The sequence below is a fragment of the Scomber scombrus genome, chromosome 5 (genome assembly GCF_963691925.1).
Source record: "Scomber scombrus chromosome 5, fScoSco1.1, whole genome shotgun sequence".
Taxonomy (NCBI): domain Eukaryota; kingdom Metazoa; phylum Chordata; class Actinopteri; order Scombriformes; family Scombridae; genus Scomber; species Scomber scombrus.
The window spans coordinates 3,887,769-3,959,857 of NC_084974.1; the positions used below are offsets into that span (position 1 = coordinate 3,887,769).

Genomic DNA, 72,089 nt, shown 5'->3' on the forward strand with positions numbered 1-72,089 from the left:
TGTCTTCTCCAGGACTTCAGGGTTATCCTGGCTTGAGCTTGAATACTTTTTTTTTTTTGTCTTTTTATTGAACATATTATTGCACATATGTCAAAGAGTTACTACCAGTTCATAACAGAAAGCCTGCTTCACAACTCGGGGCAGGGACTTTTAAAGTTGTTGGCATCATGGGAATTGTAGTATCTAGTGATCCTGACCCAAAAGAGGGACTTTAAGTTGAAATATCTTTGCCTCTGCTGCTTTGATTTACGCCTTTTTAAAAAAAAAAAAAATCTGTCTTCCTAAATTCTCCCTTACACATGCACCAATCAGAAAACAGGAATTTCAATCTCAAAAACCAGCTGAAATTTTGATTTTGGAAACTTCAACTCAAGAAAAAATGTGTGTGATATTTTGTACATTCAGTAGTGGAGGGTGAATCCCCGCTGTGACCTGAGGCCTGAACGCATGAGGACTGATAAAGAAAAGTCTTGAGCTTTAAAAACAGACTGTAAAGTGCTCGGGCGTGTCCATCGTCACATTGTGAATCTATTCATCTAAACCGTGAACGTGACGGTTTGTAGTTAACGGATAACGGATAACGGAGGACTTTTTGTTGTTTAGTTTAGTTGAACTGTTTCCCGCGGGGAGCAGAGAGGACGACAAACTACGCTGTGATATTCGGAGCATGTGGAACTGTTGTTTAGTTTCATGTCGGTCAAGTGATGATAATTTATGGTCGTGGTGCCTGAGATAGTGACATGTTTACTTCTTTTAAAAAAGAAAAGAAAAAAAGAAGTAGAAGACTAGTTAAAAGACCTTAATATATTATGTCCCCCTTGCCTTTTACTCCCCCTGCACATTGAACATGTGCAAACCAAACTATTCAACACTGGCAAGGCTGTTAAATCATGTCTGTTGATAGTAGATGGTATATACATTACTGTTGTTATCTATGTTGAAAAGAAAGGAAACTAAATATACTGTAAAGAGGATGCCTAAATGAAAAAAATACTATTGAAAATGAAACGGTATGAAAAAGAAGTACAGTTTTTACTTATTTTTGTCATTTTAGAAAATTTTATTGTCAGTTACATTTCAAATTGTATGGTAGTGATGTATCAATCTACCTTTTTCTTTTTTTACTGGTACAGCAGAACACACACACACACACACATCTGCACACACACACATAAACACACACACAATAATTCACCTAGCACTCGTGAGACTTGTTTTTCTAGAAAATAGATCCTGTTTCACACACACACACAGACACTCACAGTCAATCAATACTCAGACCATACTGTGTTATTGGTACCCTGTATGTCTCATGCGTCACCTTCACGTATGAATTATATGGATTTTGTCAAATCTAATAAAAACAGAACTGTAACAGAGTCTTTCGTCTGTTTCTTGAGCTCGGCGGGTTAAAAAGAATGAAGGTTCCAGTGTTGAGAGAGACGCAGCAGTGATTACTGAACGCAGACTGGTTATTGCTACATTACTGACACTCACTGAAAGGAGGAGGAGGGGGGAGGAAGTGGGGGGCGAGCCTAGCATGTAACAGCAACAAGACAATCACAAAAAAAAGTAAACATTTTGTCCTAAAATTACACAAAAAGTGGGACTCACTCACATTATAACACGACTAAAAAGTTTAAAGCTGTAAAAAATAAAAGAAGAAAAATCTAAGACACAGTCTAAGAAGAAGAAAATAAACATCAGGATGTTTCTTTGACGCAGCGATTCTTCCAGGCGGGAACGTGAAAGAAGTCCAGTCACTTACGGCTCTGCAGGATTTTACAGCTCGTTGATGGTGTCACCTGCAAGAGAGAACACACTGTTCAATGATCTGCAACACACACACACACACACACACACACACACACACACACACACACACACACACACACACACACACACACACACACACACACACACACACACACACACACACACACACACACACACACACACACACACACACACACACACACACACACACACACACACACACACACACACACACACACACACACACACACACACACACACACACACACACACACACACACACACACACACACACACACACACACACTTTACGTTTTCACTCTCACTGCTTGAGAAATTTGGGAAGGAAAAAAAACAACAGTCTTATAATTTAGCTGATATTTCTGTTCATTCCATTTTCTTTAGAATTATTGCTTCAGAACTACACAGCAGGGAATATTGACTAATCCTGTCACATATTACCATCAGTGGTGCATCTTTTTAATACAGCAGGATATTGACTGAGAACACAGCTGTATAGGAGCTCAGCTGTGGTTCATGTGCTTTGTGTAAAGTGCAGTTTGTGGCATGTGTCTGATGTTGAACTTGGATTATTGGTTGAAGAGGAGTTACTTTTGGAACCTCAAATGTTTGTTTTTTTTCTCAAATTTTTGATTCCACATCTGTTTCTCCCAGATATTCATATACCTGAAGCTTTTTCCTGCCACAGTAAAACATCAGAAGCATATTTTGTGTCTCTGAACAGGAACACCTTATAATAAATCTATCTGAACATGAGCCCAAACACGCTGCTGCTTTTCTTCCATTTAACCTGCACAAAACCTCACAAACCTTTAGTACATTTGGCCCACAGTGTTGTGATGAAACTCTGAATGTGGTATGAATAAAATAAGGTGGTTATGAAGAAAATGTTACGTACTCTCTGCACAGGGGGAGGTGTAGTCAGTGACCGCCTCATCACCTGCAAACATGATCACAAACACATTAGAATTAAACAGAAACAACACATAGAACTTAATATTTACAACTTGATGAGGTTCTTCTTACTTGTTTGGTAGTAATCGTACACTTTGACCACAGCTGGTTTCAGGTTCCTGACCTGCACGTCCTCCTCTAGTGTCACGCTGTATATCTTTTCTTCATCTTTCTTCAGCTGCGAACAAACACCACAGGACAACCAGTGACAGTCTGTCCAGCTTTACTCACATAAGAGAGAAGTAAGAGCTGCTTCTTACCCCATCTAAGTAGATGTTGATGAATCCCTCCTCCACGTCCACACGCTTCACTGACAGGTCGCTCTTCAGCTGCAAAGCACAAACACAGACTGCCATCAGTATACTCATATATATAAAAACACAGACAAACAAGATGAGAGTAGTTGAACTCACCAGCTTCAGAGAGCTCTTGTCCAGAATGTATCCTGACAGGAGTTTGATGTTGATGATGACCATGTTAGTTTCCTCTCTCCTGCCCTGGTACCTGCAAACACACACACACACAAACACACACGTATACACGTTGGCTTCACCTTCAGCTGTTTTGTAAAGTTGGATTTCTATGTCTTTTTCTTACAGCAGCACACTGTCAAAATAACTAAAACCTGTTATTGTAGTACAAATACAGTCAGTGATGGAAATATTCAGTATCTTCACTGAAACTTTATGTTAAACTGCATATTTTACACATGTTCTAATACTGTTAAACATATATTAAAGACCCCCTCCACACACGTTTGAAGACATACAAATACTTTGTTTAGATTATTATATGTGTTTGTCAAAAAGCCAAAAAATAATAATTACACAGTTAAAAAGCCTTACAGTGTTTAAAATGTACTATCATCTAGTGCAGGGGTCGGGAACCTTTTTTCCTGGAGAGCCACTTTTACCTTTTTTTTTTTTTTTAAATGTCAGAAGAGCCAAATTTAATCAAAAGACTGTAATGCGGGGGGGAATTGTGCAATTCATTTGCAGTCTGGACGCGGAGTGGTGTGGGTCTCCTCTCTGCTCTGACTGCAGCTGTGTCTGCTGCACGAGGCTACTGTGAACCTGACCGCCTGTGAGTGCTTTGGGACGGGGGAGGGGCTCACGGTAGCACCCGCAGCTTGTTGAAGACAGTAACTGCAGAGTGATACGTGCTTTCACTTCAGAGTCTCCACAACACCAGAAAAGTCTCCAATAACACCACAAAAAGTTGGTAGATTTGTCGCTAGTCGCTTTTGAGAAAAAAAGTCGCTGAGAGGATTTGGAAAGTCGCCAGATTTAGCGAGAAAGTCGCCAGGTTGGCAACACTGTTCTTGTTGATGGAAATGGAGTGAAATCTGTGATTTTGTTTGATGTTGTCATGGTAACGAGCCGAAAATGTAACAATATTGTGCAGGCTATGTTTACGGAGTCAAATGAGGTGGAAAGTGAAATTAAATTTCTCAGATAGACCTACGTATTTGCCACGAAGCCATGTCATTTTAATATAAGTAGTATTGACTGTTGTTTTAGCCTTCCTCTAGGCCTATGCTTATCCCTTTATTTGCAAGTTGTTGTTTTTTTTCGCCAACCCATTTCGTCCGAGAGCCCCGGCCGTGCAGCAAAAGAGCCGGTGGTGGCTCGCGAGCCCCAGGTTCCCAACCCCTGATCTAGTGGAACAGACGCAAGGCAGGGGAGGGTGAGGAGAGCGGTATTCAGTTGCTTGCAGTCTGCAATCTCACCACTAGATGGCATTAAATCCTACAAGCTGCACCTTTAAAATGACATCTTCTGTCTCGCTGAAGATTCAAACTATTAATATGCAATTAATGTTCTTTTCAGATGTTTAACTGTTGGACACAAGTCCATTCTCAGTGTTTGTGCCCTGGAGACTTCAAGTGTCCACATCACACTTGTGTTAGTTACATACTGGACTGTGATTGGCTTCTTAACTAGTTGTGACGTCACTAAATGATCCTGTACATCCAGGTGTTTGACAGAGATTTAAGGTGAGCTCAAAGAAACATGCTGTATGCTGTGAAGCAAACTCTGTACATAGAAGCTCAAATATTAAACCCAAGTAACAATAAGAGAAACACATTTTTGAGTGGAGGAGGACTTTAAATCCTAATGAGAGGAAACTGACATCTGATCTAACAGTAAAAAAAAAAAAAACTGAAATTGCAATAAATATAAATATTAAGTTAAAATATGAGTGTGGAAATAAGGACTAACCAACTGTTCACTCACTACAATATATGTCTGCTTCATGGGAGAATCATCTCAAAGCTCAAAGTCATTATTTATGTCTTTTTTGGGATATTTAAATGGTTAAATAGTTTCCAGAGACTATGTTTTTGAAGCAGATATTTGTATGATCTGCGCTGTACTGTGGCTGATACAACACCTCCACTAAGATTAACATTCCTTTTCCAGTAAAAACTCAAAAACAACATCAATAATACAACCTGCTCAACCTGGCTTGAAGGCAAATCAAAGATATCTCATCATTATTTCAGGTCAACAATATAACGTGATCAGCCAGTGTGGTATCGGTGCGCACACAGACACACACACACACACACAGTACCTGACGTGCACAAAGAGGATGAGTTGTGGCCTGCTGGTGTTGCACTTGGCCATGGTGTTGGTTGAAATGTTGAAGGCGGAGAAGTCGGGGGGAGGGGGGACGTTGTAATGCATGGAGATCTGCGGGGGAGACGACTCGTCAATATCTGATCTCACATCACACAGTCGTCGGCGAAGAAAGTGTGTAACACAACACTGACACACACATACTAATGATAATACATCCTAATACACAAATGTTCAGGTTTAACTTGATCAATAAAGTTTATAGTCCGTCTTAAAACTGCATTTTATTCATATACACACTGTTGTCATTCTTAATTCGAAAAATGTTCGTCTAGGTTCTTCCTCTTCCACTTTGCTTCTGCATCACTGGACCCATGGAGTGAGCGTACTAGCGGCTCTTCTGGATTTTCAAAGTGTTGATCGGACTGAACGGATCAAATTCTCGGAGTAAAACAAGTCGCTGGATTTGTGACGCTCAGAAAAATGTATCCACTGACTTACATAAGTCTCTTTCACGATGTAAGTCTATGGGAAAAAGTCTTTTTGGGCCCACTAGCATCACATGATGTAATTACATAGTTTGGCCACTATGTCAAATTAGCTTCAAAGCCTGGAGCTATTTCATAATAGCTGTTACTGATAACAGTTTGAACATGTAAAGTCTTTGAAATTGTATTTATTTTTAATAAAAAAATGTTTTTTTAAACTTATAAAACTAAAGAGAAAATATATAAAACTATACATAAATACGTATTACTGTGTTTTTATTCATGTGTATCAATATGTAATGACCTTTTTTCTAAGTGATAATATTGGACTCATTCTCACCACAAACATCTTATCAGTAATGGTGTTTTTAACTGTCCTATTCTGTGTTCTCTTGTTCCATTGTGCAGTGACAGAGCGTACCTGTGCCAGCACACAGCCCTGTCCCTGTGCTGTGATGGTGTACTCTCCAGGGACGTCGCTCAGCCTCTCCTCCTGGTACAGCAGTCTGTTGCTCTGATCCACCTTAAACTCTTTGTCCAGGCCTCCTAACGACGTCACCGTCACCGTGGTGCTGCCCCCGTCGCTGTAGGTGGCGGCTCCGTACTTGGCCAGCGCCTGAAGGGCAACCACGGTGTCCTGAGGGAGCACGGAGGTTAGCGGAGTCAGTAGAGTCCGTTCAGAGTTAAAAGGCTTCCTGTGAGAAACGGCAGCGAGCGGCCGCGCCTACCTGTGTGGAAGAGAAACCGCCGTAAGGGTTCTGCTGCTGAGCCAGCCAGCGGACGATGCTAGATGAGTAGTCCAAATCGAATTCTGGCAAGGCCGGACCAGAGAGCAGAGCCAGCAGCACGTAGGAGGTCATCTCCACCTCCAGAGAGTCCAGGCCTTTCCCAGAAGCCTCTGCTCTGTTCCAGTGAAGAGAGCCCCCTGCCAATCAGGACAGTGGAGCCGCTCATTAGAAAAAGTTAAGCAATCACGATCTTAGAATTTATGCAGAGTTTAATTTGTGGGTACATATAAAGGCCTACACAGTCTACACATTTCCACACTGGTTCATTTATGAAAGAGCAGGTTTCAATCTCACAGTTTAGCTCTAGGTTTCAAAGCAGATACTAAACTCCCCTCTCTATTTGAAATGCCTCACACTGAGTTTCTGTTGCCAGTCTAACTAATATTCCAAACTCTACTTCGAACTTTTTAAAAATGATTTATTTTCCTAGAATGTCTCTGAAAAAAGCAAAAAATATGATTGAAGGATGTTTTTCATCCATTTTTCATCCAAGTCATTTATAAATGATATAACGTGTGTGTGTGTGTGGTGTGATAAGATAGTGCATTTATGTTTTCCATCCTAGATTTTCTTATCTTTCCTTTTACATCTTTGTCTTATCTGAGCTCTAAATGTATATAGATACTCTTTGGATTTGATATTTAATAAGCGTATGCAGGTCATCCACAACAGCAAGGCTCTACTGCAGGCCTTCATATTCATTTTCTTTGATGAATGATATCTGATAACATGAAGCAGCACCTTGTAAACTCTGATGTAGCATGACAGAATTCATCGACTGTACACAAGGCCGCTATGAAGCGGGACCCAATTAGTGCCAATTAACGTCAGCGTTCACGCTGCTAGGTGTCAGTGAAACGCTGCCGAGGCTGTCGTACCCTCTGTGCTGGACTGCCGGTGCAGGTAGTTGATGAGTTTGCTCCTCATCTCCTCGTCTCCAGCTAGAGTGAAGGTGTAGGACAGCAGGGCCGTGGTGTACAGGTTGTCCATCTGGCCTTCCAGCGCTGCTTTGAGACAGCTCAGACACCTCTGGACGACGGGGTCCTGTCAAGACACAAAGGCAAACACAAACACACTGATGAGATCGTATGCAGGACTCTCAAAATGACTTGCTTTATGCTTCTGAGCAAGGCAACTTTTACAAGAACTCTTCAGTTAAATGCAGCCCAAAGTGAGACTATTAGTCATGTACAGCTGCACACACAAGGAACATGTGTTATAACCTCTAAAAAAGCAGCAGTGAAAGTTATTGAATTCACTCATTATTACTCTTCTAATCTCTAATGAAATCTTAAGCTCATTACATTGTGTCAATCAGACTAAAAACTGACACACTCAATACTCCTAAATGTGTCCTCCTCATAACACAGCTTTCTATCACACTTTACATTATAATCCCTGTTGACCTCTATGTTGATCTTCAAAAATGACCAGACGAGACTCTGGATTTAAAATCAGACATGCTTGTTTAGTGAATAGAAGAAAAGCCTAGCATTAGCTCGTGGCAACAGAGGCTATACAGCTTGACTGCTAACAAAACCAGTTAGCGCTAACTCTTCTTCTTCTTGTTTTTATTCCACCCCCTGGTGCATTATGGATAATTAAACACCATAGAATGCATTTTAACATCTGAATTATTATGTACTGAAATAAAATGTACTATGTAAATGAAAATCCCTGATATTCTTTTAACTCAATATTTCCCACATTAACTGTCTTACATGAATTATCAACTTATCAACAACTCTGGAAAGATTTGTACATTTTCACCTGTAAACTAAAAACATTGAATACAACCAGATCCCTTCCAATGAAACTAAATGTCATTATAAGTAAAGGGTTGTGAATTAATAACACAGATATTTACATAGTATTTCCTGTTTTTTGTAGTAACAGTATAATGGCTCGCATGTTCATTCATTTGATGACACGTTGAAAGGTCAGTCGGTGTCAGACTCACCGTGGCGTTGGTGTCCAGCTCCAGCATGGCGGCAGTGATGTAAGCTGTCAGGGACACATCGTCACTCACTCCTCCCTGATGAGACACGCACCAGGAAGGATCAGAAAACAAGTTCACAGCTTCACTTTATGCTTTTTAGTTTTGCTGCCCACTTAAACTCAGGCACACACACACACGGGTGCACCAGAAAGTCATGAAGTCACAGCGAGGCCAGACTTTATACTAACTGTGATGGATCAGCTGATGTAGCAGCAGAATGATTCCTTTGTGACACTGAATGCATTTTTAGACTGATTGGTTTGCCCAGCCTTAACTCTGTGTGTGTGTGTGTGTGTGTGTGTGTGTGTGTGTGTGTGTGTGTGTGTGTGTGTGTGTGTGTGTGTGTGTGTGTGTGTGTGTGTGTGTGTGTGTTCAGCTCCTCACTAACACAGTTGTCAGGCCTTATTGGTATCAGTCTTCCTCAGGAAGTGCTGTAGTTTGATAACGAACAGCCAGAAAATAACCCATACAGGATATTTCCTCTGAGTGTGTGTGTGTGTGTGTGTGTGTGTGTGTGTGTGTGTGTGTGTGTACGCCCTGGGCAATCTCCGCTCTCACTCGCAGCTCTCTGAAACTCTTCTCTATGCTAATCGCTCACACTGACTTAATCCTAAGTGTCTTATGGGGAAAAATTTTCACCCGCGCAGAACACTTAACCACCACACTGCCAAGTGTTGTTCAGTCCTGATCCTCCCACCTGACATGTCAACATTCATTCTCATCTCATTACCTTCATGCCGTTGTGGAAGAGTTTCCCAACAGATCTGATGCATCCGTTGGGCCGCTGGTGTTTGGACAGCCACCTCCTGGCATCTTTAATGTGCTGCTTATCCACAAAGATGTATGGTCTCGCCCCACCAAAGGACTTCATCACAAAAGAGGTCAGCCTAGAGGGTAATATACAGAAAACACACAGATCTAACAGATCTAACCATGTGCGCCTGTGTTGGTAACCCTGAAATGAACCCGGCCACAGGACAATTACACAACAGCCCTCTGTCTCACACTAACATGGAGCGCTATGCCTGAGCCGCATCCACAACACAACTCGACACCATCCGAGCCGCACATGAGCTCAACACACCGAAGACAGCTGGAGCCGATACAGAGGCGGCAATGCCTGTTGATCGCAAAGTTAAGTATTGGCATCCATTATTTTTTAAATAACACATCCTCGTGTGTCAGACGTAATGCTGAAGGAAGCCAGTTATACAAATAATAACTCACTCTGCATGTATTGTGTAACATTGTGATCAGTATCATCCTGGATGCAGTGAAGAGTCCACTATGATTAACTCTTGTTGATATTTTAAGGGGGTTCCTTGCCTCTGTCGCCAAGCTCTATATAAAAGACCCTTGAGATGACTTTTGCTGTGAGATGGTGTTATGTAAATAAAGATTGAATTGAATTGAATATTTAATATAATAATATTTGATATATTTAATAAGACTAAAGTGGCTAAATAAACCTCAGTACTGTTGTTACTATTATTTTGATTGATTGACTCGAATCAGAAATGCTTTTTTTCTTGCTTATCAAAAAATGTCACATCAATGCCAACTCCTGAAAAATGTACCTGGATTGTGGGCAGTAAAATTAAAACAATGAGAGAAAAGAGGCTGAAAAGCTTGACTGAGGTGACAATAGCTTTTTTTTTTTTACCATTACAGAGTCATTTTTGATTAGTGCAGCTTTTATGTAAAAACTATATTGTATTTCTCCCTTTGAGACTTAAATGAAAGTCCTCTTTCCCCAAAGTTCCACATAACTGCTCTCACTAAAGCGCTGATATTTCAAGGGATTTGGACAATTTCATCCAATCTTCTGTTGGAATTTTAATGTAATTGAACACTTGAGAGCCCTAGTTTCTACTAACCACAAACACACACCCACACACACACTCACCAACTGCCAAACTGCCCAGCATCCTTTCAAAACAGCAGAGGGTTTGTTAAATCCCCCTGAGGCACTGAGCTTTAAGCCCATTCAAAGCTAATATTAATATTTTCTGGCAGGTTCCTCACAAAGTAAATTATTAGGATGCTGTCTGGTGCCAAACGGCAGAGAGGACATAGTGTGTGTGTGTGTGTGTCTCTACATTCCACTGTGTCTGCGTGTCCTTTCATTAAAATCAAGTGTGAGATTTGAGCTGAAAATTAACAGAAAAGCTGTAAATACTTTACAGTGTTCTATAACCACTGATGCAACAGCAATATATCATGATGTGTTACATCATCATAAAGACATTTTTATTATTTTGGTATTTATAGGTTTATTTAGAAGTTTGAGTAACAGATGTGGAAGTAAAGTGACAGACAGTGATTTTTCAGTTTGTACATTATTAGACATCTAAATGTTAGCAGTAGTTGGGCTTTTATGAAATAATAATAGATAAGTTATTCATGTAATACACTATAACAATTACCATATGAAGCTAAAGATGTTCTTATAGAAGCTATTAACTGACTCACTTTGGTCCTCACTTGTTTTTTTCTTGTAAAATGTATCAAACTTCTTCTTCTTTAAATGAAATGTAACTGTTATTACAACCTTTCATTATCTAACGCTGAGCAGCATCCACTCATTCATGTTACTGACCAGGTGTTTCCAGACTCATCATTCTTCCCGAAGGCACTGTAAGAGCCGTCGTCATGCTTGTAGGTGAGCTCCCGCTGATATCCTACAAGAAACACACACAAAAATAAGAAGAAAATAAAGAGAAATTACCTTCAAATGATCCTTCCTCACTTGAAGTATTAATATCACAAGCTTCTTCAGCATTGCTGCACCATAAATGTCTGAAAGTTCTTAAGTTCTTTTTAAGTTAAAGTTATGTGATCTGTGATATTTTCCAGATCTTCATCCATCTTTGACAGTCTCTTGTATTGAGATGATACAGGAACACCATCAGGATTTACCGCTTTCCAGGAAGCGTGTTGCCTTGTCCTGAATCTCTGTGGTCAGCTGATTGGTGCTTTTCAGGTAGTTGAGAATGAAAATGTTTGGAGCGAAGAGCACCATGTTCTGCTCCCCGCAGCCGTACGGCATGGCCAGGAGCCTGTCCAGGTTCTTCATGGCCCGGCCCATCAGGTCACCTGCGGATGCAAACACGGCACCGACATTTAAGGATTTTTATAGTTAAGTACTGATGCGGAGTCTTGAACCGTGTTAACATGTAGAGTGACTGACCCAGTACAGAGACAGAGGCCCTGGCAGATCCAGCAACAAACATCTCCGGCATCAGAAGAGAGATTTTCTTCTCCACTGGCCCCTCTGGAAACACAGAAAGTTAAAAAGAAGCAAGCTTAAGTCTTTTTCTATAGAAAACACTATTTACATTGACCAATCATAACATGTTTTTCTGCTTATCATCTTGTTAACTGCATACAAGTCTTGCACGTTACTTCTGATTAAGTAACAAAATATCAGTGATTCTCAAGTACAATGTAATACATTCCCACAACAATAATAACTAGTGAAATATCTTTCCTTTTTTTTTTTTAGAATTAAATAAATGCATTAAGGAAAAAATAAAGGCAAGTGACTGATTTATTTGAGAGCTGTATTTTGGACTAAAGGGTTTTTTGCCCATGGTGAAATTGATGGAGTCGCTGTCTTGATGTAACACAACACAGAACTTGTCATCCTTTAGCTCTGACATGGTGGATACTTACTACAGCCATCCATTTCATCCTGACTGTCTTATCTCCAAATCTGACAAACTCAAAGGCTTGTCAACAATAACGAGCGCAATTAGAATCAATCAATCCGTCGCTCCCTAACCTCTGGCCCCCCGACGCCGACGGGTCTCACGACGAGACGACAGTTGAAGACGGGATCGAGCGTACCGCTTTTTCAGGTTGTGAGGAATTAGGAGGGTCAAAGAGTCTGTAAACCCCACGAGGCTTTCAGACAACTTGACGCTGATGCACATGCTTGAGAACACTCACCTGCAGGACAGAGGAGAGCGTTGTGACTGACAGACTGCGGTGTTCCTTCGGCCTTATGGAGAGAAATAAAGAGAACGATGATGAAGACACACAGCTTAAAAAACCTACTTATAATGTAAGTATTGTGTGTGTGAAACAAAGCGTAGTTAAAATATGTTAATGAGACACACTGTTGGATTGGGTGAAATGTTCTTTTATTACCATGAACACACAGGAGTTTATTTGGACTCTATCACCAAATGTGGATTCATCCACAGCTGAAAATAGTCCCTGATAAATGTACAATCTTTTCTTGATTTGGTGCCATTTCCTAAAAAGCGCAGTGACCAACTTCTGTAAAAAACTACTGAGCCTTTCTTTAAAAATGACACTAGACATTCGTCATCTGCTTTTAAAGATGTTTAGAGCCTGAGAGCCACAACACTGTCCTACATCCCTAACTTAACACATTGTTTTAGTCTTCTAATGAGATCTAAAAAGCAGTAACTATTTACTTTCAAATCTATTTAGATTTTCTAAAATCTGGACATTATAAAATAACTCAATCTGGTTCAAAGATGCTCATCACAAAAAGTAAAAACTGATCTCATATCATTACATACAAAGTTCTGACTGTATTTTACACCTTAACAATATTGTGAGGTGTTTGCTCCTTATTAAATGGGCATTAACTGTTTATTTGGCCACTTGGGGGCAGCAGAGACAGCGTATTTACACATCAAGCAGATACAAAGCAACATTAAACCTGCAGTGCGGAACTTTTACATATAAATGAACGTCTGTTACATTCCAGCCTTTGCCAAATGAGTTAACACAATGCTGATTAAGCTTATAACAGCCAGATACAGCTCTCTGTACACTGTGAAAAACAGTGTACACAGTTTTTAAATCTGTGGTGATACAGTGATTCCGCTGGCTGAGTTAGCACCCTGCTAACTTGAATGGGGATGAAATAATTTAACCGTCCCACTCTTGTAGACTTTCTAAATGTTATTGACTGAATGGATCGTTTTCTGATAGTGAAACGAGTCATTTCCCCAGGGGTTGTTAAACACTCTAAACAATTTATCTACCGTTTTACAGCCACAAAAGTAGCGACAGTGTAGGCTATAGCTGAGCTATAATGTGTCAACTAGCGTGTCAACTGTTTCTGTAATTGCTCTCACTGCCAGAAGGGGGAGACTTAAATCCTGCACTCCAGCTTCATTTGGAGTCATGTTTTTGTCTGGCAGATTAATGTAAATCTAATATTCACTTTCCTTTTAACTCAGTTTTGGTCTCCAGCTCCTGAGAGAAATATCTGGCTCTATAGCTGCTTAGATCCGTACCAGGAACCAGATCAACATATCAGCATATCAGCATATCAACATATCTTGTATAAGTTATGTTGTAAAATCAGGACAGAAAGGCTTACACTGGTATCAAACAGCACCAACTGAAATAGGTGCATTTTGGACTGGCTGCCCATGTGATCAGCCTCATAAATTCAGTGTCTAAAAGAGGTTAAAACCACTGTATTCTACTACTTTGCAATGAAGTAGAAAGAAAGAAGAAGAAGACAACTGTTGATTTTTCTTGAAATATCTATGAAATAAAATGCATTAAATTAACTCATGAAAATGAATTTGTTCTTCATCATGTAAGATACTGAATATATGTCTGACATCTTTATAGATTTTTTTTTCCCACTTATTTTAGTTTAGATTTTTATTATAAATTCTAAAACTTTTTTAAAAAACAACATTATTCTTCTTATTTTCTCATGTGCATCGGTCTCAAATTGTCTTTTGTTTTGGTTTCCTTCATCATTTTTGTTCCTTTTCTTTAAGTTGTCCACTTGTTCTGTCTTATTATCAGCTTGTCAATCAACTACGAAGCACTTTGAACTACATTAACCTGCATGAAAGCTGAATATACAAATAAAGTTTGATACAAATATAACCACTTAATTAAAAAAGGCAATACTATATTCCGTATTTAAATACGTGTTTGCTGAGGTTTTAAATGAGGTTTAGGTGTCGTGTGTGACAGTTACTGACCTGCACCAGCAGGGTGCGGACCACTGTGTCGATTTGGCCCATGTCTGGAACAATGGCCACTTCATTGCCACAGAGTATGTCAGTCTTCATGGCCTCAGCGCTGACCTTCAGTTTCACCTCACCTGTGTGCACACAAACATACTCTTACTCCTGAGAGCAGCGGGTGTATTGATTACCGCTCTCTTCTCCTGTCACACTGTCACATTTTGTGTACGGAAGCAAAAAAATCTTCCCATCTGCTTTTCAATCCAGCTCATTATTCTCCCTGTTCCACCCCCCCCCACCCCCCACCCCCCACCCCCTCCTATCTGTGTTTTCCTTCCTCCCCCTGTTTCCTATCTTATTCGTCCTCATTAATCCTCATTTGTTGCGTTATTATACTTTCTCTCTCTCGTACCGCTCTATCTCCCACCCCCTCCCTCCCATTCCTTTCACAGCCCACAATCCTTCTCACAGAGGACAAGTACAGATCACCCCCCGAGGGAGAAGGTTTCGGAGTGTTTCGTCAGAGATACTACCTGACTTGTTAGTACAAGTGATTGTCAGCATTCCTCTAAGGGGGAGTTAGAGGAGCGCAATTTGACATTCATCAGAGCCTCGCCTCCATCCCTGCTGATGGAGGCTGATAGAAATCCTCTTGCTTTACGGGGCCAGGCGGTGCTACAACAACAGCCCCCTTTTTTTCTTTCCTTCCAGCGGTGAAGACGCAACAGCTGTCAGTGCCCTTAATAAGGATTAATTAGCTTGTTCTATCTCATCATCTCATCTTCGTCGCTCAGAGTGTTAAATTGTATTGGACGTATTGAACAACAACAGTGTTTAAAATGATTTCAAGATATGAAGATTGCGTTATACTGTTAGTGACAGTCAACTGGAAAATATCTCTGTAATGAGGCAGCAGCACCGTGTCTGGCTGACACTGTGTTAGACAGTGATGCTCCATCACTTTTTGAAGGATATTGATATTATATATATATATATATATATATATATATATATATATATATATATACTAGGTTTTTTTTTTACTCAAATTAATAGATGATAATTTGTGAAGAAACACTTTTTAAACAAAAGTTCCTAAAAGCTTGAATTAGTTATATTCATTGCTTTAGATACGGTTTGAAAAAGCCTCTTAAATTGCATTTAGACTACAACACATTTTTTTAAAAAAGGGATCATGTCAGTGTCTCTGCCTGTTATTACCCATCACATCATGTCTGCTTTCATTTCAGTCAAAGTTAAGCTCCACTGTGTACATTCTGTTTTAGAATCAGAAACGTTTTCAGTTTATTAATGACTTAAAATATTAAATTTAATTTTCGACCCAAGAAAATATAATTAGGATTCTGCAGCTTCAAGCAGCCCATCCTGTCATTATCATTTTGAAGAGACTAGAATCTTTTTTGCAACTACGTGTACGCATTTAAAAATATTTATCAGTTTTTTACTTCATAATTGTTCTATTTATTCATGTGTGTTTTTTCATTTTTCTTGGTCTTAAAATAGGTGTGGGTGAAGATAATTTACTTTCTGCATCAGTAGCAAAATCACAAAGCAAAAGTCTCCATTTCAACTTAACATCCTACATTTAAAGACTTTCTTACATGCCAAAGAATTATCAGTGAAATGTAGCATCAATAATGGAAAAAGTTACAGCATATTATAAAATATATTATTGAATTTAGAGCTGCAACTATTAGTTGATGGATAGAATGTTAATTATATTATTTTGATAATAAAAAATTCATTTTAATCTTTTTTTTTTTTTTTTAAAGCAATAATTCCCAAAATGGTTGCAGCTTTTTGACTGGGATTTTTTTCTGCTTCTCAGTAAATTGAATATCTTTGGATTTTGGCCTGCTGATCAAAAACAAAACAAGACATCTTGAAGACGTCAACACAAGCTCCAAGATATTGTAACAGGTTGTAATTTTCACTATTTTCTGATATTTTATAGACAAACAATAAAATTGAGAAAATTATGAATTATGAAAAAAATCAATTAGTTCCAGGCCAGTATTAGAAATACTGATACACTGATTTGAAAGTACCATTATAGCTGCTCTCTGTTGAGTAGTTTAATCTACCAAAAAATCCCCTCATTTTATAAACTCATGATTTGTGTGTAAAATGTTCATCTTTAAAAAGTACCTGCTGACTACAGTTGTCACATATTTAAGTATTTCCACAGACCACAGCAATCAAATGTAAAATATCAGTTATATATCAGTATTAATACCGAGGGCTGTCGGAGTGACGATCCATGAGAAGGTCCTACTCTCCTCTGCACACAGACACACACTGTACTGACAGCCTTCACAGCTCCTGGAGGTGTACTGCTCTGCATCAGCCAGTGTGACTTTCACCTGCAGGCAGAAAGAAAGATAAAATGTACCAAATATGTGAAATATACAGTATGCAACAAGATAGAAGTGAAAATGTCCAATTATTACTAAATTGCTTTGTTCAATTTCAATTTACATCGTCATACTTGTGAATCCACTTAGACAAACTAAATCTGTAAGACCTTGAATATTTACCATAATGCATTTGGAGAGATAGTTGAAGACGGTGGCTTTGAGTGTAAACACCTCCCCTCGAATGACAGAGTAGGGCAACGTGAGGCTGACAAAGAAAGGCTGGAAGGCGGTCAGCCCCGTGTTGGGTGACACGCCGAAGCCCACAGAGGAGACACAGAAAGCTCCGGCGGCCCACTTAGTGATGGTGTCTGGTACAGTCTTCTCTACGTCCACTGACCCAGTGTCTCTGTACAAACATACATGAAAGAGTCCAGTTAAAAAGTTCAAGCAGCATGGAGTTCCTCTTAAATCGATGAAACATGGATATATACTCAGTACATTTCATGACAGTCTGTGTTAATACATTACGAGATGTTTTATGTTTAAAGTTCTGGTTTAGCTTAGCTGCTAAATGACAAAAAGACAAAGCTAACATGCTGATATTTAGCCGTCTAATGTTTAGCATTTTAGCTATGTTAATTTGTGTTAGCTAACATTAGCATGCTAACATTTGCTGAGTCACACATCATGTATTTTGTCACAAACCAAAGCAGAGAACATTTAAAGATTTCCTCAAGACGTGTATTAAGACAGATTAAAAATACTCCTGTTTTTTTTCTTCCAGAAAACAAAGTATAATTACAACACTTAAATCTCAACTTCCCCCTCATTCAAAATTCCAGAATCTATAAATGTGTAAATATATTACTTTTCAATGTCTCCTCCTTCAGTGTAATGTCAATTCTCAGTGTTTGTACACTGCAGGCTTCAATGCACTTATGAAAATAGTGTCAAACAAACTGCACATACATCATTCTGGCAGGCTAATGTTTAGCATTGTACCTATGTTAATTTGTGTTAGCTAATGTTAGCATGATACCATTTGCTGTGTCACATTTAAAGATGTCCCTCCAGACATGTATTAGGACAGATACAAAGAAAACAGAAGTATAATTACAAGAGTTAACACATTTTTTTAAAAGTTTAAAATTAACTTTCCTCTCATTCAAAACTGCAGAATGTATAAATGTGTAAATATATTTGATTTGACTGCTGGACACAAGATGTCTCTCCTCCTTCACTGTAAAGGTCAATTCTCAGTATGTATACACTGGAGGCTTCAAGTTTTAAAATCATATTGTGTAAGTTGAATAATGGACCAGGATTGGCTTCAAAACTAGTTGTCACAAATCCTGCTTATAGGCTCACACATTGAAATCTCTGAGATCAGAAAAAACTTTCAGCAGTTGAATATGAAAACAGTGTCAAACTGCACCAATATCATGCACAGTGAATCTCAAACATCCAACTGTAGGAACAAAGAAAAAAAACACCTTTCTGAATGTAGGGGGACCTTTTTTGATAATAGTGCTAGATGAAAAGTGAAGCTTTAGGCATGAATTTGTAACAAATGGCAATCTAGTATTGAAGATATTTCAACAAAAAAACCCAAATGTGAACCTCATGGTGGTTCTGAAAAGTGAGGTGATGAACAAAGTCATTAAGGATTCATCCTCTTGGCCTTTCATGACAGTCCTTCAAGTGTTAAGCCATTTCAGTCTGCACCAGCAGATACATAGACACTGCTATCTCAGGATAAAAACAGCTCACTACATGGTGCATATACTGGTACTGAAACAAAAACTGTTGATTAATCAGCTAAAATTCCAGATTAGGTTCTTATTATAACATGGAGTTTCACAACTACATCCATAGTAGGAAACGTTTTGGGGTTATCAACATCTGAATTTATTTATTAATGACTATTCAATGATGTGGAAAATATTTGAGATTTTGAAACCCGGTTTTACTTTTTTCAAATGTAAAGAATTGCTGTTTTTGTGTCTTTAACTGAAAACATGGAAATGGGTTTTGGACTGTTGGTGGGACAAAACATGATTTGAGTCACTTTGTGTGTACATTTTTCACTAATTTTAGACATTTTATAGAACAGGTAACTTGATTAATCAAAAAAACAACACACACACACACACAACTGATTTTCTTTTGATGGTCTTCATATTATATATTATCATTACCCCACAGAAACCAGGTCCCAGATCCAGGTCTCAGGGAAGAATGTCCTGACGGTCTCCTTCTTCTCCTCCTCCTCTTTACCTTTCAGCACAGCACCTGAACCCTGTGGCATCATGTTGAAGGCCATGGGCACCGGAGAGTCTACCAGATCTAGGAACACATTCATAAAAAATTGAATTACACATTTAAACTTACCCAACAGAAACCAGCTCCCAGATCCAGGTCTCAGGGAAGAAGGTTCTAACAGTCTCCTTGGTTTCCTCATTTTGATTTCCAACAGAATCCATTTCTGCGTATTGCACATCAATTGGATTTGTGTCAAGGTCCATGGCAGCCCCACTTAGTACAGAATATCCTGTAACCGCAGGTTTACAGTATAATGGAAGTGTTTTGTTGTACGGTCAAATGCCAGTGGCAAACCAGAAAACATACCGTCATAGTAAAGCATGTCATACATAATCCTTTCATGGCAGTTATAAGGTTTTTTCACATCCGAGTTAGTCACAATCTTGATTCCAATTTCCTAGGAGGGGAGAGAGAGATGATAAAAGCAGATGAGAGATTGTGGAGTCGTAATATACAACATCATATATTGTATATACACCTCTTTCTTTTTTTGACTGACTGATGATCAATGTCAGTATCTACTGTTGCCTGTTCTGTAACATCCATATCAAAAATGACCAAGATTTATACTTTAAAGAGGCTGTAGACGTCGTTCTTCTGGCTGGGCGGTCCAAAGTAGACTGAGCGCTTCGTTCGTCCGGCTGGCTCTACAACTTCCTCTACCTCCACTTCTGGCTCGGGTTCGGGTTCGGGTTCAGGCTCTGGCAGTGGCACAGGGAAGCAGGGATACGGCTCAGAGTCTTCAACCTCATACGAGTATCCCGACAGCTTCTGTAAAGGCAGCTGGCTATACACCTGTAAGAAACCACACACACACATACATACATGTTTATGAGCCTGGGTAAGTCATCAGCAGCAGGTACCGTTGGTCAGCCCACCAGCAATATGGCAATATGGTAGAGGTCTACATGTCAATCGTGATCTGCAGTATCTGGAATGTTCACAGACAGCTGAAAACAAGAGCTGTATTAAAATGTTATTGGTATGACCTGCACTGGTTTACATGCTGTTTTTTTTTTGTTGCAAGAACACCATGTTCAGTTGTGAGTAAAGGAACCTGGTGTTAACGTGGAGAACACTAGCTCTGGGGATTGTCTCATACATAGTCGACAGTGAGTTCCTGCTCCGACTGCAGCAGGAGGACGCTCTGGTCGATGGCTCTGACAGAGCACAGGGAGCCTGGGTGAGCCTGGAGTTTGAGTGTGGTCTTCTCAGCTGGAAGCTCCTGGAGAGAGGAGAACCTCAGAGACACCTACAGAGGAGACGCCAAGGTAGAGAGTCATTACATTCATTTTTAACATAATCTCAAAAAAAGTCTTGATTCTTTCATCAATGCTTAAAATGTTCCAGTTGGTCATGTGCTACCTTGTTATTGAGGCAGAGCTGAATGGGGAAGTCCTGACTGTCGGCCACAGCTTCACCACTGGGCATCACAGTGTAAACTACAACCTGGGCAAATGGTGCCAGGTCTGTCACTTGAAGGAGTGATACAGTCAACTCCCCTTTGTTGACTGAGACATGAAACACAGCGAAAGGCAAATATGAATATGTTAAGTTACCCTGAAGCTAAGGTAGTTAGGTTAACACAAAGCTGACCTACAAAATTAGCTACTTGAGGTTAGCCTAAAGCAGCGAACCCCAAGAAGCTAAAGGATGAAAGTTAACCTTTTTCATGTTATTATAGTCAACAAATCCCCCCCCCAAAAAAAAAAAAAAAAGCTTTAGTCAATGGCTCAATACAGTAACTTTTTTTTGGCCACTTGGGGGCAGTGCAAACAAGCCATAAACAAATCAGACATATTATCGTCTTTTTACTTGATGGCGATTGATGACTTGTCAGCTGACAGTTGCCCATTTACACATCCAGCAGATATCTAGCCACATTAGCGTTCCTTTGGAGTACCGTAAAAAACGGTGTATAAGTCGCACATTAAACGCAATTTTTTTCATTGAAAAGTTGGGTGCGTTTTATAGTAAAATACAGAGAGAGGTTGAATCTGGACATGATTATAGGTATGTAAAAGGCCATCCACACTAAGAATGATAACCCATACCAGATCTGAGTTAATATACCGGTCCAGTTCAGTTAAATCATTACCGGATCATTAACCATTAACCTGACAAACTTTTTCAGGTTTTAATTGTGTTTTAATTGTGTTTCTAATAAAAGAAAATTGAGAAAGTTTCGCAGTATAAACGTGTTTATAAATGAATATCTACTGGTGAATATAAATAAATGAGTCTTTAATAGAAAAGTGTTTCTCCCAGCATGACACCCTCCAAAATAGACAACGACTTATGCACTGGTGCAACTTATACACCGTTTTTTACGGTATGTCTTTTTATTTCTGCTGAACAAACCCAAACCCCTAAAGTAAATATCTGACTCTTCAGCAGCTAAATGCTCCACAATGTTCACCAGCTACTCGCTTACTTTGTCTGCCTGCTGTTTGCTGCTAAACAGGTAGCGTACAGTGGATTTATAGACATTTTCGCTAAGCTAACGGCTGCCTGCAAAAACACTATGAGAGCAGTGAAAGTCAACCAAAACAGTAAAGTTGCAGGTTTTTAAAAAAACAAAAAGAGTAAATTGTATATGTGTTGAGGTCTAATTTAAGATAGACAACAAAAACTACAGTATATGATGTGTTACTAATCATTTCTGGGCGCCAATGGAGCTCTATGTCAAACAGGAAAATCAATTAATGTACATTTTGTTTTTTTCATATGATTTGTACACAATAAAAGAACTAGAGAATATCATTACACTTATACTTAAAGATAACCTTCTTAGTTTAAATGAAATGAGTTTTTATACCAGTTCCTGCTTTAACAGTCACTGGGACGCGACCGTGCCGCACAATTCCACCTCTGGAAATCACCTACAAAGAACAGATAAACACAGACAGAAAACAGAACCACTGTGATAATGGTCACATCCCCAGTAGCAGCTAGGTGTATAAATACTGAGAGTAGCCTACCTGTACAACCCATAACACACTGTTCTTACCAGGTAAAAGAAGTCGAGGACTTCCTGTCCCTTCTTTAGCTCATCCCCTTGGATGATGTACTGAGCACGCACAGAGGCATCTTTATTACAGGCGATCCTTCCGCTGACCTGCATGAGCTTTAAGAAACTGCTGCTCTTGGAGTAAAACGCTGCAACATTGTGGTAGGCAAACCTGTACTCTGGTCTGCGTGTGTTGGGTGAGTATGGGTCATTCTCCTCCTTTCTGGACCTCGCCTGTTAACAACAACAGCCACAGTCAAAGGTCAAAATTCAACTTCAAGCCCCGATTCTTCACCAACATTAAACCAACTCTGAAAAATAGTTTTAATGAGAGTTTCCTTAAGTAGATATTGACAGTTTTAAAAGGGAACTACATTGAACCAACCTTTAGATGCACACCATCCTTCCAGAGGGAAGTGTCCAGAGAAAAAGAAGCCATGCCTTTCATGTCTGTAGTGAGCGTTGAGTTTTCTGAGTCCCCGATGAACAGATACACAGGTTCATTGGCGACAGGTTTGTTGTCTGGACCGATCACTTTGACCTGCAAACAAGTCAGACAGTAGCAGACTTTCAAGACTAAAACTTTATTTTCAGGAATGTTTATTTTTCAGCTACATATTGATGATTTCGCCACGCTTAGTTGGGAAATAATCTTTGTCCTGAAGCTGTTCCTAGAGGCAGGTTATTAAAGGCTAAAGGGTAAACTACCTTTGAGACCCTGAATATGTTTATTCATGGTTTTAGAGTCTGAGATAACTAATGTGCCGAAGTGATACAGGCACAAGGGGAAAGGTCATGGACTGCCCAATATAGAAAGGGTCAGAAAGGGCAATCTGCCAATTAGATATTATTATTTTATGTGAGCTTCTTGACATTATGGCCTGGTGGTCGCACTATAACTGATCGAATTAACTTTTTGCTTCTGGATCAAAACAAGATTAACTTTGCAACTATGAGTTTTGTTCACAGTTATAAAACAAAGCCTTCATAAAAGACTATGTCTCTGCTTCTATGTGTGTTGTAATATTTAGAGTCATCCGCTGCTCCTCACTCATGGAAAAAAACATGAAATCTCAGAGATGAAGAGAGTCAAAGGTTGATTCATTAAGTGTTCTGGAGCTTTGATCGTATCATGTTTTACATGGAATTGAAGACTTTCACTTTTCTGTTTTGTCTGAGCGTTTCAAGGACCGTGTACGCTTAAAATTGAGAGTGACATTTAACCTCGGAAATATTTATAAACAGAAGGTCAAGTTAAATGATCCAGGCTATTTGTCATATGTCTATGTTGAGGGACACTGAATGTATCATTACAAGAAAACGTTCAAAGTCTATGGTGCTGATCTATTTTGCCCCCTTGGCCAATCAGTGTCATTTTCTTGTCCAGCAAATTATGTGAGATGATTATTTACATTCAAAAGAAAGAAAAAGGGCATTGAAGAAAGTAATTACCTTTCCCTCGAATGGGATGCCAGGCTTATACGCTGGAGGTACATCCTCAAAAGTGACAGTTCTGATGTGGCTGCTGAAGCTGGTCCGCCCGCTGCCTTTCAGAATCACCCCTAGATAAGACGTGCAACATATAGATTACACCTCATCGTGAACTAGTCGTGATCATTGCATTGTATAGTCTCATGCAGTCCGGTCAGCCTACCCGTGCCGTACTCTTCCATTTCAGCATCCACCTCAAAATTGTCATCGTATATGCTCTTGGTGAGGGAGAACGCTGTTACGTTCACCGTTTGTGTAGCGCAACCATTTTTATCCGTCTGTAGCATGATGAAAAATGTAAAAAAAAAAAAAAAAAAAAAAGAATTAGAGAAAGAAGGCTATGATTACAGCAAGTCAGATTTTTTTAAATGTTAAATACTTACTGTCATTTCATATGTCTTGCAGAGGTCAGTAGTTTTGGCATTTGAATACCAGTAATACCGAATGGCGTTTCTACAAAACACAGCCTTGACCGAACCAATAACTGGTTTCCCATAAGTGTACCTGCACACAGATACAGAGATTCCTTTCATTTGATTTGACATTGATAGCCATTACGTTAGATGTGAGTGATACTTAGTAAGTCCTAAAGTCAAACTAAAATGTTAATTAATTTCTAATAAATCAGTATACTGTATATTTTTGGTGTTAGTTTCATTTTCTTAACTGTCTTCAGTTAGAATCGATCCTGACTCAAGTGACAAAATATCAGACTTCACACAGCTTCCTCTGGAGCTATAAAAGACTTAATAGGACTTTTTCCCCCCCATTCAAAACACGCTTTCATCAATTTTACACGAAGTCTGTTAAATTGATGGAAATGCCCTTTAAATAGAGACGGACGAGCTTGCTAGACCCCCTCTCTTTGGTATAATGTGGTACGAATGATGAAAATAAAAAGATTTTGTAGATTCATATCTAGAGGAGTGTTAATGTTAGTTAGCCTAGGTTAGCTTCCACTTTAAGAGTGGAATACAAACTTAACAGCATGATGGGTTCTCCCTAATGTTGAATGATGTGAAGGCAGACGACTTAGAAGAGAGTTGGACGTTAGTTTGACATCTCAGAGCACCATAGAAGTTTTTAGCATGTCTAGCACCACTGTTAGTCAGATAACTAAACTGCTTTCCTTTCATTTTTATCCACTTTTGAAGATCACTGAACAATGTATACTGAAGCTACAGCATCATTGTGGTTTATATGTCCTCATAGAAAAAGTGAGGGAAATTAAAACATCAGTAACTTTAACACTCACTTTCCACAAATCTTTATCGTTGCCTCCTGGTCCAGGATGGTAATCACACTGGGCAGGTGGACCGTTACCTCGTACTTTGGCAAAACTAAAGCAAAAGGAAACATCGAAATCTGAAATCTTACAAACTTAAAACAGATGACATCCTATCAAATTATTTTAGTGATGTGAGACTATTGTTTTAGCTTGCAACTCTAACACACCGTATTCCTTGATGTCAAAGCTGTGGGATATTTGCTCTCCTTTGTCCGTCGTGGCGGTAATCATGTAGCTTCCTTGCGCCGCCTCAGGAATTACGGGATGGAAAAGATCAAGGATTCCACCATCAACAGATTTATCCAACCACTGGGCGATGCGATTTGAACTGGGATCCTACATAAAGAAAGATGCACATTTCATTGGAGGCCGAGCTCAGAGCTTTTTGGCCGTCTGCTGCAGATGACAAGCATTAGCAAATGAATATCAAGGAGAAAGAAGTTCATATAAATTGATGTTTTTTACTGTAGCGTGTGATTTTGCCAATTTAAGCAACTTTGTTAGATTTGGAACTTTTAAGACCTCTTTAGCAACTTTTACCCCCCCCCCCCCAAAAAAAAAGCACCTAGCAACACATTACTGACTTTTTGGACAGACGTTCTGTTCTTGGGAGTCGTCAGTATTTCTCAGTGAATGCATACTAAAGGGCCATCCACAAAAATGATAATTATAACAATAACTATAATAATGATGTGAGAATTCACGTTTATGAATGATAAAATTGTTGCTGTGTCTCAAAAACTGCCGGAAATGACGATTAACTAGTTCACAAGCTAGCTGCAGCAAGCTAGCTGCAGCAAGCTACTAAACACGCCTACTAACGCAAGCTAGCTGCAGCAAGCTAGCTGCAACAAGCTAGCTGCAGCAAGCTAGCGTTAGTAGGCGTGTTTTTGGATATCAGTTGGCAAACACTTGTACATTTCCAAAGCAGATAGTTGCTGAATTTATTTATTGATCCCTCGGCCCTGTCTCCTTATCTAATGTTGTAGGTTAGGGTGCTGTGAGTAGAGGTCAGCAGTCCACAGCTCTATCAGGATATGGATTGTCCAGAGATTCAAGTTCACTGAGCCACAGCAGCAAAAGTTTGAATTAATCTTACCTGGAGCTCCACCACTTTGTACTGAAAAAGAGAAGAAAACATTTATGTAAACACAATATACACAATTTGCAATTAGATTACATCAATTGCAACAGTTGGTCAAATTTGGTACCAATTTTTAAGAGTAGAAAATGTGTTTCATGGCACAAAAGTGTAATGCTCAGAAAATCCAATGAAAAAGACACTACTGACTCACCAACAGACTTACTGGCATTCATTACATATGTTATGGACAAACTTCTTTCAAACATAAAGCACTCAATTTTTAATTCTAGACAAGATTCTGGCGTTTGGCGTTCGCTGCACGCGGCTGTGTTTCCAGCCAGTATCCGCTCATCACAAGCGGAAAAGGCCTTGAAGCCTATATTGATTCAGATGTTTGGGTCAAATGCAGTGTGTGCCAAATGAACTCTGACAGCATGTTTATCACACTACTCCACACAGCGTTTCACACCCACGCTGTCTTCAAAATCAACAAACAGCCCTCCTTTTACACCTCCCACTCTCCTGAACCAAAATAGACCTCGCTCTTTAGATTCACGGACTGCACGGTGGAAATCACGGCAGTTTACAAAGTTCACCGGCTGGAATTATTACACATACACACATCATAAAGTCTCAAAGAATTATAAAAAGGACAAACATAAATAAAAGGAAAAACTTACCACTCGAGTGACCGGGATGAAATTGGTATCCATAGAAACTATTCGGAACTGGACTTTAAAGGGGAAAAAAAGGAGGGGGGCAAGATATAACCACCAACTTATTATCTGAATTATAATACAGGTACAATAATAAATAATGTTCAGAAAATAGCAATAGTGTTCTTCTTCTTCTGTAAAACCACTGGAACAAGGGAGGAGTGCCAGGAAGCAATAGTTTATGATTCATGAGAAATGTGGTGTTAAAGAGGTACTTCAGTGACTAAAGAATGGTCAAACATTAAAGCAGAATAATACATCATTATAATAAAGCAGATAGTCCTTAGTATGGGTCAAAAGCACTGGATCCTACAATTCCCATAATGCAAATCAGTAGCTTATTTTTATTTGACTTTCACTGCCAGGTCTTTCAAGCTCCACACCCTCAGTTTGTAATGCAGCATTCTGTTAAAAATGCATCATCTCCAAGCACAAGCCAAAACAAATAACTCTGATGACATCACTATGACATCAGGGTTGTTTTCACTGACTTGAAAACAGCGCCCCCAGAGCCACAATGGACAGAAACGTTTTCACAAGCTGAGTTGTACTTAACATTTCGAGAGAAGTGATTTTGTAAAATGCATGGAGTGCCCCTTAAATTTTAATTACTGCAGTGTCCATTCAAATTATGCAACATATGTATTTATCAATTGATAAACATATCAATTGAATGATAAGGAATTAATTAAATGGCTTGAATCCAGACAGAAACTTTAAAAGTGAGACTAAGCTGAGGTTGAACCATACAAGCAGTTTATGGCCATCCATTGGTTGATTCTACTGCCAATCACAGGGCGCATTCCTTTGTGCAGCTCAGCAAGTGAAAACCCAGAAGCCCCGCCCCGTTGTGATGTGATAATGTTTGTATCAAACAGCCCCCGCTGCAGTCAGACATGGAGCTGTGTGTTAATTCAAAGTTTATTCATATTAAAACATGTCACATGTCTAAATTTGACACCGCACAACTTTGGGTCCTCAGCAATACATCATCCAAGAGTGAAGTCGACTGGGATACACAAAGGATGCATATACATACAGACATACATACAGTCAGAGAATCCTTTCTTTATATGCCTGTTATGAGGGGAAACCTTGATGATGTCATCAGGGTGATCTCAGGTTGGGCTTTAGACTTTTAAAAGTCTCTGTTATAAACAAGGGGGCATGGAGTCTAAAAGATATGGACATTTAGCAGGCAGGTGGTGTAAAGATAGAAGCTATCAAGTTGTGGTGTCAAGTATTTCTTCAGCTTTACCCATTCTAATAACAAATGACAGGATATCTCAGCCTCCTTTTTTTATCTGTCACTTGCAAGTCTGCAAACTTTATGGAAATGAAATATACAATAGTTTTTCGAACTGATAGTCAATTCTTTTCCCCCACAGTAAATACATTTATATTAATATGACAGTGACACACTGATGGTTCCAAATATTACCAACATTAAAAAAAAAAAAAAAAAATTTTTTTTACACTTTTTAAACCACAATGGGATTTAATTGGTATTTGACATATGCGACTTCATATTTTAAAGCACACAACAACTACCAAGAACTCTTGAGGAACCACCAATCTTCTGCGTGCTGAATATAGACATAATTCCTAAAGTTGTCAAGTACTGGCTCAGCGTTATGCAGATATTGTAAAGTAGTCCAAAATTGTGCAAGTGAAGCTGAATTGGTAAGCAGTGCAGAGATGATGATGTGGGCTGTGTGCAGCAGCAAGTCTACCACACAGCAGGGAGCTCTAACACTTTAAATTATCCTTCTAGTGGACACTGAGTAATTATGATATCGATGGTGAATGAAGTACCCTGCTATAAAGATACTTACCAGTCTGTCCAGGTTTGTAGATGGGCTTATCAGTCTGGATGATATGGATGAAAGCAGGAGGTTCTATAAGGATTTTGGTCTTCTTGTTCATCAAGGCGCTCTCACCCTGAATGGTGACATTTATGGTTGCCACGGTTCTGGCTCGCACTGTAGGGACCTGTAATACCAGCCAACACATATCAGTCACAGAGGACCAGGAGATATTTGAATATTTAGGAGGGGAGCAGGGAAGAAAGGTTAAAGGACTCTGTTTATGCTTCTAAAAATCTCCTTCTATTTTAAGTTTGGTGTGCAGCATCTGACAACTATCATAGTATAGAATTACTGCTTGGAAGCAAATCCAACTGCTTCCACTACAAGCTTAATTATGAAATGTCGTCATACTTGTATCCATATGTTTTCACTTGCTTATGGAGCTGCTGTTACATAACGGGCTGGAACCACTTCTAAATTTGAAAGGGGTGTTTTTCGTGTGGATGTATATGAATAAACACCCCTCATGAATTTTGAAATTGTGTGTGTGTTGTGAGACTGAGGACTGGGATTAGGAGGCAGGGTGTGTTTTCCACAGGAATGCAGGTACATATCAGGCCTCTGGCAGAAAGCTGCCTTTGTTTAGTTGCAGAGAGACAAATGCCAGAGCAGGCCTGCAGCAGGGCCAAACACCGGGGAGCCAAGTGAAATTAAGTGCTATTGTCACAGAGCTGATTGGGGTCGGCGGGTCAGTTCGCATCAATATGGAGCAAGGTCCGTAAGTTACATAACAGCGATCAGCGATGTGACAGAAACCAGAGCAATAATCTACAGGGAACCATTGATGCTGACAGCCTCGGTCATGGCGCCGGCTGGATAATTAGGTACAGAACGATGCCAGGATTTGTGCCATTAGTTTAATGGAGGGCCAGGGGAAGAGGAGAGGAATGTAAACTGGTCTAAACCTGTGCCTGGAAATCTTGTGGATGCATTTCATGTTTTGTTCTTCTCTTTTCTACCTTACTCTGACTGGAAAAGCTGAGGTAAACACTGAAGAACAAATCATTTATTGGTCTAAGCTGGAATTTCACACCCCCGTCTGTAAAATGCCAAACTTTGTGTGTACACATGTTGAGTCAGACCTGGAAGGTTAGGCAGCGGTAAAAGTCTTGCTTCACAGCCTCCTCCAGGATGACAGTACTGCCAGAGTCCATGTTGAGGGTGATGACCAGTGAGACGGGCTCTGTGGGGTCGTGGATTTGGGCACAGAGGGTCTCCTGTTTCCCTCCTCTCACATGAGAGCTCACCGTCACTGCAAATATGCTGCGTGGAGAGAGAGAGAGGGGACATTACTCACTAACTGCTGGGGGGGAAAAAAAGAAGAAAAACAAAGATGTGTGCAACAGTTAAAAGCAGCCCATGGATCACATTTTTGGTTCTGTTCTTGCTAATTATTTTAGCTTTCTGACCCACAACTTCACACTTTTGGTTTGCTCTCATAGCGCAGTTTTATGTGAAATAGCGCTAAATACACCATTATATGCTATCTGCCCAGCACCAGCAGGCTAAGTTAGCCAAGTTAGCTGGTGAACACAGTGGAGATATTAGCAGCTTAAGAGACAGATATTTTTTTCTCAGGAATTGATGGAAAGCAAAACATAACAAGAGGGAAAGTGAATAGTGAACATACCTTCATCTGGTAGTCAGAAATATGACTCCAAATAAATTCTAAAGTTGCTCTGTGTCTGCTATTTGAGTCAATGGCTAGCGGTTCATGTTTGCTAACGCGTTTAAAATCTCAGTGTTCGTCCACATCTTGTTTATGCTGCCCACAAGTGGCCAAAAAAAGTTATTACAGATTAAAATGTATATATATTTATACACATATACATATATACACATACATACAAATGCACTGTACCAAGTTGCAATTTGTATACGCTTACTCCAGTATTTTAAATGTATGCTACTTTTATACTTTTAGGGAAATATCATACTTTTAAGTCCCCTACATGTGTAAAATATAATATTAGTACATTGTGATTATAATACTTGGAAAAGTCCAACTTGGAATGTTGGACTTTTATTTGTAATTTAATATTTCTAAATGATGGTATCGGTCATTTTACTGGGCACCTCCCCCACTGAAACAGACATGTGCTAATCAGTATTTGAGATGTGCTGTTATTAGAACGTGTTCTCCATGCGTATTGTACGGAAGGACATCCTAAACAATCCTATTATCGAGATTTTACTGAACACGCTGCTGAATATTCTGTGTTTGAAGCTGGGTGGCGGCACACAGGGGCCAACGCTACCGCCAATGAGAAATAAAGGACACATTTAATTGAGTTTTGGTTGGTGCTGCTGAGAATATTGATGGCGTTTTTTGCCAGAGATGAAGTTGCATGATGAAAAGTCATTTGACTGGGTTCAACTCTGTTACAAGATGAAAGGCCTTTGAGTCATGATGGCCTGCCTGCAGATAAGAGCAAAACAAAGGTCAAAGCGGGAATCAATCTGTATGCAGAAACCATGTTTAAGGAGTTTTTTTGTCTTTGTAAGTGAGAACAAAGATCTGAAACTTGCTCCTAGGCCATAGACAGTGTGTGGTAACACACCATTAAACTGCATTATAGAAGCAGTGTTGGTCCCTCAGCAGATGCTTCGGGTCATTGAACAGACTGACCTAATAAACTCTTATCGGTCATCACTCATTGGTCCACTTTGTCCAGATCATTTTAGCAGATGTGAGCAGATCATGAATCAAATGGAGGTAAGTGGCAACAGATGGAGGAGGATTTGCCAAACAAACACACACACACATACACACACACTGGTGCTTCTCTACACATTGCATAACCCTATCCTGAGGCCAACCACTGGACTTTGTGCCTCATCAGAAGGGACGATGCTAGATTTTGTTCACAAACTGACAAACACTGTGCAACCTTTTACTGCTTTTCCTGCAAACACAGGAGCGTGCAATGGCGTCTACTGGCGTGACGCAGAAACCTAACTTTTGCAGACACAGTCTTCTCAGCATGACACTGACAAAAACTTCTTTCACTTACGTGTCATTGAGGTGGGCCGATGTCGCAGTTTGCAGGAACGCGGATGCAAGCATGACAGCAAACATTTGGAGGACAGGTGCCATGACTGCAGAGCAGAGTCGGCGCTTTGCACAGCGACGGGACAACAGCGAGACAACACCGGAGGAAGAGGACGCACTTCCAAGCCTGTTACCCTCACTGCGGGCCGGACACAGAGTGAGACTGAGAGGGATGTGCAGGGCACAAAGTTGCTCAACCGGTGGGGGCGGCGGTGGCTTGCTGTTTATATCCCCAAACCACCGCCACCCCCTCCCTCTGAGTCACTCCCCCCCAAGTTCGTTGGACCTCTGCAGCCTCCTCCCTATTCCCAAAGGAGTTTTACTTCCCAAAAGTTAAATCACAGCCCTGCCTGCTGCCAGAAGTCCACTCCTCCGGTTTGAGCCTGTTGAGCAGACTGGTCGTGTATTGAAGACATTAGAGATAACAGTTTTTAAGATAGAGGATCTCAGAGAGGATTTTCTTCGGGCCCCCCGAATGGGCCTCACAGAATATCATCATTAAGCTTTACACTTATATGATCAGGAGATTTAGTATTGTACTTCCAAAAGAAAAAAGTTGGACTCCTGACTTCAGATTCATCCTCTCTGGAGACTATTTTGAAAAATGTTGTATTAGAGTCGACAGAGGGCTGAAACAGAGAGAAAAAGATGTGTTTTGAAATGGAACTGGGTAATGTGGACATGCTGAAGTCTCAGCAGGTGTTAAGACTGAAAACAGCCCTGTGATAAAACATCACATAGCCTCTGGTACTGGTGAGACAAATACAATCCAAAGAAGTCCAGTGTAAGAACCAGATCCATGAGATGGAAGCCTTAAGCCAAAACCACTGGACAGAGGTATATAATCTTATGTTGTTGACAAGTTATTCTTTCTTTCACTGCAACAACTGTGAGGTAAACAGTAGAAATACACAGTTTGTGTTATAAAGTAATCCACCAGAAATTTCGGAACAATGCAACACCTGTGCTGTGTTGCAACAAAAGTTGAGTTGGGTTCAGCCTTTTAGCCGGGCATCTCTGTGTTTCAGTCTGAGAGTGGGTCTGAACACGGCCTTTTGGTCCCTTAAACTGGGCAGTTTCTGTGCAGATAAATCTCGATTTTCATTCTAAATAAGTCAGTTTGAGAATGACACCACATTTCTGCATGATTCTCATCTGAAATTCATTTTGAGGGGTTCACTGCCCAAATAATCAAGCAATCTGGCAGTGCGATTGGACGGATTATTGGCAGGTCAATCATTTTTTGCAGTTCTATGATCTGATTTGCCACATGGCTGCTATCAAAAGATCCGTTTCAAACAGTGGAGAGCTTGTTTAACATTGCACTGTGATATAAATCCAACTGAATTTTTGCTGCTTAAAAGATGGAAGGACCACTTGAATATATCAGAATCATCTGTGGACAAAACAGATTTGTGGTTTCGATGTTTCCGTGTGAGTGTCCATGTCATAACTGATCGATCAAACCATTGAAGCATTGAAGTTTTTTCCATACAGAGGACAAAAAACCTATATTGTATGTGAGCTAATTCAATATCCAATATTGATTGTCATCTACCAACATAAGGATCCTGTAGGCTTAGTGCGATGGACAGTCCTACCTCTGTATTTTGCTATAACTATTTGGCAAAAAAACAATATTTGACCAATAACCAGAGGGAGGTGAGTAATTGAAACGCACAGCTGAAGGAATCTGGCACGACACATCGTACACAAGGACGACTCGATGAGGCGCAGCAGAGGGTAAACATGAGGAGAATTTCTCACAGGATATTAAAAATCATCCCTCTGACACGCGACGCTCCCTCACTTCATTCCTCTGTGAGGACAGGAAGCAGAATACAGATCGGTTGGAGACATTCATTTCCACAACACAGACAGGTGTGGTCAGAATATTTCCAGTTTGTCAATACCTGAATTAAGCAGTTATCAGAAAGCCTGCATTACAATACAGAAGAAAGTGCTGCAAGTGTATTGTGTTGTTGTGTGGATTTTTATTTTTTCCATTCCAGGTACGTTGGCGAGCCTGTTTGCCACTACTGGAGGCGACACAGTGACAGTTTCCATGATGTCTATCCTCCAGCTTTTTCTTTTATCTTTTGTCTCCACCTGCCTTTGATCTGTGCTGCTATGAAAATCAATCAAAGGATAATAGTGAATAGAACAGGAATTATAACAATGTGTTTTCCTATTTGGAGACAATGTGCAGCACTGTTCTTATTCTGGAGTCAGATTTTTCCACACAGTTTGTGTCTTTTAGTAACACACCAGACTGAGGTCAGAAGAAATCCTCCGAACAATTAAAGTGAATGAAATTGTGCGCGGTAGCAATTATGATTCAAGTTAGCCGTTTTATATGATCACTGGGGAAATTAGTTTGGAATAGAATGGAGCAGAGTAAAGAAAAAACAGTATTTGGAACCCTATAGGAGCAATTTACAGGAGTCAAACTGATCAATAATGACTGTAGTGAGCTAATTGTGCTGCTTCTACAGAGGAGTTTGTGCTAGTCCAAATACCCCTGACAATGGCTTTTATACTTTCATGTGTAATTGTTCAAATGAGCCTGTTTTAACATCTAATGTTTCATTTTCTTTCATTCTACATATCTTATGTCCTTTCTTCTTTCTTTCCTTCTTCGCAATACTTGCTCTTATTAGACCTTTCACTACCTGATCTGAAAGCATGAACATCCTCAAAACTGAACACCTCTCCTTTTTAAATGAGGTTTTATTGAGTTATTGTCATGTTTTATGCATTGTCTCTGTGTTTTTATCAGGGCCTAACCGATACTGGATCTTAGGGGCCAATACCGATACCGATATTTTGAGTTATAAAAATCTGATATCGACATAGATATGTAATGGAGACATGATATTTTACAGTTTAACAGTAATCTGTATTGTATAAAATGACATCAGTGCACTGAAACAGTAAACTTCACTGTGAATTTAATCATTATAATTAGCTATGAACAAAAATAATTAAGAAAAATGATCAAGTATACATAAAATGATGCTTGTATAACTTAAAAAAAAAAAAATCAGCACATATCTGACAACATATTCGCCTATACCGATATATATGTGATAGGTCAAAACCTGCCAATAATATCAGACGATAATATCGGCTATCTCTTTTATTGACAAAAAGTATCTCATAACGAGAAAATATCTTTCTTTAACAATGAACCTTTCTTATTAACAGCAAAGTGTATTTTCTTATAAAATGTGTTATCATGATAAAGTTTTCCTATAATACCAGCTGTTTTTTTTGCAGTGTTGAACATGGATTTGGTTCTTTCTCCACTAGATAGAGTTAACTTTCTCATTAAAACTAGAGGATTTTCTCATTATGTCAAAAAGTCTTTGACTCATTTTTTGTCTTTTACTTTCACGCATTTAAAAAAAAACAAAAAAACGTATTTTTCACTGTGGTACTGCTTAAAGGAATGTTTGGCATTTTGAGAAATACACTGATTTGCTTTCTTGCTGAGTATTAGATGAAAATATTGAAACCACTCTCATGTCTATACAATAAATATGAAGCTACCCCTAACAGCTAATTAGCTTAGTTTAGCATAAAGACTGGAAACAGAGTGAAACAGTATGGCCTGTAAAAACAGACCAAACAAGTAACTAAAAAGTTATTTCTCATTTGTTTCATCTTGTTTTTCCAAATTGGGATTTCAAGATTATTAAGTGTCAGACTATGTTTTGGTAAGACACATAACTTCCTGAAGTATCCACTCGATGACAAACCAGATATAACATGAGATGCACGTGGATGAATTTTGCCGTGCCCTTTTTTACCGAGCCAGTGTAGCTGTTTACCCTTTGTTCCTAGTCTTTATGCTAAGCTAAGCTAACTGTAACATCATCTTTAGTATACTACAAACTTCTCATTCCTTTAAAAAAAAGATGTATGTGCTTTTTCTACCGTTGATCCCACATTATAATCTGATCCCAATGTTGTTCCTCTCATGAATGGACTGGTAGTGCTTGAAAACAATGTAGCTGTTTTTCCTTTTTCCTCCTGAAGAACAGAACATCGTGTGATGCAACTTGTGTTTTTAATTTGATTCTGCTACTTTTACATAAGATTTCTGATTAGATAGATTGTTCCAGCATGTTGCAGGAGGATTCTACTAAACCTGCTCCACCCTGCCTTAAGAGGCTGCCAACTCACCCAAACTTGAAGATCCTTTGTGTCTCATGCATGTTGTTAAAAGTACTTGGTAATTGCACACCAAATTTGCTATCAGTAGATGGAACTATGTAAAAAAAAAAAAAAGATATAGTTTGAGCATGTATGTACAAAATGTCAATTTATTGTAAAAGGTCATTTTAGACGTGTTGTACAGTAGTGTATTGTACATACAGTATATGCATATGTTATGTACATACACTGTACATACTATGCACACACAGAACATACCACACACTATATGTACTGTATATATGTATGTATATAGTATGCTTCATCCGTACAGTATTTGTTTTAGCATTCCTTGCAGCCCAGTGTACTATTAGCAGCCCTCTATGTACTTTACAGTAACACTCTGATCCTGCACATTTCTTCTCTGCACTGTTTAAGTATATTGAAGCCTTGTGTGCTTAAACATACTTTTCCAATACAGCTGATTCTGATTCCGAATGCTTTCAGATATTAAAATGATGCTGTCCTGCTCAGGAAAACTGCAGTTACCACCACTTGAGTCTTTCTCATCATTTAAAATTAAATGCATAAACGCTGATAAACAACATGCACTTTGATTCAAAACACACATTAACAGCATTAGTTTAATAAGGCACCACACAGTCAAATGTGCTAACGTGTGTGTGTGGGTGGGTGTGTGTGTGTTCACAGCAGCAGGCAGGAGAGGGCAGCAGACATTCGGGCTGAGAGCAGACTGTTTGTTTCATGTCTCTCATCTCCAATCCGGGGAGGGGCTCATTAAATCTGGCTTCCCCCATCTCTTGGCTGATGAATTCTTTATCAAAACAATATGTTCACCCTTTGCTCCTATAACGATATCCTTTAAAAGTTCAATTAGCTTGGGCTTGATGATCTCAATAAGATGATCTTTAATAGCTAAAAGCTCCCACTACACAGTCCGCTGGAGCCTTTCCAGAGCGATAGCACACACGGAAAAAACAGTGAAGGAACATCCACCAGCGAATAACAAAGGGAAGTCAGACGCTGCATGGGGATTTATATGTTCAAAGGAGCAGCTTACGCCTCTGGGCCATGCAGGGCCCTCTTGAGTCGGTGAATGAAATCTGTTGTTTAACAAGCCTTTATTGGAATCCACACTTCTACCAAAATGTTGAAGATCAGGGACAAACAGAAGCCCACAGCGGCGGTACATGAGCCAGCGATGAGCACAATCCCACAGAATTTTTGTCAGGGAGGCCATACCAGAGTGTATGATACCCATATTGGTATTACAAAATCCATGGGCTGTGTGTGTTTGTCCGTGTGTGTGTGTGTGTGTGTGTGTGTGTGTGTGTGTGTGTGTACAGAGCTCGAGCAGGGATATGTTGAGCTTCAGGTGGTGGATATAGCAGAGAGCTGACTGCCTTTGGTTTCCTCTGTTCTTTTGGCTGTGGAAGTTCTAGTGGTTTATTAAGCATCGCCTTGGTTTGTTTCATGGTCCCAGGAGTGCTCCAGAGACCCGGACACTGCCTTGTAGCTTTAGCACGCTTTGTGTGACTTAAGATTTAAAGAAAACCTCCCCCTCAGATACACTTACATTGTTAGATATCATCTTTTTGTGGCATCCAAAACACTCTAGTTAATTTGCTCATTTGTAGGAGCAACCCACACTTATTATAGAAATCTCCATGTTATCACCTGAGTTCTAAAAACCCAAATCTTTTGTCCAGGCCCTTTTTTACAGGTCAAAAAACACTATATACACTATACTTTATCACCTTGATGCTAAATGTATTTTACTAATTTCACAATTTGAAAATTACTTAATAAAACATGATAAACATGATATTTGTAAGCTCTATATCTGTGATTGGTACTGACAGTGCACAGCAATAGCCTACTACTCCCAAATATGTGTATTTGAGCCTGTTAATATCTATTTGGATCTCTGCTTTTGGAGATGTATAACAGTGTTTTCATAAGAGTTGAGAGACCTAGTTTAATGTACCACTGTTTCTGAACATTATGGGTGTATGTGACCTATTCAGTGTGCAGAGTTCTGCTGTTAGTCTACCGTTGTGTCCCCATCTGTCACTCATCGCACAACATACCCTATAGTTGTATTTTCAGGTTTATTCAGACCCTGCTTTAGCTGTCAAGCTCCCCTTATGGTGACTGCAAGCACCGATTTCAGCTCAGGCGTGATATACTGTTTGTTACTGTCAGATTAAGAATTTACTGAAAGACAGGGATAGGCATAGAAACGAATGTAATCATTTCAAACCAGCAATATACTGAGTAGAATACTATAAGTAGCAGCATTATGAATGGGGATACAAGCGTTTACTGATGCACATACTGTAGTACTGTATATGAATTTGGTCACATTATTGCTAATCTTAGAAAAAAAGGAAGAGTAATCTTTAAATTAAACTAATGAAAATGAATCAAATCAGCAAAGTGATTTGTAGAGGTCCAGGTCTAGCTGTTTTCTTCTGTTTCCAATCGCTAAGATAAGCTAAGCTAACCAGCTGATGGGTGTGTCTTCATATTTAGCATGCAGACACGCAAGTGACATCTTCTTATCTAACCCTGCATTCATATGGTGTCAGAATAATCAGAAACATTTGTTCCAATAAAGTTCACATGAATGCCCCCTCAGTTCGGAACAACAACTCGGAAAGTCGGCGAAAATTTTGGTACACAACTTGCCGACCTGACATCATACACGCAGGAACCTGGTTGACGAAAGTAAATGTTTGGTTGATGGTAAAAAACGTTAATTCACATGTTCTGTATCACTTTTTGATTTCTGTGTGATAGTAACTGCTAAATATTGTGATCGTAAGACCTGAGGCATCGGTGAGAGAGCCATCAACCCTGGGTAGAACAGTCTACAGCAGTGTATTGATGATGACAGCACATTTTCCTCTACTTCATCTGCCACCACTACCACCCTTATGAGAAAGAGGAAAGGGGTGAGAGGGAGAATTACTGGATTTCCTCAAGGAAGCTGAAGCAGCAAACCAAAGATGGGATGAGGAACGCCTCCAACAAATGAAAGCCTCTCAAGAGTCACTTGAACGCATGATGCAAGCATCCCTGGGCAAGCAGTGATACTATGGCGAAAAGAAATGTAAATTGTAATTCCACTGTACACTAAATAGGTTTACATCAAAGAGTATATTTGATTTTATATTTAAAGCTTAAAGGAAAGTTAAAATACAGTAATGTTTACAATGACAATGACATACAGTATGCCACAATGATCTTCATCATAATGTCCACATAGCTGTTCTGAAATCCCTCAGCTGCCTCCACTTACACTTCAGGCGTCCAAATGCCTGCTGCACCACAACTCTGCCATGGTTGATCAGAGCATTCGGCTGCTGGTCATCCATTGTCTCGCTTAAGGGTGACGATGAAGCGATAAAGGGGTAGGTATGGGATATGTAGGCGGTGTCTCCCAGGAGCTTGTTCTGACTCGTGCACTGCCTCCAGTTCTCGAGGAATTGCAAAGTTCTCCACATTCTTGAACTGGAGACCCCTGGAGACCCAGTGAAAATGTCCATGAACTTCATCTCATCAACTATGCCTTGCAGTAGTATTGACTAGTAGGACTTTCTGTTGGGATAGTCTTCTCCCCAGACAGTTGGCCTCTGGACCATAATGTGGCAACCATCAATGCGTCATCCAACGATCAATCGATGCCACATACTCGACCGCTGCATTGGTCGGCGCCTCACAATTAGTTGACCAAGTGATGAAAGACAATGCGAGGATAAGGTTAGAGAACCTCCACAATGACCGTGTGGGCAGCACCTTGGGAGACTTGAATTTATCAGACAGCTCTCTGGAGGTACCAAAGGAACATGACAGTTTTCTTTGCCATCTCAGGCCCTCCATGGGGATGCACATCACCCACACCTTTCTCTTCTAGTTTCTGGTTGAAGAAATCAAATTGGACTTTGGTTACACGCAGGTATCACTGGGAAGTATTTTCATTCATCTCCATTATCAACTGGCATTCAGTGTTGCTCTTAACTATGACTGGAGCTGGAATATTTAGATAGAGGCATTATTTAGAAAAAAAAGCAAAGATCTGATCACATATAGGTTAGGAAATATAGATCAGTGCAAAGGATCAAGACACTAAATATTGGAGATGTACAATTAGTCCACACCCTTGTATTGACAGGACAGCCTAATGATATCAGCAGTTATGTCCCTACTCGACATCTACCGCTTATGAACCAATTAACATAATATAAAAGCCTGCTCTGAATATTAGCTTTTAATATGGACAATAACCATCTCTCACAAGTGCCTAACACCATACCTTTAAGCAAATACACACATATGTATCATTAAACATATTATTTCATGCCTCACCCTATCCACTTCATTTGTTCTTTACTGTCACACAAAAAACTGGAAACAGCTATCAACGTGTTGTTTAAATGCTCTAAGCAGTAAAGTACAGCGCTTTGTAGCATCTGCGTTATTTCCACATCACGACTTAAAAGCTCATGAACACATCGAAATCGAAAAAATGCGACTTCCCAATTTACAATACCTGATGGATCATCTCCGAAATACATAAAATACCTAATATAATTCTAAACAGATCATTTAAAAAACAAAAGCGTACAGGCAATTTTAAGACCTTCTATCTTCATAAATGTGCAGTAAAAGCATAAAAAGGTTTGGTTTCTTTGCCAGAGCCATAACAGCTCAAACAAACATTATACAGTCATTTCATACTGATACATAAACTGATAAATCCACTTGTAGTGAACAGAGGTTTGTATCACAATGAAGCTGTTGTTCTACATCTTTTGTCTTCTTGTTATCTTTATATATATATGAATGATACTCTGTGCTCTGGTCTCATTATCTGTGGACTCATCTTTCCTGAATCATCCCTCAAGGCATGAATAAAGAATTCTGAATGGACTCGAATTGAAAGTACAGTCATCTGATCTCCTTGTTGTGGCCTCCTGCCGAGTCAATCTCTTTTGTGGTTAACCTCAGATTGACTTACACACCACTAACAAACCTTCATTTGTGTTTCTGTCTCACCTGCAGGAAAAACAAACCAACCCCCAACTTTCGGTTTCTCCCTCACACACACACACACACACACACACACATGCACACCCAATGTCAGGCAGTGGCTCCTCAGCTACCACAGGGCTCCTGGTGGAGGTGCTGAGGGAGCAGGGAGAACATTGTTTGAACTACAGTAAAACACAGCTCCCTTCAGCTCCCAGATCAAAGGCAGAGGATTACCAACAGCCTGCTGTAATGAGACCACGATGACTTGAAATCGCTGGGACGGCTTGGTACACTCTCCCCCAACACACAACATCGTTACGAGAGTCTGCGGTGGAACACCCTGAGAAAGACAACAGTAATCTAGTAATGTGGGTTTCTCTGGATGTAAACTCATCTTCTCTGCTTAGCTTCTTCTTCTTCTGTGTGATCCCGCTCCAAATCTTCACTTAACGCGATCCGACCGAAATACGTGATTCCGTGCAATAATGCGAGTCAACACATCTGCTATGGAAGAAGCACTGTGAATATAAATGGTTTTGTTTAATGTCGTCCCGTCTCACTCAATAAACCTTGTCACCTGTCTGCAGGAGTCTGTCATCATTTAGTATACAGAATAAGACAGTGTGCGTCTGTGGATGTGTGTGTGTGTGTGTGTCACCCATTCAGGTCTGTGTCAGCAGGTTTTTTTAAAGGTCAGAGCTGATTTTTTGTCTTTTTTTTTTTTTCTTCCTTTTTTTTTGCATTTCGAATTTTGCCTTCATTTTGTCAGTGAGAGTAGAGGTACAGACAGGAAATGCAGGGAGAGAGAGAGAGAGAGAGAGAGAGAGAGAGAGAAAAGGGTATGACTGAAATCACATGAGGGATTTTGCGTTTATATGCATCTTAACCACTAGGCCACAAGATTTTTAATTTTTTTTTTACAAAATATATCAGCTTTGAAATGCTCATTTATGTGGAATGTTGCATTCAAATCCATACCACTAAAGGCTACATAGACACAAGGATAGCACTGATCAGGTTTATAATCATTTCTAAAATAAATGTGTAATAAAACAAACCCACTATGTTGAATTTGTCCCTTATTTAGTTTTTTTCTTCATTAAAGGATTTTTTTTTTGGGTGGGAAGGATAGGGGGATGTAACATGCTGTACACATTGTTAACCCCCTTTGAGGAAAAACATGTGATTTTTTTTTTTGGACTACATAAATAAAATTGAATTAAATTAACACGCTTGTGACCCTCGCACGTGGCGGCGTCTGCTTACGGTTCCTCTCGACGGGGTGCGTGCGAGTCTTTGAGTTGTGACTGTTTTATTTAAACGCTTTCTCGAGGCCCTAAAGAGATAAAACTACATAGTACTTCACGAGAGAGAGAAAAAGCAAAGATTGGAGGGAGGAGACTGAATAATAAATATGATTTCATGATTCTATATTTCCAATCCCGGTAATCATCTCATGACTGTTTGTGAGGGGTCTCCACTGCTATAATTCAATAAACTAACAATAAACTGAATGAATATAGGTGAAATGACATTACTATTGTGTACACATATTTAAATCTGATGTGGCTTGTGTTGAACATGGGAAATAAAACCCAAGTTTAATTCTAAGCCGGGGAAAACCCTGTAACCTTAATTAAAGTTCCAGGTTCGTAGTAAACAAATATGGAGATTTGACGTAATGTTTTCGTCTCATAACGAGCATTTACAGTATAACTAATCACACCACTGCACACAGTGATGAAAGCAGATGTATGTGTGTGTGTCCTGGGGATTGGATTCACTTGTCTACATTTGATATTCTTCCTTGCTCCCTGTGCTCCAATATTATCATCACTGTGTCAGGGTCTAATGTGTTCATTTGGCTTCATGTTTAAACTAAATTAATTAATTTGCATGTGTGTGTGCGTGTGTGTGTGTGTGTGTGTGTGTGTTTGTGTGTGTGTGTTCGGGCTCCTGTGCGAGCCGCTCTGCAGTATTGTTGTACGAACGTTGTAATTACAGCTTCTTTTTTTTTGACGTTCCCTCGGTGCCTGGCTCCCTATCGCACAGACGAGAGGAGAAAGTGACACGCTCTCTCAACATGTTCTCCTCAGGGAACACTTATCAAAACAATACGCCAGCCATCATTCAAACACAGCCCATGCACACTTTCCACACTTTGAAGTCTCCACCATCCTCTTGTTTTTTTAATCCCCCCCCCCTCCTCGCCTTTTTTTCTCTCAATGTAATCCCACTGTAACTGGAGGGATTCTTCACAATTCATACCGTTTGTTCGCACAAATACAACACTTCATCAACAAATAACAATATGTTGAAAACCAACTATTGAATATAGTAGGCGAAAAATCTTTTAAATGGGTTCAAGTACTGGCACTGCCATGCATCTCTGCCTCTGTGTTGCCAATCCCTGTAAAAAGTTAATGTAAGCAGGATTCACAGGGAGCTGCTGGTGATGAAATTATGGTGTAACTGATACCAATGTGCCATAGTAAAAGGAGAGCATGGCCGCCTGCGTCTTTTGAAGGGAGGCTCTTCCCATCCCACGATGCACTGCTGGAGAGGGGCTCCTGTATGGTTGTACAGTAGAAAAACGGACAGATGGAGGGCAATACTGCACAAAAAGCAGGCAATCGTTTCGCCCGCAATGGAGAAGTTGAGGAAATTCATTGTAGGCTCGCTATTGCACACAAGGCTGAAATCATGTGGACTGTACTGTATATTTATATATATATATATATATTTAATATGTGACATACAGTAGGTTAATATCAAACGGCATGTGATAGTGTGCTGAGGTCAGTGAGATTTTTGAGTTATTGTAATATAGAAATATTTCCAGACACAGAATATTCAGAATATTCATTTCTTCACATCTACAATCCATATTTTTGTGTTTTTTGATCACTCGTGTAAAAATGAAATAATACCACATTATAATTTCAAATATGATTGAGTTCGAGGTTTTAAATAAATGTTTCCTATTTTCTTGAGGAACAAATAGTCTTAAATCTGAAGTTTGAAGAGGAAACATTGAAATATGACAAAGAAATTGTTGTTTTTGATACAGAGTAAATGATCTTCATAGGTCATTTGTTGGGGATTACACGACAGATCTGACTCTACATTCTTGCAGGGGTGTTGCACGTATCACCCCAACTTCCCCTGATCTCTTCAACCCCGGGATGATTACGAATTAATGCGAGACTAAAGAGGTGCATCATGCATAATAACAAAAAAACTGCACCGTCTGCACAAGCAGCTAGACGAAACACTGTAAACAATGGGGGTGTAAGAGCTCTTGGAGGGGGAGGCCGTAAAAACCCACGGCTACAGGGATGCCAAAAAACATGTTTTTCCAAGAGGGGTGAGCCAGTGTTGCCTATTACTATAGCAACAGGAAGACCTGGCTGCTTCAATCAGGTTTTTGGTTTGGTCGGGGAGGCGGTGGATAGGCAGAGGAGCTCTAGCCGGGGAGCACGCACAGACCTCCTGGTTTTACTAATTAGGGCAGAGGGACCCACTTGGGGTGTCAGCCGTCCTGTCCGACCTCCAACACACACACACACACGTCCTGGCTGTCACACTGGCTGTCACGCCACACACAAAAGCAGGAGTGGAGGTCAGGTGCGAGAGGGACAAACAGAGTGACAGCCTGCACAGGGACTCAGGGAGAGAGAGACATTAAATACAAAGAAATACTAACAGAGGCGTTATCAGACACATTGCAGAGAGGGAAAAAAAGGAGTTTTCAGACAAAACTTTGATTTTATTTCAATTGCTTTCAGCAGCAAGATACATTATTATTGCCACTGTCTGTAAATCTGACTTATTTAAGCTATAGGATAAATCAGTGTGAGGTAAAACGTTGTCCCTCAGCAGCTGCAGGTGACAGTCAGCTTCATTTTACGGACTTTTTAAAACATTTATATATTCTGTGTAATTGATTTACATCTAATTGTACATCCATCTGCTGCTGTAGTGACGGATTTAATGTTTTTTTTTATGGCTCATGATTAAGTGAGGGCCCTTGTTTAAGGAGCCAGTTAAATTAAATTAAATTAAATTAAATTGTGCCTTGAGATCACGCTATATAAATCAAATTGAATTGAATGAAATGTTAGATAATGATGTTGCAGTAATTGAGGTGAGATCCATAACGGCATCAGAGTGTATTACACGATCATTTTACACAGTGAAGAATATTGTGTGTGTGTGTGTGTGTGTGTGATTTCATCTTCTAAAATAATATTACTTAAAATCCACAGTGAATTACATGTAGTTGTAACACACACACACATACACACACACACAGTTTGAGTTTACAGATCAGTGTACGATACTTAAACAGAAAAGAGAGAAAGTGCCAATTTGGAGTGAAATCTATCAATTTGAAATTATTGTAATCCAAAATATCAATTATCAGCTTCAATTCTACTCAGTGTGTTTTATCGGTGTGAGATTTAACGTCAAAATAAAAATAAAAATACTGTGAAAGCTTAAAGTGTGTATGCGTGTGTGTTTTAAACCCTGTGTCTCGTTGTGTGTGTGTGTGTACAGAAATGCAGCTGAACCTGAGAACATTCTGTGTTTTTTCCAGACTAAAGGCGCTGCCAGTCACAAGTATAATCTGACTTTATAGTTAAACCTGGAACCCACCGCTGTGTTGTTTTTTTGTATTCTGACACTGATCAACACTGTGAATCAACTATAAAAACCTCTATACTCTATACTGACTTGTTAATATGTCTAATGACCTGTTCTATAACACTCCTATAATGTTGTTTTAAACCTGAACATGACTTGATGGATCAAGTTCCAGTCCCGTAGCTGCAAATATCACTGAGCAAAAATATAAATGAATAGTGATACTAATATTTGACAGCCTTGACCATCTTCCCAACTGACTTGTAGTGGGTTATGATTGCCAAAAATTATTTTAAAAAAACTCTTTTCCCTCTCAGGTGGAACATGTATCCTGATTGTGTGGTCAGATTCAAACACAGCATTGTATCTGTCTGTGTGTGTGTGTGTGTGTGTGTGTGTGTGGAGCCGGTGAATCCTCTCTGTGTGGAGTGTGTATGTTTTCCCTGTGTTTGCATGAGTTTCTTCTACACCTTCCCACCGCCTCGCACAAAAACACACGCTAGGAAAATATATGTGGTAAAAAAAAAAATCCTCCTTAGTCGTCCTAAATGAGTCAAATACAGTGGTTACATTTCCACATAGGACTTAATAAAGTATAACTTCAATTTATGCCAGTTGAGTCATATGTTGTATATATTTGCTTTATGTATTTAGGCTGATTTAATGAAGTGTGCATATAATGAAGACACATATTGAATCCTGAGATCTATATCTGTATTTCTATATAACATACTTATAATTTCACACAATTGTCTTACAAAAATTGAATTGTTTGTTTAACCCTTATAAGACCTTTTTAAAAAACCCCAAAAAGAAACAAATGACATCCAAACAGCTGGTTATATTTACATCTTATCATTTGGCTGAGGCTTTAATGCAAAGCGACTACAAGTCTGGCAAGAAAATCAAGCTTTAGAAAAGAGTGAATCAAAAAGAGCCGACCAGGTACAAGTGCAATGAGAAAAGAGCGATAGACAGAAGTTTTCTTTCTCTTTTTTAATTGGTAAGAAACAGCTGGAAGTAATACCATAAACAAAAAGAAAGAAGGGCAAAAATCGACAAAGTGCTTTAATGTTAGAGGGGCTCACTATATAGGAGATATATGGTAATTTTATACTATGCAATTAAGTCTGTAAAATGAATGGCAACCTTAAGTTGCAGTAGGTAAAGTTTTAAACTATACTCTGTAAGTAAAAGTAAAGTTTAGTAAAGTATTAATGTGATTACATGTTAATTAATATTGAGAATATTTCTGAGGTGAATCCTAGTTTTACGGTCAGGTTTCATACAGGAAAAATACACATTACTCAAAACTGTAATTGTTTTTAAGTGGTTGTTTGTGTCATGATAATCCCAGCAGGAGGTGTCTTAACCACAGCATCACTGGTTCCACTATACAGTACGCCGGTCCCAGGTTGGTCCTAATGTGTAATGATTAGCAATCAGTGTAAGACTGATAGCAGGCCAATAGAAATAGAAAGGTTCCCCCAGATAAACCAATGGTGTGGCCACATTGTTTGAGCGTTCAGCGAATCCCCTGCGGATCTGATGCAACAGGGCTGCAACTAAAGTTACACCTTCGAACTGCAACATGATGTCCTTCCGCTAAGGAGCGCCGAAAACTAGTGCCCTGTTGCGCCGTCTGTTATCCTTCGATTCTCTCCGCTGTCTCTGTTTAGAAGTGTGTCAGTGTTTTAATGTCGTCTTTAAGTCGTTTTATTATTAAGTTTAAATGGGAGGTTTGTAGACTTTTAAAGGCTGTTGAGCGTTAGGTAAGGCAGAGGTCATGTTTATGTTGTACCGTCTCTATTTTCAGCAGGGTACTACTTTATTCAATAACAGCAAAACTGTACATTTAGCTTAAATGAAGTGCGTAGTTAAGTGAGTAAGTAGACGTGTTTAAATGCTTTCTATAGGAAGTATAAGTACTATCCTAAAGAAAAGGATGTTTAATATTCATTTATATGATACAGAATGGAATTAAAAATGACTTAAAGGGAAATTTAAAATTAAAATAAGTAGTAAATGAGTAAAGTGACACAGAGTACAATAGATAAATGAAACAAATGAGGCCATGTTGGAGCAGCTCTGGATAATGGGAAAGTCCCCAGGTTCATGACGTAACGGCCGGGTGAACTCTGCAAACTGCGGATTAATATCGTCTGCTGTGATCAGGTCTGGGCATTAGGAGTTGCAGAAGTAGCGGATTTAAAAACTTTCTGTCTGCAAGTCTGTTCGTCGAAATAGCACTTCACCAAGAGTCCCTGCCATCCAAAAGGGAAAAATATGGCTTTTTAAAAAATTGTGACTGTCTTCCTCGTCGTCGAAAAAGCTCCGTGTGCTTTGCTCCTGCAACGCACTTCACAAGACTAAGTCAGAAACTATGGGGTAAGTACAACTGCTTTGTAGCTTCAGGGGAGCAGAGTAAAGTTGGGGGAATGATTTCAGCTTTTAGCTAATAAACCTTTATTTTTTATTTTTTTTTACACCATTTAAAACTTTTAAATACAACTGTAATGTGAATTTAGTTGTTTATTCCTGTTATTTACACCACAGTTTCAACCTTTTTCTACTATTTTAAAGTAACCACAGCAAAGTTAGTTTCCATGTATTAAAAATGGTGTACTTAATTAATGTTTCTTGATCCATTTGTAAGCTTACATTAAGCTACTGATCAGTAACTTAATGTGATATGTATGTGAAAGTCTGTAATTGTGTTATTACATACATTGAAAAGTGTTTATTTTATTTTATTTGTTATATTTAGTTTTTTTTTATTATATTTAGTTTAACATTTTCTTTTAAAAGTATGTCAAGTTACTGTTTTGCAGGTTATTGATTGATAATAATATTGTTTTGCCACTAATTAATAATAGGTTCCTAGTATGAGCTAACAGGTGACTGAGGAGGTGAATTTTAAACTAAATAAACTTGTAAAATAAATATTTCTTTGTAGTTAAAAAAAATTGATTATAATATTAATTTTTTAATATTTTGGGCATTTTTGGTGTGTTTTTTAGGGTGTAAAAGGGGATTTAAAGGGTAAATAAAATTTTTTAACATTTGTTTATTTTCTTATTTTTCTACAGGTCTTCAGGTGTTTCCACAACTCTATCATCCAGCCAGTGCACGCTTTGTGCTTTTGAACAATTTGATCGAAGCAGACGACACAATGGCGGCATCGATCCTTCGCAGGAAAATTCCTCCCATTTCCACAGGCGAGCTCGGCGATCTCCCTCACCGACAGGCTAGCCACAGCCAATCACGGTCCAGGACGGGGGCGGAGCCAGCGGAGAGGCAGCACTTAATTGGTGAGTTTTGCCAAGACGCTTTTTTATTTTTCCACATCCCGAGGTCGGAGCCGCAGTGCAGCACGGGGCTAATGTCGTACAGTGAGTACAGCTAAGTGGATATTTATCGAATGCAGACGATGCTGTTCAATCATTTTCAGATGATCGGTTAGTTGTTCACTTGGATTTTACTGGACTTATTGCTTGATTTTAATTTCAATTTTTTTTTCTTTTTTTTTTTTTACATTCATCATCCCAAGCTTGCATGATTTTAAGAATTTTTTCCTGAATGAGTGGTTTTTATTTCAGTCATCTCTGCCAACATCTGAATGAAAAGATATGGACTGCTTTACTGATTTTATGATCGTTTTTTTTGTATTTTTATAGGTGATGGTCACTCAGATTGGATGACGGAAAAAGTTGATTTGTCTTCATTTGTGTCAACAAGCGAGTCTTCTCCAAGCTCATCCCTTCCACCCTCACCGTTAGAACAAGATGTCAAGGTGCCCTCAGACCTGGAGGTCATGACCTCTCTATTGCAGGAGGAGCTGGCTCAGCTGGAGGACTACTTCCGCTCCGAGTCCACATCCACAACAAACAAGTTGGAGAAATCCTCAAAATGTGACAAGGGTGCTCAAGCCATGGGCTCCCAGTCTTATTATCAGTTACCCTATGGCTCGTATGGGACCAGCCAATCAGAAACCAGCCCTGTGGTTGTTACCTTGGCAACAGGGGAACTGGACCTGGCCAGCTTCTGTGGCGGTCCCATCGGCAGAACCAAAATAGCGCGACCGGCGCCGTACAACTACCACCACCGCTACCACCACCACAACAACGGGCGAAGAATAATCAGCGAGGCTGTGAAAGTCGGGGAGGAAGTTGGACTTGATACGTGGGGCTCCAGGGGAGGTTACTCAGGAAGCACAGAGTTGTCTGTGAACCACTACTCCACACTGAAGACAGTGAGCAAGAACAGCCTCGGAAGTGTAAAGAAGGTAAGAGAATGTGCTTTATCGTTGAAGGAAGAGGAGAGTTATTGTTTTTCGGAAGGAATGTTTTGCAGCGAAGAGATTGCTCGGGGCTTTTGCCTCGGTGGCTCGTACGACAGCCACCACAAGCGAGATGGACAATTGATGCACAACGTGAAGGTCAATGTAAGTTACGACAGCACGGGGCTCGAGGTCTTGCACTGCAGCAAAGATGGAGGACTTTCTGGGAGTATTCCCCAAGAGACAATGGTGGCCGGTGACGGCTACTTCCACCAGTCCATGGCCAGCACAGAGCCTTACCATAGCTTTATAGGTGACCTAGATCAGCCGCCACAAGCACAAGCTGTAGAGCCCCAACACGGCCACTACCTCTATCCAGAATGCCTTGCAGACCAAAGCTATGAATGTCTGTCCAGAGGGGAGGGCGATGGACCGTTGATGGGAGCCCCCATTCACCGCCCCACCCAGAGGCTAAAGGATGAGCCCTGCTCTATTAAACCAGCTGTGGTGGTGGGCGCCTCCATGGATGTGGGCACTGGAGAGAGGAAGCAGAAGAAGAGAGACCAGAACAAAACTGCTGCTCACAGGTAAACACTGCACTCATTCTCTTTTTATTTCTACCTGTTGTCTTAGAAACAAGCTCCAACCTTTTATAAACATATCAAAAATATGTTTTTGTGTGTTATATGTTGATAAGAATGAAAATGTGTTTAATGATATTAAAAAAAGTCAAAAAACGTTCACAGCCGCAGCTCATTGTCAGTAATTGTGACTTCAGCTTGTTGTTTATGGCTTATCCGTCAATTAATGATGCGTGAATACTTATTGTTATGATTGTAACATAGAGGAGTCTTACATAAAGCAGCCAGCAGCCAGCCAAGTGCTTTAAATGTCCTGCTGAGTGAATGAGGGAAATGGAAAGTCCCTCACTGCCTGCCAAATTCAGCCCCACCTAACCATTTCTATAAGTCTGCTCAGGCTCTGTGTGTCTCTTTTATTCATCTTTAATGTGTGTGTATGTGTGTGTGTGTGTTTAGAAGAAAAGTCTGTAAAATGTTGGGGAAAAAGTTCAGTAGGTGGAATAAACACACGTCAGGTTTATCTCAGGGGAGGGATGTGAGTAATCCACCCGACGCAACTCAGAGGTCACGCTCGCACGGCTCATTAATGAAGATGCAAGGCAGCAAAAAAAAAACTGTGAAAGCCACTCAAAAGCATTCTCTCTCTCTCTCTCTCTCTCCCTCTCTACTGCAGGTACAGGCTGCGTAAGAGGGCGGAGCTGGACACTCTGGAGGAGGAGCTCCACGGCCTCGAGGGACAGAACCGGGAGCTCCGAGACAAGGCGGAGTCGGTGGAGCGAGAAATCCAGTACGTCAAAGATTTACTCATCGAGGTCTACAAGGCTCGCAGTCAGCGGCTCAAACAAGACGGCAGTGCCTAAAAAAAGAAAACAAACAACAACAAAAACAACACCCACGCTGACCTCACCTCCAAACCCCCCCCCCGACCAGCACCGAGAAGAGAAGAAAAAAATCAAGAGCACTAACTGGTTTTTTTGTCTCACGAAAAATGAAAAAATGGTAGTTGCATGATTTTGGTAGTTCTTTTCTAAACAAAAAAAAACAAAAAACAACCACAAATATATATATAATTGTTCTGAGAGAGGATGGCCGAACCTAAAACACCTTTCCTTAAATGAAAAAAACTGAAGAAAAAGGAGGTGTTTTCCAAAAATGGGTGACTAAAACTATAACAAGCCTTAGTGAGGTGGCTTCAAGAGGAGATGCTGAACTTGTCCGTGACCACTGTGATCTGAACTGCACTCACAGCCTTGTTGATGACTGAGTTTGCGCTTGCAATGATTGACCGTTTACATAAAAAAAAAACATAATGATAATAATCTGCTCTTTGAATTTTAATAGTAGTGATTGAATTTTTGCTTGTGGTTTTTTTGTGACACACACACACACAAACAGACACGCACACGCATCGAGGCAGACCCCACGCTATAATATATATTTTATTTTTTATTTTTACTTAATAATATTTCATTTATCTTTTTATTTTGTTGTTTGTTTTTTGCTTGGAGACAAATCAAAAATGAATAAAAGGGAATGGCTGGAGAGAAAAAAAAAAGTGTGTAACATGCTCTACGAATATTTATCATCTGAAGACGTTTTAAAGAAGAATTTGTATTGCTAAAAATGTTGAGTATTTACACTTCTTTACCCCACCCCGCCCCCCACTGAAATACCCAATGCATGTTTGATTTTGGATTTTTTTTTTAAAAAGCATGTGCGAGTGTTATTTGAAGGCAATATTCTGTTAAACTGCATGGCTTCAAGATCTCCACCGCGTCAATCTTAACTGAGTTGACTTTTCTCTGAGTTCTTTTCCTCCTCCCTTCCTTCCTCCTTCCTCCCTTCTTCCTCCTTCCTTCTTTCTCCGCCCCGCCAGTGTGATTCATGCTCAGGTTTTTGGTTTTCTGCTCTGAGAGACACAGAAACATTCACTGGCTTATTTTTCCCTCCTCCTTTCTTTTCTCTCTTCTCTAAACTCTCTCTCTCTCTCTCTCTCTCTCTCTCTCTCTCTCTCTCTCTCTCTCTCTCTCTCTCTCTCTCTCGGCTGTATTTTGCGATCAAACAATCACCTGTCGACAACAATAAATCGTTGTTGGGGTAACGGTACGACTTCATGGGAGAAATTTTATTTTATTTTTTTTGTTTTTTTCAATTGATCAATTTGATGTATCTGAAATTCAGGTCCTTTTATGAATGAATCGATGTCAATGTGCAGGAAATTATACATCAGGTAAATTACAGCCAAATAAACCAGTTATGTTATGTATCATTCATCTCTGCCTTCGGACTTGTTTTTCATTTGCAACGTCCATCACGCATTCATCTCCTACCCTCCACCCCCAACCCCCCCCCACCCCCGCCTTTAAAGCGCCTCGCAACAGTTGTCTAAAATGACACGAAGCGCACCCAGAACAGCACACACGCTGAATAGAAAGAGGAGGGTGGGATTAAGAGATAGAAGGGGAAGAGATGTGGAATAAACCCCCCCCTCCCCTCCCCTCCCCGCCCTTGCTCTGCCCCTCCCCTCTGTTTCAGTGCCGTGCTACCATAACTGCTAAATCCAGCCTTCTTATTTTGGCTGCATTGCAGTTAAAAAGTCCTGACTTGTTTTTCTTCAGGATTCACCGCTGGACGGCAGCACATCAAGGAAGCCAGGTTGATTGACAGCTGACCGTTCTGCAGTAAAAACCTGTGTTTTCTGTGAGATTTTCACCTATTTAACCAACTTGTGTAAACAGCCACACACATACACACTCACATGCAATGAGGAACATTGTGTAGCATTTTGTCCTGTTATAATATTTGGCCAACTTTGTTCCTGTACAGTGATCTATCCTCTAGGGGGGGGTGGGGATGGGGGATATCACACTCCGGCAGTCAACAGACAACATAAGTTGCCTATCTCATCTCCCAGCCCGTGGAGGGGTGTGTGTGTGTGTGTGTTTGCGTGCGTGTAAGTGTGTGTGCGCATGTGTATGTTTGACTGTGCGCGTGTGTGAAATCTCTCGGTATCTCTCCTAGCAGTCGTAGGCCTTTCAAGTGCATGAGGCAATATCACACAATACTTGCAGGAGGAGGAGAGAGATGCAAGTGAACTATCAGAATAAAAAAGTAGTGGGTTGACAGAGAATGCCATTAAATGTCTTGATTCAGTATTCTTTCTGTTTGTTGTTTTATTTTATTTTTATATACAGATGCAATGTAAGCAGCGATTGGAATCCCAACACGGGATCTGTAATATAATCCGATTTTTTTGCTATGTATTCAATAAACTTCTTCACTTTAACATACTCATGTTTAAAAAACATTTTTAGATGAGATCGCTTAATAATCCATCCATTTATTCATCCGTTTTACAAGGCTTATGCATGTCTGGAGATGAGATCATAACATAGGGGATTGAAATATTCTCAAATTGGCTAAAATACACAAAAAATAGCATGTAAAGAAAAATTGAGCATGCTCAATATACATGTATTTTCAATTAAAAGTGTTCATTTTTTCACTTTTCAATCACATCAGTATGTTAAGCTGACTAATAATATTTACAAAAAAATGACATGAAATATATAGTTTATATGATCAATAATGAAAATATTGTAATATATGTCAAATGTAAATATTTAATGTAGCGATGCAACGACGTGTAAGAATTAAACAGTATTTTAATCTACAAGGTAGAGTATATATATCTGATGTTGAAATGTGAGCAGGTCTACAGAGAGACAGGACTACATGTTATGACCTGACAGGGAGTGGTTCATCATGATCATTTGTGCAGAATATTCCAGTAAGACTTCAAATATGGTCCTTTCACCACCAGGTGTCCCTCTAAGCTCAGAAAAAAGACTTAACTGCACTGGAGTCATGCCAGGTTCCTCATTTTGTGATCATGTGATATTTACATTAACCCTGCAACATGATGTTCTAGTGTGAAAACAAGGTGTTTTTGTCCATGTGGTATGCATAGAGGGCACAGGTTGGCTTCTAATGGGGATCAGATCACTAAAATCAGATCATGAATCATAGTTACTAGTTACTTTACAGATTCATATTTACCTACAAAACATGTGATCAGCTTATAAAATATGACACATTTTTAGTTTAAATACCCAATCTAAAAAAAAATATTCAAATTTGCTCCACTTCAACAAACTAAAACCAATCATGTTTACACATCAAAGCATCAGTAATTGTAACAATTCATGTATTTTATTAAAGTTTATTATTATTCAAAATGATCACATATACTGTAATTGACCAATTAGCAGTTTGCATCATGGAATACTGCAAATAAACAAAACACTGGGTCACCTTCCACAGTGCAGGGCAATAATGTGGAAGATTAAAAGTTGAGTTTTCTTCGATTTGAATCGTTCATTATTACGTCAATATCATATTGATGTTCAAAAATATCACAAATAATTGAGCAATAGTGCGGAGGATTAGAAGTTGAGTCATGTAAATGTCAGCATTAATTTGTAAGTTCATTGTTATATCAATTATTTACATAGCTGAACATTATAATGGACACATTCCTTTTTATGGGGGTGAAGGGTGTGTTTGATGCTGAGTTGAGTCATTTGAGTTTTATGACACCTCAGGTGGTTTCACTGGCCTCATCTTCTGTATGTAGTATTGAGTAACCGCGTGATTTTATTAATCTCAGGACACACACCAAGATCCAATGAAGACATCCTCTAAAATGTGGGCATTCTCTTACAATACTTATACGATACTTATACAATAATACAATAACAATACTTAAAAGAAGATCACTTTAACGTTCTACAACCGGTGGCTTCATTTTTAATTTTAGTACTTGGAGAAGACACAAATATTTCAATCATGCGGTCCAGACACTGGTGGTGGTGGCTGATGACTTTTTGGTGGCAGGTGAATGTGGTGGTGATGGGGAGGTAGTTGGGTGTGCAAAATGACACCATGAAAGTGCTACGGTAGAGAGGCAGAAAATATATTTTAAAAGACAATATGATAGGCTGATAATGAAAGTGTGTGACTGTCTTGTAAAGAGCGCTCAGATGTTTCTGCCAGTGTGGGCGTTCAGCTCGGTAAGGCGTGTTGTGTGACTTGGCTCAGGATGAAACAGATTATTAGGTGTGACTTGCAGTTAGTGAGTGACTGTTGTCTTTGAGCACAGTGGCTCACATTAACCCTAACCCTAACCTTAACCCTAACCCTAACCATAACCCCAACCCCAACCCTAACCCTAACCATAACCCCAACCCCAACCCTAACCCTAAATATAACCCCAACCCTAATCTTAACCCTAACCATAACCCCAACCCTAACCATAACCCTAACCATAACCCCAACCCCAACCCTAACCCTAACCATAACCCTAACCCTAACCCTAAACCTAACCCTAACCATAACCCCAACCCTAACCATAACCCCAACCCTAACCATAACCCTAACCATAAGCCCAACCCCAACCCTAACCCTAACCATAACCATAACCCCAACCCTAACCCCAACCCCAACCCTAACCCTAACCATAACCCCAACCCCAACCCCAACCCTAACCCTAAATATAACCCCAACCCCAACCCCAACCCTAACCCTAACCCTAAACCTAACCCTAACCCTAACCGCTGATATATATGTACAACTTTTCAATGTAAGCACACAACTCACCTTGCTCTTAAATGTAGCTCTGTAGAGGGCTCATGACCCTTGAAATAATCCATCTACATCCCACAACATAAATGCGATTCACAGCACATACAATATACAATCTTATTACTTTATAGGTGTAAAAATATGAAGCATTTCCTGAGGAATGTTTTTCTTCTTGTCCTTTCAATTCAGTCAGAGAGATAACTTAAGCAAAAGTAAAACGATCAATACCATAGTGTACAAAAACTGTTACATTGAACTTACATACAGTGACTGAGTAAAAGTACATAATTATATTCCACCACTGGTTCACCTACGAGCATGAGTTATGACATTACATGACATTTTTGCACATTCATAATGGACAAATTATTTGATTCAAAGCAGGTCAAATTTTTTTTAATATCTTATAAAACATGTCTGGAGGAGGTCTTTTAAATTAACATCTCTATAGGGATGAATGTACACAATGTTAGACATGTGTGGTCAGCAGGAGGTCGTTTTTTCTGTCTACCTAGAATCAGATCTAGATGAGGTGAGGCAGCTGTTTGTTGCCTGGCCCTGGAATAATCTGCCTTATGATTTGGCTGGACTCAGCGTGTCTCTGTGTGGGTGTGTCTATGGGATGGATATATGGGTTTCTAATTACCGTCTTTGAATAGGTGAGCAGATTCCAATGTAGTTTCCAGTCAAGTTCACTTTAAATGTGTTAAATCGCCATGTCTTGCATTGTTAATATTGAATTAGTTTTTCCTGAATCAAAAGTACAGTACATGTAAAGACAGACGTTACATTTCTGTATTTCCCGTTAGCACAAATATACACAACAACAAACAGTATATGTCAGTCATGTGCTGTGGTTAATGAGGTCTGCCCTCCTGGCTAAAAGTTATATGGACAATGTCTGCAGGTGTTGCCAAGGTGATGTTAGTAATCACACTGGGCTGAACTGACGCTGTCTCTCGTGCCAGTGTCTGATCTTTCGACTACGAATGCCTGGCTCTGAAATGTAAACTTTCAATCTTCAAACTGGAAGTGTTCCATCTGCCCTCCGGGTCTTATCATCAACTGTGAAGCACCTGTATGAAAGGTGCTCTATAAATAAAATGTGATTGATTGAAGGTTGTCATATGTGCCCACCCAACCCCCTCAAGAAGCCCATCCTGGACCTCAGAGGTTCCTACCAGCAGCAGCACCTATCTCTACCCTAAGCTTTCCTGTTCATGGTGTTGGAGAAGATGATTGCCTCTGAGCTTCAGGACCATCTTAAACACAACAATCTATTTGAATAACTGAAATCATATTGTCATAGATGTATTTAGATATTTGACATTTCAGTAGATTATAGATGCAATTACAGATTATGGATGTGACATGCTAAGGAAGGTAAAATAAGCAAAATAAATCTTTTGTGATTGTGGAGAGCTTTGAGTGTTCTCTGCTAATTATAGGCATGCAATTAGTGGCTTTGTGCTCTCTGAAGTTTTCATGGAACAAACTCTCTGGTGAGAAATGGGAAAAGCCTAAAACACTGGAAACCACCCCCGCTCACTGTAAACTATCACTTTACTGACAGTAATACATCCATGGCCTGAATTTCTCCACCTCCTTCTGCTGCTCCACGTTTAATTCCACTCTGTTACATTAAAAGACCAGTTTTGAGGACCATAAATATGCAGGGCTTGGGTCAAACCATTGGGATGAAGCAGTGAAAGCCCATAGGGCCTACAGGATGGACCCTTTTACCCTAAGTGTTACAATATAGGGGCAAAGTAGGTGAGTTCTGGGCCACCGGTACTAACATAAGCTCATTCTCTGTATGCTATTTTGCAGTTAGTATACAATAAATCAATGTGAGTCATATATTAACATGTTCAGTTGTTTCCTAAGCTCAGACACAAGCACACTAAAGAAAATAAGAGGCAGGACGAAGGCAAGACAGGATCGTATTAGAGTGAGTAAGGGACGGGGATGTGATGCAAGAGGAGAGGAGAAATGAGGAGATGGGTTGGGGGTGGAGGGACCACAGTGAGCATCTGATGGTGGTGGAGAGCAGAAGATAAGCTGGAGCTCTGTGTTGCAGAATGGCCCGCAGCTCTGTTTCAGGCTGTGTTTACACCAGCAAGAAGGTCTTAAATTCATTATGAGCAGCTGTATGCAGCCACTGGAAGAGTTATCAGGGCGGAGGCTGAAGTTGGCAAGTTGGTGAAAAATGGGGAAAGAAGTGTATTAAAGGATGTGTTACCAAGTTTTGTAAGTGTGTCTTAAAACAGTCAGGTGTCCATGTGAACAGTGACGAATGTGAACAATTCCTCCTGTTCATACAGACTACTAAACTAACCCTAACCCTAACCCTTCCAATGTGCTTTCAGTGGAAGTGATGGAGAACTAAATGCAGTCATTTAAAAGTAGATGATCAGCTTCTATTGAGCTTCAGCAGTGTGAGTTAGTCATATCTAGTGATATCATTTACACATTTACAGTCTTTTTAGCATCAAATTCCCTCTTAGTGTTTCCCTGTTGAGCTGTGGTGGATGTATAGTTATAAAAAGAGGAGTTTGGCACTAAAAATACTGTAACGTTGAAAGATATCTTTAAACATTTGGACGGCTGAAGCTTCATCTTAGCTTCAGATCAACTTTTAAATACATTATTGCATAGAAGGAGGACTTTTTTTCCCCTTTTGTCCCCCATCACTTACATAGTAAGTGCATTATGAAGGTATCACCTAATGGTCAGTATGAACAGGAGCAAGAAAAAACTATTTCAATGTTCATTTGGGCTGACTGTTTGTGACAGTCTGTCTGTTTTTGACAGGCTTGTAAGTATGAAGACTTAATTTAACTGGAGTGAGACAGTTTGAATTTGAACAAATTGTTGGTGTTAAAAAACAGAGTGTATGAAATGTTTTTTATTCTCTCTCTGATAGTCTTACTACTGATGAACTTTTTCCCTGGCAGTGATACCACACACGTTAACTGGTTAACTCCATTTGAAAGCTCCACTTGTTGTGTATTAGTTCCATCAGTTAAAAAAGGCGTCAAAAGCCACGAGATTGCACTTATGTTTAGACCACACAGAAATAACACGATGACCTTTTCTGTTCTTTTTATTCAAAGGTTTCATCAAAACTACAGAACAGGTACAACAAAATTTTGTTTTTTTAAATTCTGCTATCAGAAAGTTAGCTGCCTGTATATATAGTTATGCATAAAGCTTAAGTGAAATTTGGAAGAAAGATGCAAAAAATTGTTAAAAGATCCACAGAGATTGAACTCAACAGATTCGATGTAATTGTGAAACTGTTAATAATCTTACTGTAATGTAATGTGTACTAGACTTACTAGACTTGTACTACATTTTAACCACACCAAGAGTCAATAATTACTCTGATGCACTGTAAAAATAATGTGCACTGGACTAAATGTGTCACTTACTCCAGATTAAACTGTAGGATCCATTCTTAACTGCAGGTACTGGTTACAGCGTTACTTACTTTATGACTCCTGGAGGCTAAACAGCTGGACAGTTTAGCAGTGGTGCTGCTAAAAATGTTTAAGCCATAAGATCATTTAAATCACAAAGAGACACATGCTCAGGCAAATTCGTGGGATTCTGCCCTTTAACTTTGCGTGCAGAGGTGGTATTTAGTACATCATGGTGTGCGCATTCTCGGACAAGGTGGAGTCAAGGTGAAGTCTTTGATGAGTGTTCAGAACAAATGCAGAGAATGTGCGCTTCACCTATCAGGCTGATTTCCGCAATCTTTTGTGAATTCATGTTCTCTTTAACAATCCACATTGAAAGCAGTCTGCTGTGACTATAGAGGTATTTAGATTCAGTGTTCTACACATAAACACATTGTGTGTATCCTTAAAGGCTTAATGAATGTGTTGAAGGCATTTCCTAAGACCTTTTTTTTTTTTTTTTAAGAAACTGGAATCTGTATTGCTCACAGTCGGCAAACAGTCTCCTTCTCTGACTGGAGCGTTGACATTTGTCTTGGCATGTTACCAAGAGGTGTAGATGAAGGAAACGATGCATGAAAATGAATGTGCACTGCATCGCATGTGTGCGTGTGTGCATGTATGAGATACAAACAATATGGAGACCCGCTCAAAAAAAAAGCATGGTTCCATAGAGCTGCTGGTTGTCAAAGACTTGAGATTACACATGAGGGGATGAAATCCAACATATAAAGCTCCTCAGTCTTAGCAAGAGGATTTCAACTGGACCATGTTTTGGCTGTGAGGAAATCAATTCCTAATCTTAAGGGCCAGTTCATCCAAATTGAACATAAATAAATAAATAAATAAAAAATCTTACCCCTAATGCTGTCTGATTAGTATTTGCCCAGGTTTGAGGTGTGCTGCTAGTCACTACAAAAACCTTTGACAGCGTGTTCTGTGAGTTATCAGAAGTAAGAAGGACATAGTTTCTGGACAGTGCCTGTTAATGTTGAACTAGTATTGGAAAAGGGGCAAATGTGCATGTCTTCAAATACATCACATCCTACTATCAGTAGAGGTCATTTTCTTTAGTAATTTAAGTGGTGTTTAGGACTGTCCTGGCATATTGGTAGTGTTGGAGTTAGCATTAGCTTACTTTATGGCTAGTGTGGTTGTGGGATGGAATGATCAGCACAGAAGGTGCTTGCAGTTCTTGAGTGTCAAGAGTCTGCTGCACAGCTCTCGATGGCTTGAAACCTCCATGTGTGTTACATACCAGTGATGTGACAGCAGCAACATATATTCACATATAAACACACATATTGGAGTTTGTCATATACTGAAACGATATGTGAAGATGGGGACGAGTCTAGTTCTAATTAATGACACATACTGTATATTAATAAACTGACATGAGATAAAAAAAGTAACAGCCAAGCATGGTCAACATAAAGGTTACAAGACAATCTCCAAAGAGCTTGATGTTCCTGTTGCTAAGGTAATTAAGAAGTTTAAGGTCCATTGAAGTCCAACATTTCTGGACGTGGACGCAAGAGGAAAAGTGGCCCAAGATTGAACAGAAAGATTTCTCAAATGGTTCAGAAAGAACCAAGAAACACTTCAATACAGATCCAAGCTGACCTTTAAGTTCGAGGTAGTTTCACGTCACACCATCGGTTGCTGTCTGAATGAAAATGGACTGTGCTTTTAAATTTAAAATCTTTAATATTAATAGATTGTAGATTTAGATTGAGGATGTAGATTGATAGAATTTTCCATTGCGTGTTAAGCACTGTGCATCTGTCTTCATAAGGACATAATAAAGCTTTCATCTCTACTGCAAATGCAATTACACCTGAGGTATGGAACTAGTCTGATGAGGCAAAAACTATTTCCTGCCTCAGGTGAACATCATAAACATTCCTTCTGTCTCTCGGCCCTTGAACATGCACGAAAACATACACGAACGCACGCAAACTCGTTCAACCTGAACTCATTTCCCTTTACATTACTGTATTTCTGTATCGTTTTATGACTTCCCCCCCCCCCCAACTGTCGCACTTGTTGAGTTACTGCTTTGCTTGTCGGTCACCTAATCTCGATTCCTTTGCTGAGACCTAAACAATCATATTTCGCCTTCTTGCTGTTCCTTATTTCGTACTGTTCCTTATTTCCCTCACCTCTGTGTTATAATTCTGTTTGTATTTGCCTGATTATCTTAAGAATCAGAGCGTGTGGGATTCCCTAAAGCATTTGTTATTTCTGTGAAGTAAGAGTGATGAGTAATGTCTGACTTGGTGATCCGGTTGACTCATATTATGTTGTGAATGCGGGTTTTCAGTGACTCCTTTCCAGGTAAATGTTGTCTACCATCATACCATGGATCCTGCTGCTGTACAGTAACTAGTCACCCACAACCCAGCAAGCCCTGACAAAGCCAGTTAAAACTACTGAGACTCATGAAAGAACTTGAGGAGCATTCTGTTCAGGCTGCTTCAGCTTGAATGCATTGACATTTAAAGCTGTTCATTGACCTTTAAATGTCAATATCAGTTGCCCAATATTTATATGACTTTTTCGATGGTTATGTGTAAGAAGTGCTTACCGTGAATTCATTTGAACGATGACATTTCTGTAGAATACATCTCAAGAGTACTAGATCAATGATTTATTGTCCTTCAAGGAAATGTGTTGCCACGGTCAGTACAGAGCTTCACATTTGGTTTCTAGAGTCTCCAAAAGCAGAAGTGCAGGAGGCAGAGTGCAGTTTCGGTCCCGGGGGGCAGAAATCCTCTCTATGGGTAAGAGTATAGGCTTAAAACTTTCCTTTTTGATAAGGCTTATTGTCAGGACCAGCCCAGGCTTGTCTTGAACCAGGTCCTAGTTTATGTTGCCATAGGCGTAGACCGCCTGGGGACTTATAATGCACTGAGCTCCTCTCTCCTCTTTCCTCTTTTCCCTCTCCATCCATTTATGTACCATTATTGCAGATTACTAACTTGGCTTCTTCCCTGGAGTTGTTGTGGTTTTTGTCACCCAGGTTTTCTTCGGATCATGGTGTTGGACCAACTGGTTATGGGTCGTAACCTTCCGTGAGTCATGGTGCTGCTGTGGTCCTGCTTGAGATCCAGTCATATTTCTATTATTGTTATTATTGTTGTTGCTGTGCCTCTCTGTGTCTCTGCTCTATCTTTCCTTCTTTCTCTCTCAACCCAAACGGGCAAGACAAATGGTCACCTGTTTTGAGCCTGGTTCTTTCTTGAGGTTTCTTCCCATTAAAGGGGAGTTTTTTCCTTGCCGCTGTCGCCAAGTGCTTGCTCATGGAGGAATGTTGGCTCTCTGTAAAAATAAAGAGTTAGGGTCTAGACCTGCTCTGTAATTAAGAAAAGCACCATGAGATCATTTCTGATCTCATGGTCTCATCCATAGATACATACATGCAGTACATCCACAACATACTACATGAAAGGCATCCACACAGGATACATCAACTCATTAATAGCTGTAGCCGTTGTGGTTTGGCAGTGCTTTCTTTAAACTTCCTATGAATCTTAACTGTCTACAATCACTGTTCTGGATTATAAACTCAGATCCAATTTGTTTAAACATAAAAAACATGGGCTGAAAGACCTGCACGGTTAAGGTAAAAGAACCACATTTCAGGTAGAGCTAGTCCTTAAAAGTCCTACTTTAGCTCCAATTTTGTTTTTTAGGCATTTAGCAAACTCCTCCAAGCTTGTAAGGTGACTGTAAATCAGTTTGAATTGACATAAATTAAGACCAAGTAAAGGATAAGGAATACTTGACTTTCATTATATTGTTTAATCCATGTGCTTATCTGCCTAATAGACACATGCCTTATGGCATTTTAGAAAAAACACATCTATGACACATTTGTCATGTTTTGAGTCATTAACTTTAAAGAAGTCATAGTAAATTAAAAGAGTAATAATTATGAGAGAACAATGTTTATTGAGAAGTAACATTTAATAAAGTCTGCAAGATGAAAATACACAGTTACAGAATTGTGACACTGACATCCAGTAACCTCCAGCACTGAGTCGTTTCAATGCGCTCTACAAACAATGCAGGTCTATACATGTTGTGCTCGTTCAGCAGATAATTACCTGCTGCACTACTGTTTATTTACAGTGCAATTTGATGTAACCTTTGTGTAAGGATGTAAATGTCATTTTCGAAGGCAGACTTAGATTAGCAGTTCACACCGCCAGTATTAGCTTATGACTTAGGCTAGTAAAAAAAAGTAAAAAAAAAAGTAAAACATGATTGGTGTTATTCATTTTCATGTATTATTTTAGACTTATTAGACTTCCTATGAGATGAATGTGGTAAACTAAACTACTGAAAATGAATACTCTAATACAAATAGGAAGAAGCCCAAACTCTGAGTACATTAACACAAACACCAAAAAAAGAAAATCATCTTTAAATAACGTTACCCTTCTTCCCAGTGTAAAAGCTTATTTATAAACTAATAAGAGCATTTCCCATTTTATATAACTCCCACATTATATGTAACCTGCCATATATGAATGTTTGAGATACAGTAAGTTATGTCACTTTAGTAGAAAAGTAGTTTTTTTTTGGTAATAGTTAAGTATCAATTCTTTGTGCTAATCCTTTATCCTCTCTCTTTAAGATAGCGGACAGCAGCATTTTAGCATTTTACTGACTCTGATGAAGTTTGTGACTTTAAGCGCTCTGTGAAATGCAGGCTTAAAACCCTGCAAAGATGTGGTCATTCTTAGAAGATCCACAAGAAATATTACTTGTATGATGCCTTTGACTGACTGGTAACTGGAACTCATTATAGACCAGCTACAACAATGTCAAACCTCCCAAGTCAATACATTTCACACTAGCTGTGTATACCACTGAGTGACAATCTGTCACAATACTCATGTCTTTATTAATAGTTGTTTTTTTTTTTTAAACCAGCTCCTTTTGCTTGTCTATACGCCCCTCATGCTGCTTTGCATTGCGAGGCGGCTGGATTCGCAAGATCATGACATCACATGATCAAATGAGAATCCATCTGGTCAGGCTTCAAGTTAAGTGCTTGTGTCCAAACCACCGGTGGTTCAGACCAATCAGCGTCATGAATCCAGCTGCCTCGCAAGGTGATAGACGATGATGGAAAGATGGTTTATCTGTGCTGCTGTTTTATGTATTCTCTTTTCATAGTTTTTCATAACCTATAAAAGACTCGGTCATCAGATAACTTCTTAAACCTCACACTATAACATTTTTTGCCAATAGGCAAAGTTCCACCCAGGAAATTATACTTTTTAAAATAAAAAAGGGATATCATTCCAAAAGTGGCAAAGCAAACAAAAAACAAGAGCTTCTTCAGAAGAAAAAATGCACAAAATTCATCAGTAAACATGTATGCATACTAAGTAAATGAATGACTGCATATATAGCTTTAAGCAGTCTGAGGCACTTTAAAGTGTCCCAATTCTACTATTAATAGCATAAAGTAATTATACAACAACAAATCTTTTAAAATCTTGACACAGACTACTGCACAGTGTCAGGTATAAAAGAATACTTTTGACATTTAAAAAAAATATGATTTTGCCAACAGTTGAATATCTCTATATAGGAAACAAACTGATGAAACTCATATTCGCATGTAACTCTCAGTAACAACTTAAAGTTCCAAAGTGTATACCCAAAATATTTCCCAAAATATCAAAAAAATTACAATTCATTAAAGATACTGTTGGTCAAACACAGACCAATTTACATTTGACACACCTTACAAAAATACAGTTTATACTCCTGTAAATAAGACCAAAAACTTGACTTAATGCTAAGAGTTGTTGAACAGAGAGTAATGCATTTACAGCAGAAACTCCCTGAACACAACACAAGTCATTTAAAGCCAGTCAAATGTAACTGCACATACTCCCCTCACCATACAATACTACAACTTTAAATGTCCTCTAGTATAAAAGTCCTGTAAAGATCCAAGTGTCAACTCTATGGCTCTCAATCTCTGGCTTCAAATCAAGATGGAAACTTTTGCATTTGGACCAAACAACTGAAACAGTTCTTTCAAAATCATGCACTATCTTAAGAAATAATGCATACTGCCAAAGTCACATTCCATAGGATTTTACACCTGGATCTCTAAGGACACACTAATTGAGGGAAACGTGTTAATCTAATGTAACAAACAATGGAAGTTTCACAGAAACCAGCCAATGGGTACCTAATGCTATTGTGCAGGTTACAATAAATACCTGATTGCAAGTCAGGCATTTTTACCACACACAAAACATCAGATGCCTTACATAACAAGCCTGAATTCATGCTTAGAGAGAAAAAGAAACACATTAATTATGGTCTCTCTGTAGCGAATTCAAGCTTGAACCAACTCAGAACATTACTGTCGGGTTCCAAAATGCCGGGCGGATGTGCCGGGTTTAACCAAAACTAGGTTGAACACATCGACTCGCCTGAGAAAGAGAGAGAGAGGGAGAGAGAGAAACATTAGATCATTGATCAGTGTATCAAGTCTCAGAATAAGCCCTTCACATAGAAATAGATGCCTAAATATGTGCAATGTGAAATATTAACAAATGTTAATACTGAAATAAAAGTCATTTCTGGTACAGCACGTGCTTGTTAAGTTTAAGAGGTATATCTTGTCATGAGCTGTCGTGTTGGGGCAAATGGAAATATAAACCTGTAGTCATTGAGATTCATCCTCTGGGGGACTGAGTATGTCATGGTATCCTGCTGTTGTCAAACCTTCACTGTAGAACAAAGCGTTCCACTGATGGACAGACATTTCAGTCCCCGAAGGCACGTTGCTAGTGAAGCATTGACAGCAAGTACATCTACAAATAGATGTTCAAATGCAAAGGTGGGTAAAATAGCCGTGCCGTCCGACCAGCTTTCAAGTCTACTTATCTACCCGGCAACCATCACTTGCACAAATCTGTCTTTGTATGACAGTTCAAAAGCATACCGGCATAACTTACAGTACAGTACTCTACAGCTGCAGTGAACAGGGAGGAACCGGACTTATACATTTTTAAATACATTAGGTATTTTTTGTTTACTAAGTTCACAAATGACATTGACTCATTATTTGTCTAAGCTCTACATGTCAGTGCTCTGCCTCGCCAACAAGCTGAACTACAAACTTGACACAAGGTGCAACTGTCACAGGTTATAGCTGTTTAAATGACCCCTGGCCACAACTGTCAGTGGGCTGGTTGCCAGCAGCAGCAGCAGGCGCCGGCTAGCTGCTTAGCAGGCTCTTGCTTTTACAAATTAGTCCTTTTTTGCGTGTAAAAATGAAAGAGACAAGCAGCTTTGTTATTATGTTGCTACGTACCATAATGTGAGGGTAGCTGCCCATCTGCAGCAGACACTCCAGGGTCTCTATCATCTGCTCTTTGAGGAGCGTGTGAAGTCGGATTTGATTGAGGGATTTACTGCTTTCCAGTTCATGTACTGTTGCCTTTAGAGCCACCGAAGCACACTGAAGGACAGTCATTCCTGCGCACACACAAACACACACATTGTTAGACTTGTGAGGATCGCCGTTGATCGTGCCCAGGCAGCACAGACTTACCATATAAGAAAAGCACAAAACCATCTCAGTACAAACGGATCTCAGTATGATGTCATGTGAAACTGACTGAAACATTGTTAATGACCCGGCAGCAAGCGACAGTCGGTAAACAACAGCCATCGAAACTTGTGTGAAAGGCATTTAAAAACATCTAGTGTCGAGGCTTTTTTTAGCGAGATAGTCGGCACATACCTGAGTTATCGGTGGCCTCGAAGTCAACGTACACACTGTCCATCATTGTGTGTTTTAGAACCTACAAGACAACACACATACTTATTTACACAAACATATTATTATCATATATATGTTCGCAGACATATTTAAGATTCTTAAGCCTGCTTTTAAAGACATTGCTCTTGAGTTGAGACCAGATTCTGCACTAAAAAAACAAAACAAAGCTCTTGTCCTGGATGTGTGGATTTGCAATTGAGAATAAAGAACAGTTAAATATAATAACAGTATAAGGTAGGACAGGTATGTTGCCATGTTAAAGGACATACTGACGAGTACCGCAGCTTCAGATAACTCTGCAACAGCATGAAAAGCCGTTGTGGCTGAGAGATTCTGCCTTTAGTATTATTGCCATAAGAAAGTTGGAGGCAGATAGTGTTAAAAATCTTGACACCGCCAATAATAAACATCTACAGTACAGCTAGAATGCTAGTGGAAGTGCCCCTACAATGCTTTTCCACTTTTCCATTGTGATACATGGAGGTATGCTGGTGTCAGTGTTGACCTTAGATGTGTTTTCAGTGAACTCTATGAAAAAACTTCTATAAAACTGAACTCACATCCATACCTACCTACCCAATTAAAGAGTTTCCATTAAAAAAAAATAAAAGTACACTGTGTGATATAGCGATCCTCTTTGTTCTCTAAAGTTCACATCTGTCATGCAGTTATAATTGAGTCAACAACAAAAACATGTGACACTTAATGACATGCTATAAGCTACTGGAGTGTCTTTGGAAACTGGCTGTGTTGGTTTTTCGTACATTTACAAATATACTTTGTTTACTTACTCCAGCACAGTTAGTATATACCCGACCAACCAGTTGTAGTATGGATCTGAGGAGACTGTGTATCTGCAGCACTATCCTATAAAAACTTGACACATGAGTCACGTTGCTTGTTAAAAGCTGAACTAATAGATGAGTAATGCTTGACATTTCTGCATTAAGGTTAAATGTGTTATCCGACATAATCTTGGCCTATCATATTTTCCAATGTGTCACCTGACTGTGATTACATTTTTATAAAATTTGAAGGGTAGTTTTCTTCATTTGATTTTTATCACTGCCGATATTTGCTTATGTCTGGCTCCCCCTCCCATCCCGTCGGTGCTGACCGAAATATCACGTGACAGATGTGAGGACGATGATTGAAAAGAGTGAAGAGGAAAGCGCTAACCTCTAGGACCCTGACGTAGCCTTTCTCAGCGCTGAGGTGGAGGCAGGACTTTCCCGAGTCGTCCCGCTCATTGACGTTGGCCCCTAAATGGATCAGATCTGCCACCATCAAGTGGTGGTTGTGCTTCGCTGCAAGGAGGAGGGCAGTCTGGAAAACAGAGAGATGAAACTATGGATTGTCTGATGATGAGACAACTTGTAACATGTAAACCTGATTGCACAATGTGCATGCAGGATGCTCCACCCTGTACTCATTGGTTTTCTTACATCTGCGGTTAACTGGAAGGACTACTGATAAGAAACACTGAGGCTTTTAAACAGAGCTGTAAAATAAATGTTGTGAGTTTTGGATCGCTACCTTAATATCTTCCTGAGTTCTTAAATATTTGTTAAGTGTGAATCTTCATTATAGCATGATACACTGTGAAAAGTCACTTTGAATTGTAATTAAAAGGCATATCAGTATTTGTGAGACTTCAATGCTACACTAAAAGAAATAACAGGCCTCATGCATGAACTACTCAAACACATTTGAGGCACATACTAGTGATTTAAGAGTATTTGACAGATTTTCCCATTTTTTCCAATTTTCTCTGGTGCACAAATAAAATGGAAAATTTCATAATTTGGTCTCCACAAGACAAAAAAACCAAACTCTTCTGAGCTGAAATCATGAACCTTAAATCTGACTGAATTTAGAGCTTCAACATGATACAGAAAAGAACTAGAAAGAGTATATCACTAAAACAAGCGTAATGCATGTTTCATGTTTCTGTTCACCATATTATCATCATCATCATCATCATTATTTATTGGCATATTGCAGCATAGCAGCTTCTACATTTCAATATTTATTGTACACAGCTGCCTTGGGCTCTGTCAGGTATCATCTAACAGTGTAACGTCACCAACTGTAGGCTATAATGTCTCCTCTTATATAACTCTGACCTGATTTTCTAATTGTTTCAGCTCCTCTAATAAAACAATTAAAAACTGATAAATACGTCATCTGATTTCTGACAGCAGAAGTTGAAGTTCTGTGCTGTGAAATTCTTGTTTATATTCTTTTGTGACATTTTTGCACAGATCTCCTCATACGGCAAATTTAGCGATGTCGATGACGCTAATGATCACATTTCATGAGCAGGTGACTAGAAACATTCATACCAGCAATTAATTAGAGATTATAGAAGAGATTTAAATACAAAAAAAAAAAAACTACAAATCTCATATGTTTTTGTACCATTCCATCAGAGTCTTTAAGGTCCAGGCTGTTGAGTGCGGCCATCCTGCTTGCGATGGCGTAGCCTAGCGCCCTCTTCCCGACACACGCTACTTCATGGAGAACTCTGGAGGTAGAGGGACAACAACAACAACAACATGTTTAAAAAAAAAAAAAAAAAAACCTGGAGGTATTTACTGACACAAAGAGCAGCATACAATCTTGTAAGAGCGCTACAGGTCTGAACCTGGGTTACATGTAAACCTGCATAGTTAGAGAGGTTTCATAAAGTAAGCCAGAGACAGTAGGACTTAATTACGAGAAGCCTGCGGGCTCGAGCCAGCCAAACAGACTGAAGGAACTCGTTTCTCGCCGCTGACATTTTGACTTGTCACGGCAGGAAGAAAAAATCGCAGGTTACCAAAAACCACAACTGGATTTTTGCTGATATCTAAAGCCAAGCGTCACACTCGTGGGAAACTTACGTCCTGCCTTGTTCGTCGGTGGCCAGCAGCGCCGCCTCGGAGATGTCCCTCAGCTGGTTTTCCTCTCTCTGCAGCTGCGTCCAGAAGAAAGTGGAGCCGCTCAGGTTCCAGTCCCGGTTCTGTGGACCCGGCCACTCGTCTCTTTTTCCGTCGTCGCTTCCCACGCTTCCCTCGAAGCCGGAAGTCTGAAGGCTGGTGTGCATGAAGTCTGAAGGGGACATGGCCTGCTGGTACTCCACCGTGCCTGGCGAGTACGTCATGTAGGACCTGGGGCTGAGGAGCATCTCATCTGATTCGTCGCTGTTGTAATCTGCAGTTTGGAGAGAGGCATAACGCATTTATCAGGGTCATATTTAAAATAAGAAGCTATTTAAATGTGAATACGGTTTATGCGAATTACCATTTGGCTCAGAAGACCACTCAGATGACACCGGAGAAGCAGAGGGGGACACAGTTGGGGAAAGGGAACTGTAGGTGTTGCAGGTCCTGAGATCCTCCTCCAGCACCTCCACGATAATTGCCAGCTCCTCCAGGCTTTTTGTGGAGCGTTTTTTCTGGAAATTCAACACACGCAGCGTCATTTGAACTGATTTACAGCATTCCATAAAAAAGCTGCCTTTTTAACATACAGCTGGAGGAGGAGGAGCTGGGGTCCGTGTTATTTACTCACCTTGGTATTTCGCCGTGCTATGCGAGTTTTGACTCGTTTCTTGTCTCCTGCGGAAGAATAAAAAGTCAAGTTGAAGTTTGAGAGTGGAGTACAGTGCGTAACAGGTTCTGGTTATTCATGAGTCACAAAACCTGGTATACAGCTCATTAACTATTATATTACGAAACATTGATCCTACACCTTGATTACTGACTCTCATGGATGTGGGTTTTACTGACCTTTAAGTGTTTTGTTGTACTCCATCTCCTACAATCCCACATGATGGGAAAAGAAAAGAACAGCTGCATTAGTAAGACACACACGCAGAACATTTCTTCATCTGCAGGTGTAGCAGGATAGATTTAATGTCTAGTTGCTTGACTGTTTACTTCTTGGGTTCAGCTATTGGAATGCAATGAAAAGCTTATTTCAGCTTTACTTTCATTTGCGCCTCTTATGTATTAGCAAATGTTCAGGTCACACGTCACTGACCCCTAACCATCGGTTTCTCTAAGAGATAATAACTAGAATCCCCAAAAACTCAGTTAATGATCTTGTAGAGAAACTGGTGGTTACATCTGTGACCTAAATGTATACCAACACATCAGAAGGCACAAACTGGGGCTGATTTCAGCTCTTCTTCACGGAAACTGTGCTGCAGTGCATCATGTATGAGCACAATCTTGGCCAAATATGGGGAAGGACTCCAAAAGCCAAGGTTTCATAGTTGATATCCAGCTGTTGCTCATACTTAGACAAAAAACAACAACATTAATGTTCACCTGTTTGTTTAAATGGTATAAGGCTAGTCTGTCAGTCATGGGACGTAGCACTCAAGCAATTTAGTCATAAAGAGAAGAAAATGGGACCTTTTTATGTTTTTTTTAGCTCTTGTTTAGTATCCATTGTTAGATAGGTCAATCTGGGAATGTGTCCTTGCATTGAAAGTTTAGCGCTACCATTATGAAGATTAGTCCCACAGCTGAGTCATGACCATTGACCAGAGAGAGAAATTAATACATTAAAAATGAAGATATAATAAACATGTTTAATAATTAAATCAGAGGAATAAATCTGGATGGTAGAAAATATATATATACATCTTATC

The 72,089-nt window shown here is 39.6% G+C and overlaps 2 protein-coding genes across 3 annotated transcripts; one reads left to right on the forward strand and one right to left on the reverse strand.

Annotated features, from left to right (window-relative positions):
* Positions 1 to 265: 265 nt before the first annotated feature.
* On the reverse strand, positions 266 to 32,126 carry LOC133980307 (alpha-2-macroglobulin). 2 transcript variants are annotated; one of them, XM_062418990.1, is made up of 36 exons: positions 31,755 to 32,126; positions 29,823 to 30,003; positions 28,708 to 28,864; positions 26,837 to 26,889; positions 26,172 to 26,192; positions 25,240 to 25,408; positions 25,040 to 25,124; positions 24,168 to 24,288; positions 23,948 to 24,062; positions 23,746 to 23,855; positions 22,679 to 22,834; positions 22,294 to 22,527; positions 22,102 to 22,165; positions 20,649 to 20,794; positions 20,386 to 20,535; positions 19,854 to 20,078; positions 19,590 to 19,680; positions 19,353 to 19,512; positions 17,142 to 17,367; positions 16,841 to 16,967; positions 14,599 to 14,720; positions 12,560 to 12,611; positions 11,799 to 11,882; positions 11,528 to 11,704; positions 11,208 to 11,289; positions 9,339 to 9,495; positions 8,570 to 8,644; positions 7,488 to 7,653; positions 6,550 to 6,746; positions 6,243 to 6,458; positions 5,329 to 5,447; positions 3,165 to 3,255; positions 3,012 to 3,080; positions 2,824 to 2,929; positions 2,696 to 2,737; positions 266 to 1,805 (listed from the first exon to the last, which is right to left on the reverse strand). In XM_062418990.1, the coding sequence occupies exons 1-36, from the start codon at positions 31,835 to 31,837 to the stop codon at positions 1,783 to 1,785; spliced, it is 4,452 nt and encodes a 1,483-aa protein (XP_062274974.1). In that variant the 5' UTR covers positions 31,838 to 32,126; the 3' UTR covers positions 266 to 1,782. The 2 variants fall into 2 exon arrangements, with proteins under 2 accessions (XP_062274974.1, XP_062274975.1); XM_062418991.1 differs by lacking the exon at positions 19,353 to 19,512 and adding an exon at positions 19,160 to 19,307 and having other exon boundaries at positions 31,755 to 32,125.
* Positions 32,127 to 47,835: 15,709 nt separating this feature from the next.
* Positions 47,836 to 51,526, forward strand: atf5b (activating transcription factor 5b). The gene is made up of 4 exons (XM_062419577.1): positions 47,836 to 48,043; positions 48,745 to 48,966; positions 49,333 to 50,521; positions 51,189 to 51,526. The coding sequence occupies exons 2-4, from the start codon at positions 48,828 to 48,830 to the stop codon at positions 51,373 to 51,375; spliced, it is 1,515 nt and encodes a 504-aa protein (XP_062275561.1). The 5' UTR covers positions 47,836 to 48,043; positions 48,745 to 48,827; the 3' UTR covers positions 51,376 to 51,526.
* The last annotated feature ends 20,563 nt before the right edge of the window (positions 51,527 to 72,089 follow it).

Coding starts and splice junctions, on each gene's coding strand:
- atf5b (XM_062419577.1), top strand. CDS start 48,828: ATGGCGGCATCGATCCTTCGCAGGAAAATTCCTCCCATTTCCACAGGC. Junction 48,967..49,332: donor GGAGAGGCAGCACTTAATTG/GTGAGTTTTGCC, acceptor GTATTTTTATAG/GTGATGGTCACTCAGATTGG. Junction 50,522..51,188: donor AACAAAACTGCTGCTCACAG/GTAAACACTGCA, acceptor TCTCTACTGCAG/GTACAGGCTGCGTAAGAGGG.
- LOC133980307 (XM_062418990.1), bottom strand. CDS start 31,837: ATGGCACCTGTCCTCCAAATGTTTGCTGTCATGCTTGCATCCGCGTTC. Junction 6,747..7,487: donor CCGGCAGTCCAGCACAGAGG/GTACGACAGCCT, acceptor CCTGATTGGCAG/GGGGCTCTCTTCACTGGAAC. Junction 3,256..5,328: donor ATCCTCTTTGTGCACGTCAG/GTACTGTGTGTG, acceptor GTGTGTTTGCAG/GTACCAGGGCAGGAGAGAGG.